Raw genomic sequence first — 72,089 nt, 5'->3', positions numbered from 1 at the left:
TCTGCAATCTTGCTAGCTTTTGTTAATTTTTGACTTTTTAATCATAGCCTTTCTGACTGGTGTGAGACAGTATCTCATTGTGGTTTTGATTTGCATTTCTCTAATGATTAGTGATGTCGAACATATTTTTCTTATGCTTGCTTGGTCTATATAGCCTTTATTTTAATAAGAGAGATTTCATCAGTTAAGTACTATATTTTGAAAAGTCCCCGCCGGGCGCGGTGGCTCAAGCCTGTAATCCCAGCACTTTGGGAGACCGAGACGGGCGGATCACGACGTTAGGAGATCGAGACCATCCTGGCTAACACGGTGAAACCCCGTCTCTACTAAAAAATACAAAAAAACTAGCCAGACGAGGTGGTGGGCGCCTGTAGTCCCAGCTACTTGGGAGGCTGAGGCAGGAGAATGGCGTGAACCCGGGAGGCGGAGCTTGCAGTGAGCTGAGATCCGGCCACTGCATTCCAGACTGGGCGACAGAGCAAGACTCCCTCTCAGAAAAAAAAAAAAAAAAAAGAAAAAGAAAAAAAGAAAAGAAAAGTCCCTTTGTTATGCCAGAAACTTTTACTCCCAGGTTACTATGCTATGGTAAGACTTCAAATATGTGAGAGATACATGAGAGGACAATTGTGAAAGGGTAGGCAAGAAAGGATTGGCAGATGAATTCCTGAAAAAATAAGTTTTAAAGAAGCATGTAAATAGAGGATGAGATTCTGAAATTTCATTATCTTTACACATTTATTGTCTCATGAACTTTGGAAAGTTTCATGCTTCCTGACATAATTATACTACACTGTTTGCCTTTCAACTTCATTATATGTATATTCAACTATAAGAACATTTTACAATAGGCAGAGATGTAAAGAACTGTTCCATGAAAGAGGTTCATTCAAAGTGATAAGGGCTGTGGGGTGAGTTAGAAAGGGTAATCCATGGGAATTTTCTAGAGAAATGGAGATTCATGTGTGATGGAAGTTACTTCTCTGGGACCACCTATATGCTATGTAACCATTCTGCCATAATAAATGGAGAGAAAAATGAGATGGAGAGAGAAACACATAATTAGCCAATTATCTAGAAAATAGATTAAATGACTGCTCATGAGTTTTATTTGAAAGAAAATTATAATTTCATTTGACCACATAAGGGCATTTTATACAAAGGTGGAAGAAAATAATTACAAAGGCAAGCACATTTATTTTAAAATTGTGTCTATGGCAAATTATTTGCATTTTTAATTCAGGGATAGATTTTAAATTTCAGATAATTATTTTAATTATTGTTTTTATAATGCATTTAAAAATATTATTCATATTGAGAGTAATCATGAACTATAATTCATAACAAAGTATTTGTTATTCTATACATGGTTCTACAAAAGCAAATCTATTTTAACTTTTGATTTTATTCATGTAAAGTGACATATTGTTAAGATTCCTCAGAAATAAGCCGGGCATCATGACTCATACCTATAATCCCAGCAGTTTGGGAAGCCAAGGTGGGCAGATAACCTGAGGTCAGAAGTTCGAGACCAGCCTAACCAACATGGAGAAACCCTGTCTAATACAAAAATTAGCCAGACATGGTGGTGCATGTCTGTAATCCCAGCTACTCGGGGGGCTGAGGCACGAGAATCACTTGAACCCGGGAAGTGGAGGTTGCGATGAGCTGAGATCATGCCATTGCACTCAAGGCTGGGCAACAAGAGTGAAACTCCATCTCAAAAAAAAAAAAAGGAAAAAAAAAAAAAAGACGTATTTTCCTTCAAGGTTAGGAAAATACTTGCCATGGTGATTCATTTTTTTTCCCATGTTTCTATTGAAGTAGACAGTTTGGTCCCTTTGAAAAACATTTTAATTGAAAACCATGAACCTGAAAGCTCAACTCTATTTACTCACACCAGGAAAGCATGACTGTTTTTTTTCTTTTTCTTTTTTTTTTTTTTTAACATCATTATCTCATAACACCACTTTGATGATTTTGAATATATCATAGATGTTTAATGCTTATTAATATATTGTTATGGATTGAATGTTGTTGTCTATTCAACATTTACATAATGAAATCCTAACCTCCAATGTAGTGGAAATGGGGACTCCGGGAGTTATTTAAGTCATTATGGTGGAGCTCTCATGAAAGGAGTTAGTGCCCTTATAAGAAAATACATATGAGAGTTTGTTTTCTCCCTCTCTCTGCCCGCTCTATAAGTATATAGGAAAAAAAAAATCCATTACAAACGAGAAAGAGTGCCCTCATCAGATATTGGATCTGGTGGCACCTTGATCTTAGACTTAACCTCCAGAGTTATGAGAAATAAATGTTTATTGTTTAAGCCACCCCATCTATTGTATTTTACTATAGCAGCCTGGACTGACTGAGGCATCTATCTTGTCTTCAACTATTTTATATAAATGTAACATACACAAGGATTTAAGTAGCACTGAAAACAGTAATGCAAGTCCTTTAGCACAATATTTTATAGCGTGGAGGCCATGTTATAAAGGTTGCTAAAAATGTATCAACTTTATGGTTCCAGATTTAAATTACTAAGATTCCCTGCACAGAAAGTATGGGTATGGGCAGATGCTTTTTACTCACTTTCATTCTGTCGCTTTTTGGTGTGTTTCCTCTATGGTCTCAAAACAGTTTTACCTCATTCCTGGTAAAGTAATATTACTTAGAGAAACTACGACTTTTCTCTTGCCTAAACGTTGATGTTGCTATGATACGCATTCCCTATAAGCTGACAGAAATAAAACTTAAAGGAAAGAAAGGAGATATTTACCCTTAGCCTTGGATATCAAACTTGCAGAGACAAAATCATATTTCATTAAAAAGAATAGAAAATAAACTGAAGTCTATTACTTAAATGTGAGTAGTTCTCCCCAATAAATAAAAATTTGTCTTCTATCCAGATAGTCAAATTTACTTCATTTGGAAGTCTCACTCTCCTGCAGAGATCTTCCTGTTTGTTTTATTTTCCTTTCTTTTGTTTTTTTAATATGAGAAAAGAGTTATGATTAAAGTTTTCCAATGATTTACTAAACCATCTACTCCGTTGTTGTGGAAATTTTTATTCCTTTGCTAATGTTATTATTTGCTAAGCAGCAGATGTCAGATGCTATAGCTGAATCAGCTTAGCTGCCCAAATCAACCCTTTAAAAATTAACTTTATATTGAGTGTAAACTGACAAAATTGGCTTAAGTGAAGCTTTGCTAAATGTCTAAAATTGGCTTGTAAAATAATTGACCACTGTAGCTGCAAGTTCAAAAGCAGGTTAGTATGCATTTGGTTTCTTTCCATACCAATTATTACAGACTGAAAAGTTTATCTTTCATAGGACCATTCCCATTCTTCTGTCCCTGTCACTTTTCGACTTATTTCTAGTCATTGCTATCCTTTTTCTCGATAATGTAAACGATAGGTTAATTTTAAGGATCTAGTTACCAAAAAAATTATTACCTAAAGATGAATATTTAATTGTGGGAATTAAAATGATAGTGAAAAGCAGCCAGTGGTTAAAGCTGTGGCCATTGACAATGTTCATATGCATAATTATTCTTTCTTGTTTTTTTCTTTAAATTTTTTTTACATGTTTGGGGGTAAATTATAGTTTTGTTGCATATATATATTGCATAATCAGCAATGACACTTATTTTTTAAAATACTACCGACCATATTTCTGTAAGTAAATAGTATATGGAATGGAACAGCCATAATTATCAACTGAGATCAAGCATGCCTTACTTTTTATTCATATAAAGACAGAATTGTTAGGTATTTAATATTTTAAAATCTCATTTTACATATGCAGTATCATCATTAGTATCATCCTAAGTACATCCTTAATCATAAACTCAAATATTTTATTATATTTATTACAAGAATTAACATGACCTGCCAGTTTCTTCTGTTGTAAATGAACTGTAGAGAAAAAGTCCCTCAAATTTGAAAATGAGCAAAAGAAAATATGTACAATATAATTTCAATGCCATATGAGCTATTTTTTAACAAGTCCACATTACAATTATTTAATTATCTGAGGGAATGTGTCTGTGTTACCATTATTTCATTTGACTCCAGACTATGTGATGTACCTGCTAGCATGAAGATTTCTGTCCCATAGAGAAGAATATAATGGTGTTCAAAATTTTATTGCTGCATAAGACATCTACTTGTTTTATAGTTAACTTGGACACATTATTTTAAAATTCTTTATTATTTTTGTCAAAATGACTTTCAATGCCCAGTTTTTCTAAATGCTCTTTAAGTTGGTTTTATCTTTTTACTGTTTTCCTCATTAGTGAATTAATATATTTTGGACACATTTTCCTGTCATATTTGTATGAGTCATACTGTTAACTTTTTAAAAATTATATTTTGACAGTATAAAATGTAGTCCCGTTCCCCAGATATTTTCTATGTTTTATTACTGAGTTAAATTTTGTATATTCGGTGGCCATAATTGAAGCTGTTAAACCAAAAAGCCCATTGCAACTTTAAAAATGTCTAATTTTCTGTGATTGACCAAAAAATAAAAAAAGAACTTTTTAAGCTAAGCTTTGATTCCCATATGATTTCATAGCTGACAAAAATAGTGCAAATTAATGTTGAATTTTCTGAAACTCCTCTTTGATCTCAAAACAATATAGCTGTAGACTTAACACAGCTCAATAATCATTTTAAGAGTCAGATCTGTTCACTTATTCGTGTGTCTTTATTTCGTTTTGTAAGTATATAAACCCTTAACTCATTTTATCCCATCCCTCTGGCTTGGTGCTTTATGCTCTCTAATTGGAATTACTTCCTTCCAATCTCCTCTGTCCTATGTTATTTTGCCCACAGAAATCTGTAGTCAAGTGTGTCTGTCCTTTTTCTATTCTTAAAATTCAACTTAGTTTATAAGAAGGATTTAAGCATGAGCTTCTCTTATCAGTCAGGAGCCAAAATATTCCTCATCACCTTTCTTATTGAAACTACACACACGTATTTAACTCAAAGGCAGCAATAAATGAAAATTTAAGATTTAAATATTTTGTCTCATTTACAAAGTACAGTCAGCAGAGTATACTTCCTGAAGCTTATTCCCTTGAAAAAGTAAAAACAAATCGCAGAATAGATATGCAAATTGTACTTGGGTTGAGGAATCAGTGTCAGGAAATGATGTCATTTGCACTGTGAAACATTCACTGTCTTTAAAGTCAAAAGACACTTTTGCAACAATATGGATGTTCCTGAAGCCTGGTATGCTAAGTGAAATAAGCCAGATGCAGAAAGACAAATACTGCATGACTTCACTCCTATGTGGAACTTAAGAAGGTTGATCTCACTGAATTAGAGAGCAGCACAGCAGTTACTAGAGGCTGGGGTGGTTCCACAGGGAGGGGCAATTGTAGAGATACTGATCAAAGCATTCATATTAGAGTTAGATAGAAGGAGTAAGTTCAAGAGTGCTGTTGTACAGCATGGTGACTAGTTAATGACGATATATTGTATTCTTGAAAACTGCTCAGACGGTAGATGTTTGAATTTCTCATCACAAAAATGATAACTATGCGTAAGGTAATGCATTTGTTACTTAGCTAGATTTGAGCATTTCACAGTGTATATATACTGAAGAACATCATGTACACATTGAATTTATACAACTGTATATGTTAATTAAAAAATAAACTTAAAAAAGCAGTCACAGTTGATATAATGACAAAACTTATAGTTCTTACTGTATTGAGCATATTACATTTCTACTAGAGGAAGGCTGTTTATAAAATTTCACAGCAAATCATGTTAAAATTTTCAGAGTATTGTGCTTGATGTGTTGATGCATTTCTTCATACATGTACTGGGAGCTCAGAGATTTCTTTGTCAATCAGAAGTGGGGGCATTGTTACCAGTGAAAAGCATGGGTGCATCACAACGAATCTGTCTGTCTGCCAGATGCACCCTCATTGTAAACCAAAGGACCTTATTGCTCCCTTAAAAAATAAGGAAATGTCATTCTTAATCAACCAGAATGTCTTTTTCCCTCATGCGCATCACCTTACTGAAAGGTTCTCTTTGTTCGCTTAAAATCTATTCCAAACTCCATAAACACTTCTCTCTGTTTCCTCTTGCAAAGCAGAATATACTTCCTTGGAGACATTATGTGGTTGATAGTTTAGAAAATTATTTTTAATGTCCTTATTTACCTACCATCCTTTTCCCATACACAGATTGAAGAGATCAGCAAAGATTAGCTCTTTCTACTCTACTGTCTCCCATTCTATGCTTTCTCGTGATTTATTCCGGAAATTAGGATATATTTTATTATTATATAAATCATTATTAAATTATTTGTATTGAAGAAGAACAGAATCATTATGAGTGATACAAATGGATTTATTATGGGGATAGGATCTTACACAATTCTGAGACTGGCTTAAGCGAGCCATGTAATTTGTTATCCTGTAACCAAACGTAACTAAATGTTCTGGTCATGACATCAGCTAGTCTGGTTGGCAGGGAGCAAAGACAAACATGAAAAGGGGATATCTGGTTTGGGCATGGAAGCTCAGCCCTGTAATCCCAGCACATTGACAGGCCAAGGTGGGAGGATTATTTGAGGCCTATATTTCAAAAAAGGAGTATCCAGGCCAAGTGGACCCCTCCCAGGTGAAATGGAATTCATTAAATTAACAGGAATCAATATTTTTCAATGACCACTTCTATTCTCCAACTTCACTGATGCCAGACACCTGCAGAAGAACTGGCACACTTTGCCACAGACATACATATGAACCATGCCGAAGAACAGAGGAAAATAAAGGAATGTGGTGGAAGCTGAAGGGATTAAAGCCCAAATGCTGCACAAGGAGATCAGCAGGGTTTAGAGGAGCTGAGAGTTCTGAAGCCACTAGTTGCCAACAGGGTGAACCAGCCAAGGTGTGACAATGTGCTTGAGCTGCAGCCGCACCTGATGTTGTATCAGCTTTCTGTGATTCATTCTGATTCCTAAATCCTGTGCAAACGACTCTTGAAGCCTAACTTAGAAGCATGCCATCATTGCTTACTACCTTTTATATCTAAGTGTTCCCATTTGTGATGATTTTTATTTCTCTCTCATTTGGCCAGGGTACAGTTTGAAAATATTTTTCAGAAAATTAATATGAGTAGTAAACTTTCTACATATTGGAGCATAATTTCTCTTTGAAAATCTGTACTATTGTACAACCTTTTGAGTTTCGTTAATGGTGGCCTTGCCATTGTTGCTCCTGTTTGCTGTGTTATATTGCTATTGTTATTGTTTACAGGAGCGGTCTAAATACAGATTCATTCCTGCTATGCTTGTATCTTCTTTTTTGTTTTTTCCTAAAGATGATTATCAGAGCTTCTAGTGATTTTTTGAAACTCATAGTTTTAGTGGTATAGTTAGATATTATTGCATTTCATTATTTTTTTTGCTGTAGTAAAATAAGCTATTCTTATGTATGGATTCGTGTCTAGGTCACATAAAAATATTTTTGTTTTCTTTAATCTCTGAAGCATTTGTCTACCCTAGTGGCTAAGTATTTAAAAAACCTTAAAGAGTTAATTATTCGTGTGATGAAGCATTATCCATTTTCAGTTCCATGCAGCTGCTCACTTTTCTACAATTATTTTTTCTTTCTGTTTTTTAAAATTGTTATTCTTGTCATCTACGAAGCAGGAAGAACATCCTGATTTCAAAGACTGTTTTGCAGTAAATTAGATTTTCAAACTGAGTTTGTACTTTTCTGCTTTTGAGGATAGTTTAAATTTATCACTGTGATTATTTGCATCATCATTCCTTTCTTTGAAAATGTGACATTTTATTTCAATATTCATGTAAATACTTTCTATCCTGTCTTCCACTTTTCTTGATCCTTTCTTGATCTTTCTCTCCCAACCTCACCAAGCCCAGACTTATTTTATGCATCTTTGTGAGGTGAGTGAGATAAATAAGAGCAGCTAAAATCTACTCTTAGCAAACTTTTAATACACAATACAATATAATACAGTATTATTAACTGTAGTCATCATGCTATACTTTAGATCTTTAGAATTATTCGTGGGACATAACTGAAAGTTTGTATCCATTGACCCATTTCTCCCCATTTACTGCCCCTCCCCACTCCCGGCTACCAATATTCTATTTTGGTTTCTATATATTCCACCTTTGTATTGATTCTACATATAAGTGAAATTGTATAGAATTGTTCATTCTGTTTCTAGCTTATTTCACTGAGCATAATAATGTCTTCCAAGTTCATCCTGGTTTTTATTTTAAATAAATGACAATATCTTCTTTTTAAGGCTGAATAGTATTCCATTATGTATGTATACTATAATTCTTTAATTCATTTATTCATTAACGGATACTTAGATTGTTCCTATACCTTCGCTATTATGAATCATGCTGCAATGAACACAGATGTGTAGACATCTCTACAAGGTGCTGATACTATTATCCTTTTGTATTTACCCAGTAGTCAGATTGTTGGATGTGATAGTTCTATTTTTAATCTTTTAGGAACCCCCATACTCTTTTCCATAATGGCTCTACCAATTTCTCTTCCTACCGACAGTGTACAAGAGTTTTCCTTCTCCACACAAACAGTAATTTTTATCTCTTGTCTGTTTTATTGTAATCATCCTAACAGGTGTAGGGTGGTATCTCACTGTGGTTGTGATTTATATTTCCCTGATGATTAGCAATATTTAGTATCTTTTCATATACCTGTTGACCCTTTTTATGTCTTCTTTGGAAAAATGTCTGCTCAGGTTTTTTTGTCCACTTGTTGTCAGGTTTTTTTTTTTAATTACTATTAAATTGTTTGAGTACGTTACATATTTATACAAAATATTGCATATGTATTTTGCAAAATATTTTGCGTAAGTATGTAACATACTCAAACAATTTAATAGTAATTAAAAGAAAAAATGGACTGCAAGTGGACAAAAAACCTGAACAGACATTTTTCCATTCTTTTGAATATTCTTGTTATACAATTATATCATTTGAAAGTAAAATATTTTTATCAGACATATGATTTTCAAATAGTTTCTCCCAATCCATAGACTGTCTTTCCTTCTATTCATTGTTTTCTTTGTTGTGTAGAACCTTTATAGTTTAATGTTGTTGCACTTAATTATATTTGCTTTTGTTGTTTGAACTTTTGGTGACATATCAAAAAAATTATTACCAAAGCCAATGGCAAGGATCTTTTCTTCTGTTTTTTCTTTGAGAGTTTTACAGTTTTAAATCTTTAAGTGCAGGCATTTAATCAACTTTAAGTTAATATTTGTATATGGTATAAGAGTCCAGCTTCATTCTTTTGCATATTGGTATCCAGTTGCTCTAACACCATGTATTAACAAGACAGTACTTTCCTCATTGTGTCTTTTAATGGCTGTGTGGAACATTAGTTGACCACACATGCTTGGATTTATTTTGGGGATCTCTATTCTGTTCCATTGGTCTATGTGTCTATTTAATTAAAGTATTATAATGTTTTAATTATAACTGTGTAATATAATTTGAAATCAGGAAGTGTCATGAGTTTGTCTTTTTCTCAAGATTGCTTTCCCTACTTGGGGTCTATTGAACTTCTATATAAAATTTTAATTTTTTTTTCTATTATGTGAAAAGGCCATTGGAATTTTAATAAAAATTTCATTGAATATGTAAAGTGCTTTGAGTGGAATGAATATTTTAACTATATTAAATCTTTCAATCCATGAACACAAAATAGCTTTCCATTTATTTTATCTTCCTTAATTTTTTAATTACCATTTTATAGTTTTCAGAGTACAAGTGTTTTACTTCCTTTTATTCCTGAGTACTTGTTATATTTGAAGAATATGTTGTTACTGGCATACAGAAATGCGACTGATTTTTGTATGTTGATTTTATATCCTGCTACTTCACTGAACTTATGACCATATTAGCAAAATTTTACAATATATTAGCAAATATAATCCAAAAATATATAAGATACATAATAAACCACATCCAATTGTTTATTTTGAGGATGTAAGTCTGGTGAAATAATTGAAAATCAATCGATTTATTTTGGCATATGTGAAATCTAAAGAAGAAAAACGGTTGTATCAATTGATGCAGAAAAAGAATTTAGCATATTACAAATAATAATAGCTCTTCATGAAAAAAATCTGACTAAACAATAATTAGAAGGGAATATACTCGACTAGAAAGGTGCTAACATAATGCTTAATGATGAATAACTGTAAATTTTCACTATAAGATCAGAAACAAGGCAAAGATGACCTCTCTTATTACTGCTATTCAGTACTGCACTGAAATATTAGCCAAATGAAAAGGGGGAGAGAGCAGAGTAGGGGGGAGAGAAGAAGATACTCATTGGAAATAAATAAAAACTCATATTACTTGTTCTTATTAAGCATAGCACAGAAGATTGATAATTTCAACAAAGAAAGTAAGTTAAAGGCAGTTAGTGGCCAATCTGGATTCTGTACACAGAATCAAAGGTATATCATTTCCAATTTCAGTTTTTATAAAAATGCAAGTTTGGCTTAAAATACAAAAGTAAATTACTAAAATTTGTCATATTTTCAAAATAAAAGAACACATCATATACTAATTATAGATGTAGAAAAATAACTTTTAATAAAAATGAATACCCTTTACAGTAAAATTAGCAAATTTAAGAATAGAAGCTAAGTTTCCTAAGCTATAAAAGATATGTACAAAAACACTGTTACTACTTTGAAAGCTTTGAGATGTTGAGAACAGAAATAAGATATTCTAGAAACTGAGTTTTATTGAACATTGTACTAGATGTCTTAGTCAGCTTATTAATGTATGGAATAAAACTATGTTAATTGGAAAGTAGGATAAAAATATTTAACTTTCAAATTATATAATTGTATAACAAGAATATTCAAAAGAATCTTCTATATCAAATTATTATAATTTATAGGATAATTCAGCAATTTGTTGGATACAAATTAAAAACGAAAAATCAAGTACAAATTAACAAAACTCAGTAATTCAACTTTTGGGTATATATCCAAAAGGATTGATGGCAGTATCTCAAAGACATATGTATACATGCATGGACACAGCAGCATTATTCACAACAGTCAAAAGGTAGAAGCATAAACAAAATGTGGTATAGACATAAAATGGAATATTATTCAGTTTTTAAAAAGAAGGAAACTGGCCGGGTGCAGTGGTGCATGCCTATAATCTCAGCACTTTGGGAGGCCAAGGCAGGCAGATCATCTAAGGTTAGGAGTTCAAAACCAGCCTGGTCAACATGGCAAAAACCCATCTCTACTAAAAAATACAAAAATTAGCCTGGTGGGTGGTGGCAGGTGCCTGTAGTCCCAGCTACTCAGGAGGCTGAGGCACGAGAATTGCTTGAACCTGGGAGGGAGAGGTTGCAGTGAGCCAAGATGGCACCACTGCACTCCAGCCTGGGCAACAGAGCAAGACTCCATCTCTAAATAAATAAATAAATAAACAGAAGAAAATTGCATATATGCTAGGGTTAGGATTAGAGTTTACAAGATAAACTTGGTGGACATTATGTTAAGTAAAATAATCCAGTTGTGAAAATGCAAATATTTAATAATTTAATTTATATGAAATGACTAAATCAGTCAAATTTATAGAGACAGAAAGATTAGTGGTTGCTAGGTGCTAAGGGAAGATGTTATGAAGTACAGTTGTTGTTTAATGGGTGTAGAGTTTCAGTATTGCAAGATGAAAATATAATAATTCTGATGATTGGTTTCACAATGTATAGATGTACTTAAAACAACTGAACTATACACTTAAAATAGTTAAGATTTTAAATTATATATTACATGTATTTTAGCGAAATTATTATAAATCAAGGGCATTTCTATAAACCAGCAGTAACATATAGACACTGTATATTTTTAACAACATAACATTTTTTTTTTCAGAATCACCGTTCTGCAAATCTCCCAGGTTCACCTTTCAGAAAGCAATTGGAAAGAGCATCCTTGAAGCTAAGTCATTCATATCCTCTGTGTAGGACCCTTATATAGGGTTATTCCGTTTATATATTTTTTTAAAAAATATCAAGTCTCTCTGAATTAATCTAACAAAATCTATGAAAGACTATATATGTATATAGGTAAATTATAAATTTTATCACACATCAAAAACAAAATAAATGATAAATATAGATGTAAACATGCATTTTCATATTCGTGGATTGAAATACTACATAAATGAATTTTCTCCAAGTTGATATACAGATTTAGCAGAATTCAATCAATACCATTTTTTTCTGTGATATATGCTTACATGAACTGATAGTTTTTAAAATTTGTATAAAATTACTATATAAAAATTCTTTTTAAAATGTATATAGAATTAAAGGAGAATAATAAACCCATAAAAGATCTTCACATACAGTGACATTATTATATATGAGAATTTGCAGATTAACCTGAAAAATGATTGACTTTTATAAATGTGAAGTATAAGAGCACTATTTTAATATTGTGACAATTTGATATTATAATAAGTTGATATTCCAACCTGGTATTTCAAGGTGTAATAAAAAGAGTATTGGATAATAATTGTGTGGTTTCTTTAGATTTTTCTAAATTTATAGTTTTTAATCTGTGGAAGGCAAAAATGGTGTTTTTTCATCATCAGTTTTTGATGGTCAGAGGAAATATTAAATAAGACATAATAGACATAATGTAATCATTGATTTTTTTTGTATAAAGAAAATACTGAAAATAATAAACACTTCATACTTTGTGAAAAACAAACAAGCAACCAACACCACTAACAACAAATTTTTTAAATCTTAATCTTTACAAACTTTAGTTTTTGCTTATTTCAAATTGTGCTTAGCTGAATTCATAATAACTCTTAAAATAACATATATTTTAATATCATGTAATCATTCTCAGATTTTTTTCCTTTCCTGACTGCATGTATTATCTTTACAAAGTTCAAGTATATAAAACTTCTTTAAAAAGATTTTTTAAATTAAATCTTTTTATTTTATCAAAATAAAATAAAATTTTAACAAATTCTAATGATGTTATTTTATCCATTTCAAAGAGCGCAAATGCAATAGGATTCTCTGACATTAATTCACATTATCTTAAAACTTCATATGAAGTATTAATTTGCTAGAGCTGCTGTAATACTATAGACTGGCTGGCTTAAGCAACAACACTTATTTTCTCATGGTTTTGAAGGCTGGAAATCCAAGTTCAAGGTGCTGGTGGGTTTGGTCTCTTCAAAGGCTTCTCTCTTCCTCCTTTGCTTGCAGATGGCAAGCAACCACCTTTTCTGGGTCCTCAGGTGGTCTATCTTCTGCGCACTCAAATCCTGGGTGTCTCGTCCTCTTCTTCAAAGGGTACCAATCCTGCTAGATTAAAGCCTTATTCTAAGAGCCACACTCTTTAAAGGCCTTGTCTCCAAAACCAGTCACATTCTGAGGTACCAGGAATTAGACCTTCAACATAAAAACATTAGGGGTGATCACAATTAAGTCAATAACATATGGGTATTTAAAGTTCAAACTCATTGAATTTATTTCAGTTTTTAACCTCACTTTCTATTATGTCCCTTTTAATTTTATGCATATGGTTTAAAATTTAACAACAAAGAAACACAAATTAATTTGTATATTTTGCTGATGGATTTACTTAGTTTATTCTGAACGTGCAAAAAGTTTTAGTACAGGCTTACCTTATTTTATTGTGCTTTGCTTTATTATGCTTCGCATTCAAAGCCAATTTTCAATTGAAAGTTTCTGGCAACCCTGCCTTAAGCCAGTGTATCAGTGCCATTTTTCCAACAACATATGCTCACTTTTTGCTTCTGTGACAAATTTTGGTAATTCTTGCAATATTTCAAACCGTTTCTTTATTATTACATCTTCATGGTGATCTGTGATCAGTGATCTTTGATGTTACTATTGTAATGATTTTGAAGCACCACAAATCACCCCATATAAGATGGCAAACTTAACAGGTAAATCTGTGTGTTCTTACTGCTCTATTCACTGGCCACTGTTCCATCTCTCTCCCTCTTATCAGGCACCTCCTATTCCCTGAGACACAACAATATTGAAATTAGGCCAATTAATAACTCTACAGTGACTTCTAAATCTTCAAGTGAAAAAAAAATTTCATGTCTCTCACTTTAAATCAAAAGGTGGACATAATTAAACTCTTTCAAGAAGGCATACTGAAAGCTGACACAGGATGATCTGGAGAAAATGGCAGATGGGAGACAGCACTAATGTGCAACTCCCACTTGGATGGACAGAGCAACATCTGGAGACTCACATTGTGAACTTTTCTCTAAGAACCACTGTAGGAACATACCAGGAAAACTGAAAGAATTAACAGACGCTTTGAAAGAAGCAGTTTGCTGCTGCAAATGCCACACGAAAACCAAAAAACTGTGAATTTTCAAAGTGTGAAAGGGGAAAAAGTTAGCCTCTAAAAACACATCCCCACTGGGGAACCTGCAAATCCAGATCAAAGGAGAAAGGTTTAACCTTACCTAGAGCTGAAATGGGTTGAGGGAGCCAAATGAAATATAGAAGTAGAACAAGCAGTGGGAAGAGCCTTGTGGTCCCTCCCAGTCCCCAGCTAGAATCCAGGGAAGCCATTCCTGGCCTTATTTCACAGAGGTCCTTGGGGAATGGAAGGCAGCCAGAAAAACTGCGGAGGGGCCACATGGTGAAGAAAGCTCCTAGCTGAACTGTGTAATAATGTCCATTGAGCATAAATTTTCCTGAAAAGAATCCAAAAGAGTAAAAAGGAAGTGCAGATAGGAGCATAGAAGCCACAACTGAAGGTGCAGGGAGATGGGGAGAGAGACAAGGCTGGAGCCCTGCTTGCTTTCTCAGTAGAGAAGTTTGTAGCTTTGGGCAAGGTTTCAACCCTCCTTTGTGGCTGCCTGGATATTAACTCAGTGTGGTCGGCGGGACAGAGCAGGAGTGAGACTGGACTTGCTGGACACCTGGGAGCTGGGTGAGATCTGTCACTGCCAGCTTTCCCCAGTTTCCCAAGTATCCTATATGACTCAGCAGAGGCAACCATAATCTCCCTGGGGACATAACTCCACTGGCCTGATAACCACACCTCCACCCCCCACAGGGGCTGCAGCAAGTCCCGCCCAAGAAGAGTCTGAGCTCAGATCCACCCCACCCTTCCCTCACCTAATGTTTTTTTTCTACCAGCCCTGGCAGCCAAAGACAAAAGACGTAAGTTCTTGGGAGCTCTATGGCCCTGGCCATTGCCTGGGTCAAAGTTTCTAGAGGAAGGATCAGGCACCAATATTTGCTGTTCTGCAGCCTCCACTGGTGATACCCAGGCAAACAGGGTCTGGAGTGGACCTCCAGCAAACTTCAACAGACCTGCAGCTGAAGGGATTGTCTGTTAGAAGGAAAAATACCAAACAGAAAGGAGTAGCATCAACATCAACTAAAAGCACATCTACACCAAAACCACATCTGTAGGTCACCAGCATCAAAGACCAAAGGTAGATAAAACCACAAAGATGGGGAGAAACCAGAGCAGAAAGGCTGTAAATTTCAAAAACCAGAATGCCTCTTCTCCTCCAAAAGAACACAACTATTTGCCAGGAAGGGAACAAAACTGATGGAGAATGAGTTTGATGAGTTGACAGAAGTAGGTTTCAGAAGGTCGGTATTAAGAAACTTCTCCAAGCTAAAGGAGTATGTTCTGACACATAGCAAGGAAGATAAAAATCTTGAAAAAAGATTAGACGAATGGCTAGCTAGAATAACTAGCGTAGAGAAGAGTTTAAATGACCTGATGGAGGTGAAAACAACAGTACGAGAACTTTGTGAACCATACACAAGCTTCAATAGCTGTCTCGATCAAGCAGAAGAAAGAATATCAGTGATTGAAGATCAAATTAATGAAATAAAGTGAGAAGACAAGATTAAAGAGTAAAAAGAAATGAACAAAGCCTCCAAGAAATATGGGACTAGGTGAAAAGACCAAATCTATGTTTGATTACTGTACCTGAGAATGACAGGGAGAATGGAACTTAGTTAGAAAACACTCTTCAGGATATTATCCAGGAGAATCTCCCCAGTCTAGCAAAGCAGGCCAACATTCAAATTCAGAAAATACAGAGACCACCACAAAGATACTCCGTGAGAAGACCAACCACAAGACACATAACTGTAAGATTCACCAAGGTTGAAATGAAGGAAAAAACGTTATGGGCAGCCAGAGAGAAAGGTCAGGTTACTCACAAAGGGAAGCCCATCAAACTAACAGCAGATCTCTCTGCAGAAACCCTACAAGCCAGAAGAGAGTGGGGGCCAGCATTCAACATTCTTAAAGAAAATAATTTTCAACCCAGAATTTCATATACAGCCAAAATAAGCTGTATAAGTGAAATATAAATAAACTCCTTTACAGACAAGCAAGCACAGAGATTTTGTCACCACCAGGCCTGTCTTACAAGAGCTCCTGAAGGAAGCACTAAACATGGAAAGGAAAAACCAGTAGCAGCCACTGCAAAAACGTGCCAAATTGTAAAGACCATCAATGCTATGAACAAACTGCATAAAATAATGGGCAAAATAACAAGCTAGCATCACAATGACAGGGTCAAATTCAAACATCACAATATTAACCTAAATGTAAATGGGCTAAATGCCCCAATTAAAAGACATAGACTGGCAAATTGGATAAAGAGTCAAGACCCATCAGTGTGCTGTATTCAGGAGACCCATGTCACATACAAAGACATACATAGGCTCAAAATAAAGGGATGGAGGAAAAACTACCAAACAAATAGAAAGAAAAAGAAAAAGCAGGGGTTGCAATCCTGGTCTCTAATAAAAGAAACTTTAAACCAACAAAGATCAAACAAGGATCAAAAAAGACAAAGAAGGCCGTTACATAATGGTAAAGGGATCAATTCAACAAGAAGAGCTAACTCTCCTAAATATATATGCACCCAATGCAGGAACACCCAGATTCATAAACCATGTTCTTAGAGACCTACAAAGAGACTTAAGACTCCCACACAATAATAATGGCAGACTTTAACACCCCACTTTCAATATTAGACAGATCAACGAGAGAGAAAATTGACAAGGATATCCAGGACTTGAACTCAGCTCTGGACCAAGCAGACCTAATAGACATCTACAGAACTCTACACCCCAAATCAACAGAATATACATTTTTCTCAGCACCACATCACACTTACTCTAAAATTGGAAGTAAAATACTCCTCAGCAAATGAAAAAGAACAGAAATCACAACAAACTGTGTCTCAGACCACAGTGCAAACAAATTAGAACTCAGGATTAAGAAACGTACTCAAAACCACACAACTGCATGGAAACTGAATAACCTGCTCCTGAATGACTACTGGATAAATAACAAAATTAAGGCAGAAATAAGTAAGTTATTTGAAACCAATGAGAACAAAGACACAACATACCAGAATCTCTGGGACACATTTAAAGCAGTGTGTAGAAGGAAATTTACAGCACTAAATGCCAATGAGAGAAAGCAGGAAAGATCTAAAATCGACACCCTAACATCACAATTAAAACAACTAGAGAAGGCGAAGTAAGAGCAAACAACTTCAAAAACTAGCAGAAGACAAGAAATAACTAAGATCAGAGCAGAACTGAAGGAGATACAGACCCAAAATCCCTTCAAAAAATCAATGAATCCAGGAGTGGGTTTTTTGAAAAGATCAACAAAATAGATAGACTCCTAAAAAGATTAAGAAGAAAAGAGAGGAGAATCAAACAGATCCAATAAAAAATGATGAAGGGGATACCACCACTGATCCCACAGAAATACAAACTACCATCAGAGAATACTATAAGCACATCTACACAAATAAACTAGAAAATCTAGAAGAAATGGATATATTCCTGGACACATAAACCCTCCCAGGACTAACCCAGGAAGAAGTTGAATCTCCGAATAGACTAATACCAGGTTTTGAAATTGAGGCAATAATTAATAGCCTACCAACCAAAAAAAAAGTCCAGGACCAGACGGATTCACACCCAGATTCTACCAGAAGTACAAAGAGGAGCTGGTACCCTTCCTTCTGAAACTATTCCAATCAACAGGAAAAGAGGGAATCCTCCCTCATTTTATAAGGCCAGCATCATCCTGATACCAAAGCCTGGCAGAGACACAACAACAAAAAAAGAGGATTTTAGGCAAATATCCCTGATGAACACCAATGCAAAAATCCTCCATGAAATACTAGCAAACCAAATCCAACAGCACATCAAATAGCTTATCCACCACGATCAAGCTGGCTTCTTCCCTGGGATGCAAGCCTGGTTCAATATACACAAATCAATAAAGGTAATCCATTACATAAACAGAACCAATGACAAAACCCACGATTACCTAAATAGATGCAGAAAAGGCCTTTGACAAAATTCAACAGCCCTTCATGCTAAAAACTCTCAATAAAATAGGTATTGATGGAATGTATCTCAAAATACGAAGAGCTATTTATGACAAACCCATAGCCAATATCATATTGAATGGTCAAAAACTGGAAGCATTCCCTTTGAAAACTGGCACAAGACAAGGATGCCCTCACTCACCACTCCTATTCACCATAGTATTCAAAGTTCTGGTCAGGTCAATCAGGCAAGGGAAAGAAACAAAGGGTATTCAATTAGGAAAAGTGGAAGTCAAATTGTTTGTTTGCAGATGACATGACTGTATATTTAGAAAACCTCATCGTTTCAACCTAAAATCCCCTTAAGCTGATAAGCAACTTCAGCAAAGTCTCAGGATGCAAAATCAATGTTCAAAAATCACAAGCATTCCTATACACCAGGAACAGACAAACAGAGAGCAAAATGATGCATTAATTCCCATTCACAATTACTGCAAAGACAATAAAATACCTAGGAATCCAACTTAAAGGGATGTGAAGGACCTCTTCAAGGAGAACTACAAACCACTGCTCAACGAAATAAAAAAGGACACAAACAAATGGAAGAATATTCCATGCTCATAGATAGGAAGAATCAATATCGTGAAAATGGCCATAGTGCCCAAGGTAATTTATAGATTCAATGCTATCCCCATCAAGCTACCACTGACTTTCTTCACAGAATTGGAAAAAACCTACTTTAAATTTCAAATGGAACCATACACACATGTACACACATAAACACAAATATACACAGTAATTGTAAACAGTGTGGTAATTTCTTTAAAGTTTGTTAAAATACCTCCTGAGAAAAATGAAGAAAAGTGGGGGAGAGAATCTCAGAGCTTGAAGACTATCTTTATGAAATAGGCAGAAAACAATAGAGATAAAAGAATAAAAAAGAGTAAACAAAACCTCCAAGAAATATGGGATTACGTAAAGAGATAGAACCTATGACTGATTGGGGTACCTCAAAGAGATGCGGAGAATGGAATCAAGTTGGAAAACATACTTCAGGATATCATCCAGGAGAACTTCCCTAACCTAGCAAGACAGGCCAACATTTAAATTCAAGAAATTCAGAGAACTTCAGTAGGATACTCCATTAGAAGATCAATCCCAGGACACATAATGATCAGATTCTCCAAGGTCGAAATGAAAGAAAAAATGTTAAGGACAGCCAGAGAGAAAGTCCAGGTCATCTACAAAGGGAAAGCCAGAAGACTAACAGTGGACCTCTCAGTGGAAACCCTACAAGCCAGAAGAGATTGGGGCCAGTATTCACATTCTTGAAGAAAATAATTTCCAGCCTAGAACTTCATGTCTGGTCAAACTAAGCTTCATAAGCAAAAGAGAAATAAGATCCTTTACAAACAAGCAAATCCTGAGGGAATTTGTCACCCTTGGGCCTGGCTTATAAGAGCTCCTGAAAGCAGCACTGAAAATTGAAAGAAAAAATTTTTACCAGTCACTACAAAAACACACTGAAATACACAGACAAGTAACACTATGAAGCAACCACATACACAATTCTGCAAAATGACCAGCTAGCATCATGATGACAGGATCAAATTCACACATAACAATACTAACCTTAAATGTAAATGGGCTTAATGCCTCAATTAAAAGACACGGAAAGGCAAGCTGGATAAAGGGCCAAGACCCATCACTATGCCGTCTTGAAAAGAGCCATCTCACATGCAAAGACACACAGGCTCAAAATAAAGGGATGGAGGAAAATTTACCAAGCAAATAGAAATCAGAGAGAAGACGGGGTTGCAATCCTAGTCTCTGACAAAACAGACTTTGAACCAAAAAGATCAGAAAAGACAAAGAAGGGCATTACATAATGGTAAAGGGTTCAATTAAGCAAGAAGAGGTAACTATACTAAAATATATATGCACCCAATACAGGAGCACCCAGATTCATAAAGCAAAGAGTCACAAAGAGACTTCGACTCCCACACAATAATAGTGGAAGACTTTAATACCTCACTGACAATATTAGACAGATCACTGAGACAGAATTCTAACAAAGATATTCAGGACCTGAACTCAGCTCTGGATCAAGCAGACCTGATAGATACCTACAGAGCTCTCCACCCCAAAACAACAGAGTATACATTCTTTTCAGTACCACCTGGCACGTTAAAATTGATCGCGTAATCAGAAGTAAAACACTCCTCAGCAAATGCAGAAGAACTAAAATCATAACAGTCCCTTAGATGGCAGCACAACCAAATTAGAACTCAAGATTAAGAAATTCACTCAAAGCCACACCATCAAATGGAAATTGAACAACCTGCTCTTGAATGACTCCTGGATAAACAACAAAATTAAGACAGAAGTCAAGAAATTCCTTGAAACCAATGAGAACAAAGATACAGTGTACCAGAATCTCTGGGCCACAACTAAAGCAGTGTTAAGAGAGAAATTTATAGCACTAAATGCCCACATCAGAAAGTGGGAAAGATCTAAAACTGACACCCTAATATCACAATCAAAAGAGCTGGAAAGGCAAGAGTAAACAAATTCAAAAGGAGCAAAAGAAAACATATAACTAAGATCAGAGCAGAACTGAAGGAGATGCAGAAATGATTTTTTTCTCCAAAAAAATCAATGAATCCAGGAGCTGGTGTTTTGAAAAAAGTAACAAAATCAACAGACCACACCATCAGAGAATACTATAAACACCTCTATGCACATAAACTAGAAAATCTAGAAGAAATGAACAAATTCCTGAACAGGTACACCTTCCCGAGACTAACTCAGGAAGAAGTTGAAGTCCAGAATAGACCAATAACAAGTTCTGAAATTGAGGCAGTAATTAATAGCCTACTGATCAAAAAAGGCCCAAGACCAGGTGGATTCACAGCTGAATTCTACCAGATGTACAAAGAGGAGCTTGCTAACATTCCTTCTAAAACTATTCCAAACAAATGAAAAGGGGAAATTCTTCCCTAAGTCATTTTATGAAGCGAGCATCATCCTGATACCAAAAACTGGGAAGAGACACAACAAAAAAAGAAAACTCCAGACCAACATCCCTGAGGAACATCAATGCAAAAATCCTCAATAAAATACCGGCAAACCAATTCCAGCAGTACATCAAACAGCTTATCCACCACCAAGTCAGCTTCATCCCAAGGACACAAGGCTGGTTCAACATTTGCAAATCAATGAACACAATACATCACATAACCAAAACCAAAGACAAAAACCACATGATTATCTTCACAGATGCAGAAAAGGCTTTTGATAAAATTCAACATCAAAAACTCTCAATAAACTAGGTATTGGTGAAACATATCTCAAAATAATAAGAGCTATTTATGACAAACCCATAGCCAATATATTGAATAGGCAGAAATGATAAGGTACGCATAATACTATTGCACCCTTACTACAGTGTAGTATAAACATAACTTTTATATGCAAAAGTTCTTTTATATGCAGAACACTTCGTCTGACTTGCTTTATGGCAGTGGCCTGGAACTGAATCCACAATATCTGAGGTATGCCACTATTTGAACTGAATACAATTGGTAGCTTATACTTTCCGTTTTTACTTCTTCAGCAATCAATACACCAAAAACAAATTTTGCTGTATTTAAAGTACAGCAAGGTAATTATTATCTTCAAAGAGCCCCTAATTTAGTTGAGAACAGAATACCTATAAAATGTAAAAACAATGCTGGTAAAGACAAATGGCATAATAACGGAATAGGTCGAATGGTTAAGAAGTGCACAAAAATAAAAATCACTCTATATTTAGAAGAATTGGAAAAAGCATCAGGAATGGTATCTTATTTTAACAAAATTTGTAAAATTCAAAAGGCTGACAGAAGTGATGGGCTCTGGGTATATGGAACAGGCTGAGAAAGAGCGGAGTGTAGAAATCTCCCAGATAATTGAGAAATACTTTTATGACTTGTATGCCTGAGAGGACATGGCAAACGTAGTGCAATGTTAAGACTATAGATTTGGAGTTGTTTCTAGCCTCCACTACTGGTTATTTCCTACTGATTAGCTGTGTGGCATTAATGAAGTCACTTAACATCCCTCAAATGGAGTTTTCCCATAGATGGAATGGGACTAGTAATACAATTGATTTACAGCTATTAAGATAGAATATTTTGTTAGTGGAAGAAAGAGATGGATAGATAAAAAGATGAGATAACTCTGGGGAAAGAAATCAGGTCTTTTAGAGATGTACATTAGGGATTTAGAACTTCCTGCCATAGGCATGTAAAATTTAACTTGGATTACATGAACTGGTTAATGTACATGATAGAATTAATTAATTAAATTCAGAAGAATTATTAATTTATGCTTACTAGGTTACCTATGACAATGAACTTTCTGACACTGAAAACTCAAAGGTAAGTAATAGCTACAATGTATTTCCCTATATAGTTGATATTTTACTAGATTCTACATGCTACTAGAACATTCAAGTAAACATAGTAAAGATAGAGCAATGAGAATAAAATATTTCAAAATCTAACTTCCCTTAATAAAATTAATTTAATGTGATGTTAATATATTTTATACAATTAACATCATATAACAAATTTTATAATAAAATGTGCTTTATTATGACAAAACTATTCTTCCTTGACTGGATTTACAAGTAGCTGACAGCAGTTACTTGCCCTTGACTTTTGTGGAGACCACAATCTGCTGGTTTACATTATTAATTTGTTTAGCGACTCATTTTCCTAATTAACTGAACTGAGGCAAAACTTCCCAAGTTCCAGAAATTAATGATATTTTATTCACTGAGTATTCCACGTAAAAAGATAATTTTTGCTAGGATTTAGATAATTGTCTTAATTTGTTTCATAGCTTTCTACTTACCATCATTAGAGTTTAAGAGAGGTAGTTAGGAACCAGGTGTGTATTCTAACAGGCAGAGGTCATCAGTTGAATATATTTATAGCTGATTCAACCTATGTTAAGTGCCTCCTCCTCGGTAAAATATGTGCACATGATTGCACTGTTGAAGGTGCATTATCAATAAAGATACCATGAAATTGCAAATCAATTCATAAAACACTCAAACTTATTCTGAAGAATAGCTTTTTCTGTGTTTTTCTCTCAATGATAATGTTAGCTTTAAAAAGACACACTGAGCTGCCCCAATGCTTCCTCTCTTTGTAAGCTGTATCTTGGTAAGTATTCAGAACAAAAAATAAGTATCCAAATTTTTTAAACTTCATTGTAGTAAAAGCTAAGACATAAACACACACACACTAGCCTAGGCCTACACTGGGTCAGGATCATCAGTATCAGTCTCCCATCTCCACATCTTGTCCCACTGGAAGATCTTCTGAAGCAATACCACACATGGAGCTGTCATCTCCCATGGCAACAACGTCTTCTTCTGAAATATCTCCTGAAGGACCTGCCTCAGGCTGTTTTACAGTCAACTTTTTTTTTTTTAAATATAAGTAGAAGGAATGCATTCTTTAAAAATGCCCAAAACCATAGTATACTAAATACATAAACCAGTAACATCGTTGTTCATTATCATTATCAACTTTTATGTACTATGTGTAATTACATGTGCTATACTTTTTTATTTTTATTTTTATTTTTTGAGACTGAATCTTGCTCTGTCGCCAAGTCTGGAGTGCAGTGGCCTGATCTCAGCTCACTACAAGCTCCACCTTCCGGGTTCATGCCATTCTCCTGCCTCAGCCTCACAAATAGCAGGGACTACAGGGGCCTGCCACCACCCCTGGCTAATTTTTTCTATTTTTAGTAGAGACGGGGTTTCACTGTGTTAGCCAGGATGGTCTGGATCTCCTGACCTCGTGATCTGCCCGCCTCGGCCTCCCAAAGTGCTTGGATTACAGGTGAGTCACCACGCCTGGCCTGTATGTGTTATACTTTTACAGAAAGAGGAGCTCTCGGTAGGTTTGTTTATGCCATCATCACCACAAACACGTGAGTACTGCGTTGCATTACAAGGTTAAGATGGCTATGCTGTCACCAGGCAATGAGAATTTTTCAGTTTCATTATAATTTTATAGGACTACCCTGATACAGGCAGGCCATGGCTGGCAAAATGTTATGTAGTGCATGACTATATTACATTGGAAGAGAGAGAGAATATGCTGACACTCCCACCTGGTTCATGCACCAGCAGGAGGAGGTCGCCCTCCAGAGACTGCAAGAGAAGGGGTAGAACTCCTCATTGCCCTGGCTGTTCCTCCACCACTTCCACCGAGACTGTGGTACAGCACCCGAAGCTTCCAACCCAGCCCAGTCCTGGCCGGGCAGGCCCCTCAGCGCTCCTACTCCCTCTTCCCGGCCCCCAGACTTGCTGCTGCTGCCACCACTAGCGTGGATGTCAGTACAACCGTTGCTGCTGTTGCCCTCAATGCACCGGCCCACCCTGCAAAGCTCCTACTACCTGGCCACGCGGCAGCCCTGCCCCTGCCATGGCCGCAGCTGGCCGTCCTCTTACCGTTCTGGCGCGCTGCAGTCTCCGTAGCTGCCACCAACCGCAGCGAGGGGAGCGGCAGCCCCAGGCCATCTGCAAGTTGCCAGCATGTAACTCCTCCTCCTCCTGGCATGGAACAGCTGGGCAGGCAAAACCAAAATGCCTAGAGGAGCACGCAAAGTGATAGCGTTAGAGCCTCACCCTGTCATCCTGGCCACTGGGTGGCAGGGGCTGGTCTCAGTGAAGGCACTCACATCCACCCTCCGAAGTCCCGCCTCTCCTTTTGGCCCAAGCGGACCAGGAACTGGGGCCTGGAGTGGAGACGGGTAACACCACATTGCCTGGCTCCAATCCACAGGAACCACTGGGCGCACCAGGGCTGCGCTCCTTGGGGAGCAGAACCAGCAGGAACTCACACCCAGCCAGCCCTCCCACCCAAGCGCCGGTTCCCGATCCTGATGCCTCCACCCACAGAGCCCTGTCCTCCCGTGGTGTCCGCTACTCCGTGTCTGTCGTGTCTACGGGTCCCAGGTGATCTCTGCAACACAGAGAGAAAGGTCGTGGCCCCGGGAACCACAGCGGGTGTTAGGGCCTATGCCCTGCTCAGGATTCCTGCGGAAACGCTGCGTGCTTGCTGCACTGGAGCAGGAGCAGGAGGAGATCGCCCTCTAGAGTCTGGAGTCCAGGGAGAGGAGGAAAGCTCCTTCCTTGGAGACCACTGCTGTTGCTGCAACCTCTGCCGCCACTGGCAGGACAGGCCCTGATAGCGCCCCTAACTCGCTGCCTGCTCTTGGCCGCGGGACAGTGCCCCTAACACCGCCCCTCGCCGCTGCCAGGTAGAACCCAATAGCGCCCCCAACCTGCCCCTACTTCAGACATCGCAGCACCAGAACACTTCCCCATCCTACCCCCTGCCGTGCAGTGACGCCCCAGGCAGAGCACAGCAACCTCCTCCCCGCCGTGAAGCGTGCAGCCACGGATCCTTAAGATCCGCAACCCCCTCCCCACGAAGTGTAGTGCAGCCCCACATAGCAGACAGCACCCACCAACTAACCCGCAGCCACGGGGAATGATGCCCTGGATAGCGCACCCCACCCGCATCACCGTCAGCACCCCTAAGCGGTATGCCGCTGCCAGAAATATCGTCCTCGATAGCGCACCAAACCCGGCCCCCACCACAAACAGTGCAGCAGCTGATAGAGCCCCTAACTCGCCCCCACTGACCACAAAGCAGCCCCCGAACGGTGCCCACAACCCACCCTACCAGCCCGCGTGCCACCGGCCAGGTATCACCCCCAAACTGCCCCTTGCTGCGGGGAGTGTATCTCCCAATAGCACACCCAACCCACCCTCTATCATGGACAGTGTGGCCCCGATAGCACCTGAAACCACACCCTCCAAGCACCTACCTGCACCCCTCACTCCCCTGCCCCACCACCAGCAGTGTAGCACCGGATACTGCCTCTAACCTATTCCCCTGCCACGGGCATTGCAACCCCACATGGTGCCCCCAATAAGCCCCCCGCCATGCGCAGAGCAGCCCTGGAGAGCATCCCCACTCCGCTGGGGGCAATAGAGCCCGAGCAGTCAGGACCCGACCAGTCCTCCCACCCCCACGCCGCCGGCAGAGTAACCACAATAGCGGCCCCAACCCGGCCCCTGTCGGGGGCAGTGCAGCACCCAATAGCGCCCCCAACCAGCCTTACTGCGGCCAGCAATACAGCCAAGATAGTGACTCCAATCCGCCCCTCCACACTGCCACCCCGCCCACACCCCCCTCTACGTCCCCCTGCTGCTGAGAGAAGCGCAGTCCTGACAGCACACCTGAAACTAGTGACGCCCGGAATAACATTCTAGCACGCCAAAATAGTGACATTCCAATAACACCGCAACCAGTCCCCGCTGTGGGCAGCCCCGGACAGCGCACCTACCCCATCGCCTTTCTACGCTCCGGCCAGCTGCAGTGTCCATCGCTGCCACCAACCACAGTAAGGCGACCCAGGGAGGTGAGGGTCAGCGAGGCCAGCCGCAATCCCACAGGCTCTAGGCTCCAGCCTGTGGTAGGTGCCTCCTCCTCCTTCCCTTCCTGTAGCCAGGCATGCAGCAGCTCTCACCACCAGCTGCCTCTCTCCATTGCCGCCACACACCAAGCAGAGGCAAGCCCTGGCGCCACAGGCTCCAGCTTTCAGTGTGAGGCGGCAGAAACGGCTTCTGCCTGCTCTAAACTGCGAGTCACGGAAACGCACGTACTAACACAGCAGAACCCACAATGACGTGACTCCCATTAGTGTGCCTTATATATTGAGGTTGTGCAGGCCAGGTTCCTGGACTTCATGTTCTGATTGGATGAGAGAAAACTGCTGTGCCTACTCTGATTGGACGTTATTTTCATGTTCTGATTGGATGAGAGCAAGTCTTAGACTAACCAATCAGAATGTGAAAATAAAGTCCAATCAGAGTAGGCCTAGGCTTTTCCTCTCATCCAATCAGAACATGTAGTTTATAATCCGGTATATAAAGACTGTTAAGTGGGCCAGTCTCCCTATACCAGCCTTGTCTGTGTCTGACTTCGTAGCTGCTTCGTTCCCAGTTTGGAGTAGGAGGTGCTGGCTGCTGCAGGCTGGAGGCTGGAGGCTGTGGGGCTGTGGCTGTCCTCGCTGACTCGCCTCGCCGGCTTGCTTTGCTCGCTGCGGTAGATGGCAGCCGCGGACACTGCAGCTGGCCAGAGCATAGAAAGGCGTCAGAGTAAGTGCGCTATCCAGGGCTGCACTGCCCGTGGCCTGGGACGGTTTGGGGGCCCTATCTGAGGTGTCACCGCCCGCCTTGAGTGGCTAGTTGGGTGTGCTATCTGGGGCTGTGCTGCCAGATAGGTTACGACCATTATTGCTTCTATGCAGTGATTGATTAATCCGATGTGATATAAATAGTTCAGTGGTGTGTTTGGAATTTTTTATATGGTTGGTGTTGAGCTTGAACGCTTTCTTAATTGATGGCTGCTTTTGGGCCAACTATGGAGAATTGGTTTTTTACTCTGTATACAAGGTTTTTTCCTGATGTCTGAAGAGCTGTCCCTCTTTAGACTAGCAATTAAGTTTACAGGGGGATTGAGTAGTTCTGTAGGTAAACTTAAGGTTGAACTAAGATTCTGTCTTGGATAACCAGCTATCACCAGGCTCGGTAGGCTTGTCACCTCTACCCATAAATCTTCCCACTATTTTGCAGCATAGACGGGTGCGCTCTTTCAGCTGTTTTGGGTAGCTCGTCTGGTTTCGGGGAATTGAGCTTTAGTTCTCTTTGCGAAATTGTTTCCAGTTAATTAATGATGCAGAAGGTATAGGGGTGAGTTCTTGCTATTTTGTGCTTGTTTGATGTTTTTCGCTTTCCCATACGGTACTGTATCTGTAGCGCCAGGATAGAATTTCTATTACCTATACTTTTGGATTGGTAAATGGTTTAGTGTAAATTAGTTTGGTATTAGTTTTGATTGGGTTTGGAGCTAGTGTTAGCTCAAGGCAATCAAATGGTATTGAGATCTTCCGGGTGTAAGCCAGATGCTTTATATTAAGCTATGCTTTGATTTATCCAAGTGCACCTTCCAGTACACTTACCGTGTTACGACTTATCTCCTCTATATAAATATTGGGGTGTTTAGTTAAGTTAGTCCTTAAATATACTTGAGGAGAGTGACGGGTGGAGTGTACGTGCTTTATGGCCTGGTTCAATTAAGCACTCTGTTCTTAATTGACTGCTAAATCCTCCTTGGACTCTTAGGTTTCATAAGAGTTATCGTGGGGTTTTCTGGAGTAGAAAATGTAGCCCATTTTTTACCATCTCATAGGCTACACCTTGACCTAACGTTCTTGCGGGAACGGTTATGCTAACTTTGGGTCCTTATCAGGGTTTGCTGAAGATGGCGGTATATAGGCTGAGCAAGAGATGGTGAGGTGGATCGGGGTTTATCGATTATGGAACAGGCTCCTCTAGAGGGATGTGAAGCACCGCCAAGTCCTTTGAGTTTCAAGCTGTTGCTTGTAGTCTTCTGGCGAGTAGTTTTGTTATTTTAATTATTGAGGTTTAGGGCTAAGCATAGTGGGGTCTCTAATCCCAGTTTGAGTCTTAGCTATTGTGTGTTCAGAAATTTTAAAGCCACTTTCGTAGTTTATTTTACATCAGCTAAGGTTTTACAATGTAGATGGAGTTTAGCTTTATTCGATTAGATCTTAAACACCCTTTACGCCGGTCTCTATTAGCTTGGGTTAATCGTATGGCCGCGGTGACTGGCACGAAATTAACCAACCCTAATTGTAGCATAGCTTAGTTAAACTTTCATTGATTGCTAAAGGTTTGTCACTGCTGTCTCGCGTGGGGGTGTGGCTGAGCAAAGTGTTTTGAGCTGCATTGTGCGTGCTTGATACTTACTCCATATGATCGTTGTGATTTATAGGGTGTCCTCACTGGGGCGGGGATGCTTGCATGTGTAATCTTGCGAAGAGTTAATACAAAGGCTAGGACCATACCTATTTGTTTACAGGGCATGTAAGTCCGTCTAGACATTTTCAGCGTCTTGCTTTAGGTGGATTAAGCTACATAAACAGGAAAAAAGTATAGTTGTGAAGTTTTGTCTTTGGGGTTGTGGTATAAGGATACAGATTTAGTAGTGAGTAAAAGCGTGGGAACGAGAAAGCAGGGAGAAGATGGAAATTGGTGTTAAGAGTGGTAAGGTGAAGTAATTTTATATTAGTTGAGGGAATAGCAGTTGAAGTTGTGCATAGCTAAAAGATGAGAACGTAAGCTCTGGCTGGGCGGATGAAGGCTTTTGTTTTTGGGGTTTGGCAAAAGCGAGTTTTTAAGGGGAGAAGTCAGAGATGGGGGTTGTTAAAAGTTTCTTGTGTTTTTGTAGTGTAATTAGGAATGGGCTGTAAAACAGTTATTAATATGTCTTACAAGCATGAATTAAATAACACCTTGTAGGAATCATGTGGGGCTAGGATATTGAACGTAGGTGCGATTGATAATGGCATGAACTAGGAATCAAAGACAGGCGCTGTGGCGGGACCGGCTTTCTGCGATGGGGTTGCGTGCAGACCAGAGATAAAAAATACCAAATGCATGGAGAGCTCCCGTGACTGGTTAATAGGGTGATAGACCCGTGATCCATCGAGATGTCTTATTTAAGGGGAACGTGTGGGCGATCTTGATTGTATGGCCCTGCGGTAAGAACCAGATGCCAGATACAGTTCATTATAGCTACCCCCACGGTTTATGGGCCCGGAGAGAGGAGAGTAGCACTCTTGTGCGGGATATTGATTTCACGGAGGATGGTGACCAAGGGACACCTAAGTGAGGGGGGTATCTGTAGTGACGAGGATTTATTTAATCGGATGTGCTATGTCCGGCAAATGATGTGATGTACTGTGTAGGGTAAGTGAATAATTAGGTTGGTTGGTATTCGGGGTGGGGACATTTGGACTTTGAGGCTTAATAGAATGTGTTACAGTTGATTAATTTATGAGAATACTTGCTTGTAAGCATGTTGGGGACTGTTGTTAGTAAATATGGAATGATTGTGCTGTGTACAGTTAATCATATATAGTACTATATAATATTCATGTTGGCTAGCAGTAATGCACGATTTACATAACAGTGTATGAAAATAATTTAATACTGAAGTTGCATTTAAAGTTTGCACACCATAGAATACAGAAAGTAGTTCAAATTAGAATGCCGGTTTTGGGTGTTGGTGGTGAAGTTAAGTACTTTCTTTCTGAGTTGCCCTAGGGGAAGTTTTGCATTTCCAGTTTACAAGACTGGTGTACTGATCTGTACTACGAGGGCAGGTTCACTTGAGTAAGTTGTTTTCGGTTAGAGAGGCAAGTGGTATTAAGACTGAAATTGTGATAAAGTATATTACGGATGCTACTTGTCCGAAAATCATAAAGGGCTGGTTTACTGGTTGGCTTCCGATTCAGGTGAGAGGTAGTAGAATTGTGGTTAGGAGTCAACATAGGGATTGGCTGAGTGGGCAGAGTGCTATACTTTGTTGTTTAGATTTGTGGAGAATGGGTATGATTGCTAAGATAAGGATTGATAGGAGAAGTGGCAACACCCCTCCTAATTTATTGGGAATAGATCGTAAAATTGCATATGCGAATAGGAAATATCACTCTGGTTTAATGTGTAGAGGAGTGTTTAGGGGGTTGGCTGGGATATAGTTATCTGGGTCGCTTAGAAGGTCAGGTGAGAATAGTACTAATGTTATTAAGGCTATAAAGAGGAGGATTAGGCCTAAGATATCTTTGATTGTGTAGTAGGGATGGAAAGTAATTTTGTCGGAGTGGGAGGAAATTCCGCAGGGGTTGTTTGATCCTGTCTCGTGTAGGAATAATAGGTGCAGGGTTGTAAAGGCTGTGATAATAAACGGTAGGATAAAGTGAAGGGTGAAGAATCATGTAAGAGTAGGATTCTCAATGGAATACCCGCCTCAAACTCATTGGACGAGGTTGGTTCCGATGTATGGAACTGCTGATAGTAGGTTTGTAATTACAGTGGCACCTCAGAATGATATTTGGCCTCATGGGGAGTATGTAGCCCATGAAGGCTGTTGCTATGGTTATGAGTAGAAGTGCAGTGCCAATGTTTCAGGTTTCTATAAGCAGATAGGAGCCATAATAGAGGCCTCGACCTACATGTAGAGACAGATGAATAATATAGAGGCACAGTTAGCGTGGAGATAGCGAAGGATTCAGCCGTAGTTACGTCTTGGACAATGTGTGCGACTGAGGAGAAGGCAAAGGAAGTCTCTGGTGAATAGTGTATTGCTAGGAATAAGCCTGTAATAATTTGTAGAATTAGGCAGGTTGCAAGAAGTGAGCCGAAGTTTCATGATATGGAAATGTTGGATGGGGTGGGTAAATCAATAAAGCTGTAGTTAATTATTTTTAAAATCGGGTTAGATTTGCGTGTTGGGATCATGGGTGTTTTTGTAGTTGAAGTACTACGATGGTTTTTCATATCATTGGTCATGGTTGGAGTCCATGTGAGAACAATGGCATATATTTTATTTTTATTAAGTGTCTTATTAGTCATGGGGTTTATGGGATTTTCTTCTAAACCTTCTCCTATTTATGGAGGGTTAGCATTGATTGTTAGTGGTATGGTTGATTGTGTAATTATTTTGAATTATGGGGGGACTTATATGGGTTTAATGATGTTTTTAATTTATTTGGGAGGCATAATAGTTGTTTTTGGTTGTACTACGGCGATGGCTATTGAGGAATACCCTGAAGCATGGGGGTCAGGGTTTGAGGTTTTTGGAAGCTTTCTGATAGGGTTGGCGATGGAGGTGGGTTTAGTTTTATGAGTTTTAGATTTTGATGGGTTGGTAGTGATGGTTAATTTTGATAATATAGGGAATTGGGTAGTTTTTGAGGGGGAGGGATCAGGGTTAGTTCGAGGAGACTTTATTGGTGCAGGTGCTTTATATGATTATGGGCGTTGATTAGTAGTGATTACTGGTTGAACGTTATTTGTTGGTGTATATATTATTATTGAGATTACTCGTGGTAATAGATTATGTTATTAGGAATAGAGTTAGAATAAGGGGAATAAGAAAAGAGAGGGAGTAACACTTGATTATACTTTTCTGAGTGGTTGTGATGGTGAAGGTAATAGTGTGGATATGTGAAATTGTTTTGGGCATAGATTTTTCTAGTCAGATTGAGTCCAGTAAGAGGGAAGATAGGTTTTGGCTTATAAGTAGATTTTGGTAGGAGGTCATACGGTGGATTGTAGTGGGATAATATCCTAGTATATTAGAGAATTTAAATACATGTGATGGTATATTTATTTTAAGTTTGTTGGTTATGAGAGTAAGGTCTAGGGCTACTAGGAAGCCCAAAGCGGTTAGGTACAGGGCTGAGAGTTTTAGGTGGAGGCGCATTGTTGATTGGGGGAGTGAGGTAGGAGAGATGTTACTGGTGATGAGAAATCCTGCTAGCATACTGCCGATTGTGAGACGTTTGATTGGGTTCAGTAGGGCGGGGTTATTCTCGTTAATGTTGATTGAGGTTGGGAAGCGAGGTTGTCCTGTTAGGGTTATGAAGATAGTTCGGGTGCTGTATGCTCTTGTCAGGATTGTGGCAATGAGTGTAATAGATAGGGCTCAGGCGTTGGTATATGACATGTTTGCGGTTTCGATGATAAGGTCTTTGGAGTAGAAGCCTGTGACAAAAGGTATACCTGTGAATGCTAGGTTGCCGATGATTAAGGAGGTTGAAGTAAGGGGTATTATTTTAAATAATCCTCCTATTTTTCGAATATCTTGTTGGTTGTTTAGGTTATGGATAATAGATCCGGAACAGATGAATAGTATAGCTTTGAAGAAAGCATGAGTACAGATATGTAGGAATGCTAGATATGGTTGATTGATCCCAATAGTAACTATTATGAGGCCCAGTTGACTTGAGGTGGAAAAGGCTACGATTTTTTAAATATCATTCTGTGTTAGGGTGCAGACTGCTGTAAATATGGTGGTGATGGCTCCTAGGCATAGTGTGAGGCTTTGGATTAATGTATTATTTTCTATTAGAGGGTGGAAGCGGATGAGAAGGAACACCCCGGCGACAACTATTGTGCTGGAGTGGAGTAAAGCTGAGACTGGGGTTGGGCCTTCTATGGCGGAGGATAGTCAGGGGTGAAGTCCAAATTGAGTTGATTTTCCTGTTGCTGCCAGGAGAAGACCTATCAGTGGGAGAAGACTTGGGTTGGAGTTTAGGACGAATATTTCTTGAAAGTCTCATGAGTTATAATGTAGGGTAAATCATATTATGCTTAGGATAAAGCCAATATCGCCGACGCGATTGTATAAGACTGCTTGAATGGCTGCTGTGTTGGCTTCTGTTCGAGCGTGCCATCAGCCGATTAGCAGGAATGATATAATTCCCACGCCTTCCCAAGCAATGAAAGGTTGGAAGAGGTTATTGGTGATGATTAAAATTAGTATAGTGATGAGAAACGTAAGAAGATATTTAAAGAATTGATTAATATTGGGTCTGAGCTTATAGACCATAGTGAGAATTCTGTAATAGACCAAGTAATGAACAATGCGATTGGGATGAATATCATAGAAAAGTGGTCTAATTTAAAGCTTAGTGTTAATTCTAATGTTTGGATTGTTATTCAGTGTCAGTTTGAAATAATTGCTTCTTGATCCAGGAAAATGTATAGGACTGTGGGAAGGAGGCTGATGATAAAAGTATATATTATAGTTGTTTTTACATAGTGTGGGTATGAGTGCTTTTTATTGGGTTTAATAAAAGTAATAGTAAACGGTAGAATTAGAGTGGTTAGGGTTATTATGGTGATGGAGGTATACATAGTTGTTACTTTTACTTGGAGTTGCACCAATATTTTGGTTCCTAAGACCAATGGATAGCTGTAATCCTTTAAAAGTGGGAAAGCCGTATTTATTAAAAACGGAGGTATGGATTAGCAGTCCTTGCTAGCTTTCTCGGTAAATAAGAAGTGGTAGGCCTCTATGATTAGATTCACAATCTAATGTTTTGGTTAAACTATATTTACAAGTGGTAAAGCCTAGAATAATACTGAGGTTAAGGGTCAGGAGGATAAGAGGGGCGAGGTGCATAAATATTAGTATGTTTTCTCGTGTAAAGGAAGGTTTTATGTTAGTAATATGATATGTGAGTATTCCTCGTTGTGTTGTGGTAAATATATGGAGGGAATAGAGGGCTGTGATCAGTATGTTAAGTCCTGTAAGTGTAATAGTGACATATGATCAGGAGAATGAGGTTATTATTACAAAGAGTTCCCCTACTAGGTTAATACTAGGGGGTAGGGCAATATTGGTAAGGTTTGCTGTAAATCATCAGAAGGTTATTAGTGGAAGTAGCGTTCGGAGTCCTTGGGAAAGTAGTATGATACGGCTATGGGTTCGCTGATAGTTTGAGTTTGCTATGCAAAATAGTATGGATGAGGTGAGCCCATGAGCGATTATAAGAACAGTTGCACCAGTAAAGCTTCAGGGGGTTTGAATGAGGGAGGCTATAATTACCAGGGCTATGTGACTTACTGAGGAGTATGGGATGAGTGGTTTTAGGTCTGTTTGTCAAAGACAGGTTGAGCTTGTTATGATTATGCCTCATAAAGATAGTATGAGGAAGGGGTAGGCTATGTATTCTGTTGTGGGACTAAGGATAGAGGTGAGTCGTATTATGCTATAGCCACCTAGTTTCAGGAGTACTGCGGCGAGGACTATTGACCCAGCAATGGGAGCTTCAACATGGGCTTTGGGAAGTCATAAGTGTAAGCCGTATAGGGGTATTTTTACTATGAAGGCTATTATGCGTACTAGTCAGGTAAGACTATAGGATCAGGTAGTTGTTAGTTTTTGAGCTACAAGTGTTAGTAATGTGATGTTTAGTGAGCCTAAATTATTATAAGCATAGATTAGCATAATAAGTAGGGAGAGAGAGCCGGCTAGTGTATAGAATAGGAGGTATGTGCCTGCGTTAAGGCGTTCTGCTTGGCTGCCTCATCGGGTGATGATAATTAGGGTAGGAATGAGAGTGGTCTCAATTCGAATATAAAATATGATTAGTTCTGTAGCTATAAATGTTAAAATTAAAGAGATTTGTAAGAAGACCATTATAGTAGAGGTAAAACTTTTTTCGTGGAGGGGATTCATTGTGTAAGTGGTATTGGCTTGCTGGGATTATAAGAGGTAAGAGTCAGGCGGTTAATATTAGGAGGGTTGGTGTTAGTGGGTCGGAAGATAAATAGGTTGAGTAGTTAAGGAGGTTGTTGCTGGTTTGGTTGAAAAATAACAGAGGGATAGTACTGATGATTAGACTATGCACAGTTAGGTTAATTCAGATTATGTTATTTTTGGAAAATCATGTTTTCGGTAGTAGTATAATTGTGGGGATAACTATTTTGAACATTGAAGTAAATTTAGGTTGTGGATATAGTCTATACCATATGTGTTGGAGATTGAGATTAGTAGGGCAAGGCCAATCGCTGCTTCGCAAGCAGCAAATACTAGTAGGGCAATGGGTATAATATTAGCTAGGGAGGAATGTATGTTTGAAGCTGTAAGAGCACTTATAATAAATAGTGATAGCATTGTTCCTTCTAGGCATAGTAGGGAGGATATTAAGTGTGAACGATAGTTTAGCATGCCTAGGAGTGAGATTATAAATGCTAGTGTGATGCTTATATAGATGAAAGGCATTTGATCAGTATGACTATCATAATCTAATGAGTCGAAATCATTTGTTTTCTTTAAACTACTTACCAATTCGGCTCAATCTAGTCCTTTTTGAGTTCATTCGTAGGTCAGACTGAGAGTTAGAATAATAATTAGTATAATTGACGATTTAAGCATAGTTGGAAGCTCTGTTGTTTGAAGGGCTCATGGTAGGGGTAGTAGCAGGACAATTTCCAGGTCAAATAGTAGAAAAGTAATGGCAACTAAGAAAAATTTTATGGAGAAAGGAATACGGGCAGGGTTTAATGGGTCAAAGCCGGATTCATAAGGATCGATTTTTTTGTGCATAAGAATTCAGTTGAGGTAGTCAGAATATGATGATTATTAGTAGTAGGGTTAGAAGAGTGTTAGTCATTAGGGTCAATACTAGGTTAATTACTCTTTTTTGAATATTATCGAAACTAGTTGATTGGAAGTCAACTGTACTAGTTATATTAAAAGAATAGGACTCTCATCAGTAGATAGAAACATAGAGGAATAATCAGACAACGTCTACAAAATGTCAGTGTCAGGCAGCGGCTTCAAAGCCAAAATGGTGGTTTGATGTGAAATGATAGAATAGTTGACGGATAAAGCAAGTAATAAGGAATGTAGATCCAGTGATAACGTGAAGTCCGTGAAAGCCTGTAGCAACAAAGAATGTTGAGCCATAGATACCATCGGAAATAGTAAAGGGTGCTTCCAAGTACTCTGAGATTTGTAGTAGGGTGAAGTAAATGCCTAGTAGGATCGTAATGAGTAGAGCTTGAATTATTTGTTTTTGACTATTCTCTATTAGACTATGATGGGCTCAGGTGATTGTAACCCCTGATGCAAGTAGTACAGAGGTGTTTAAAAGAGGTACTTGTAGTGGATTTAGGGGAGTAATTCCTGTTGGTGGTCAGTGTCCTCCTAGGTCTGGGGTAGGAGCGAGGCTTGAGTGGTAGAATGCTCAGAAGAAACCAGTGAAGAAGAGAATTTCTGAGATGATGAATAGGACCATTCCACAAGGAAGGCTCTTTTGGACGGGTGTTGTATGGTGGCCTTGGTAGGTACTTTCTCGGATGATGTCACGTCACCCTTAGTATAGGGTTAATATATTGGTTAATAGGCCTAATATTAATAGAGTGGTGGAATGAAAGTGGAATCATATAATTAAGCCAGATGTTATTAGGAGAGCTGAGAGAGCTCCTGTTAGTGGTCAGGGGCTGGGTTTAACTATGTGGTAGGCATGAGATTGGTGGGTCATTAGGTGTTATCTCATAGATAAAGGCTAACTAATAGTGTGAAAACATAGGCTCGGATCAGGGCTAGTGCGATTTCTAGGATAGTCAGTAGTACTAGGAGTACGGAGATTAGTGAGGTAGCAGGGAGGTTTATGGCTGATAATGCTAGTGCAGCACTTCCTATTAGGTGCATTAGTAAATGGCCAGCTGTGATGTTAGCGGTTAAACATACAGCTAGGGCCACTGGTTGAATAAGTAGGCTAATTGTTTCAGTGATTACTAATATAGGAATAAGGAGTGTGGGTGTACCTTGTGGCAGAAAATGGGCTAGAGAGCTTTTAGTTTTGAAGCAAAGACCTATAACTACTGTTCCTGCTCATAGGGGAATCGCTACAGCTAGATTTATAGATAATTGGGTGCTGGGTATAAATGAGTGAGGTAGAAGTCCGAGAAGGTTAATTATTGTAATAAAAATAATTAAGGACATCAGCATCAAGGATCAGGTTTGTCCTTTTGTATTATGGGTTGTTATTATTTGTTTTAGAGTGAGTTGGATTAGGTTTTGTTGAATAGTAATCGGTTATTAATAAGGCACTTGGAGATTGGAAGTAGTAATGTGGGGAGTAGGATGATGGGTACTGCAGCAGGCTCGTCTAGGATTGCTGGAGCGGTAAATGGAGTAAATAGATTTTTGTTCATTTTAATTGTCAAGGGTTGTTGTAGGTTTGTGTACTGGGGGTTTTTTGTAAGGGGGGTGAATAGTAATTTGTGTTTAGTAGTTTTAATTGTATAATAAGAAATAGTGTGGGGAGTATAGTTATGATAATAGTAAGTCATGTGGATGTATCTAGTTGGGGCATTTCACTGTAGAGAGGAATGTTTCTCTCGATCTTCAACTTAAAAGGTTAATGCTAGAGTAGCTGTACAGTGTATCCGTAAGACTATTTTGTAGAGAGTTGTGGAGTGAGGTGTGTTAGAAGTGGGGGGGGTCTATAGGGTAAATACGGGTCCTATTTCAAAAATTTTTAGTGGAATTAATTCTGCGACAATAGGTATAAAGCTATTGTTGGCGCCGCAGATTTCTGAGCATTGTCCGTAATAGACGCCTGGTCGTATAGCGGTGAATGTAGTTTGATTTAAGCGTCCAGGAACTGCGTCTGTTTTCAGGCCTAGGGTAGAAATTGTTCATGAGTGTAGACCGTCCTGAGATGTGATTATCATACGGACAGGGACTTCAATTGGAAGAACTACTCGATTGTCAACTTCTAGAAGTTGAAGGCTCCTGGGTTTAAGAACAGCGAGGGGAGTATATAAGAGTTAAAGATCAGTCCCCCATAGTCTGTATATTCGTAGGTTCAGTATTATTGGTGTCCAGTTGATTTGATAGTAAGAGAAGGGTTGTTGATCTCATCTGTTAAGTATAGGATGCATAGGGATGGAAGAGCAATTAGGATTAAAATGATTGCGGGTAAGATAGTTCAAATGGTTTCTATTTCTTGAGCGTCTGTGATTTTGGTGTTGGTTAGTTTTGTTGTAAGGGTTGAAGATAGGATGTATAATACTAGGAAGCTAATTAAGGATACGATTATAAAAGTGTGGTCATGAAAAGTATTAATTCTTCTATGATAGGAGATGTGGCATCTTGTAGGCCTAGTTGAACTGGGTGGCCATATAAGATATATAGGGTTTAAGCTATGACTTAGCTTTGACAAAGCTATGAAATAGTTTTTCTAATATCTTATTGAAAAAGTTGCAGAGTTTGCAGGGTTGGCTTGAAATCAGTTTTAGGAGGTTCGATTCCTTCCTTTTTCGCATAGTTTAATGTAGGCTGGTTCTTCAAATGTGTGATAGAGTGGAGGGCAACCGTGTAGTCATTTTAAGTTGGTGGAAGGTTGTTCAATTAATGAGACTTTACGCTTTGAGGCAAAGACTTCTCAGGTTATATAAATTATTACTACTACTGCTACTAGGGAGATGAAGGAGCCTATAGATGATATAATATTTCATGTGGTATAGGCATCGGGGTAGTCAGAATAGCATCGGGGTATTCCGGATAAGCCAAGGAAATGTTGTGGGAAGAAAGTTAAATTTACACCTACAAATATAATGGTGAAATGAGCTTTAGCATAAGTTTGGTCTAGAGTGTAGCCTGAAAATAAGGGAAATCAATGAATGAAACCTCCTATGATAGCGAATACAGCTCCTATTGACAGGACGTAGTGAAAGTGTGCTACAACATATTATGTGTCGTGTAGTACGATATCTAGTGATGAGTTTGCTAGTACAATACTGGTCAAGCCCCCCATAGTAAAAAGAAAGATAAAGCCCAAGGCTCAAAGTATTGCAGGGGATCATTTGATATTCCCTCCGTGAAGCGTGGCAAGTCAGCTAAAGACCTTAACGCCAATGGGGATTGCAATAATTATAGTGGCGGAAGTAAAGTAGGCTTGTGTGTCTACGTCTATACCCACTGTAAACATATGATGGGCTCATACAATAAAGCCTAAAAACCCAATTGTTATTATAGCTCAAACTATACCTATAGCCAAATGGTTCTTTTTTTCCAGAGTAATATGTTACAATATGGGAAATTATCCCAAACCCAGGCAGAATGAGGATATAGACTTCGGGATGGCTGAAGAATCAGAATAGGTGTTGATATAAGATAGGATCCCCTCCTCCAGCAGGATCAAAGAAGGTGGTGTTTAGATTTCGGTCTGTTAGTAGTATAGTAATGCTGGCAGCTAGTACTAGTAGGGAGAGGAGTAGAAGGATGACTGTGATTAATACTGATCAAATAAATAAGGGGGTTTGATATTGAGATATTGCAGGGGGTTTTATATTAATGATAGTGGTAATGAAATTGATAGCTCCTAGAATGGAGGAGATGCCTGCTAGGTGAAGTGAGAAGATAGTTAGATCTACAGAAGCTCCTGGGTGGGAGAAATTTCCTGCTAAAGGAGGATAAACTGTTCAGCCTGTTCCAGCACTGGCTTCCACTATGGCAGATGCCAGTAATAGTAGAAAGGAGGAGAAGAAGTTAGAAACTTATATTATTTAGGCGAGGGAATGCTATGTCAGGGGCACCAATCATTAGAAGTACTAATCAATTTCCGAAGCCTCCAATTATGATGGGTGTGACTATAAAGAAGATTATGACAAATACATGGACTGTAACAATAACATTATAGATATGATCCTTGCCTAGTAGGTTGCCTGGTTGACCTAATTCAGCTCAAATAAGAAGGCTTAGAGCTGTGCCTGTGATTCCAGCTCATGTGCCGAACAGTAGGTAAAGAGTTCCAATATCTTTATGGTTTGTTGAGAATAACGGTAGACGAGCATAGGTGGGAAAAAGGAAGGGGAGGGGGGTAAAATGGCTGAGTAAGCATTAGGCTGTAAACCTAAAGACAGAGATTAAGTCCACTTTTTACCAGCCCTGAGGTGATTTTCATGTTGAATTGCAAATTCAAAGGAGCAGCTAATTTCTGCTGGGGCTTCTCCCGCCTTTTTTCCCCTGCGGCGGGAGAAGTAGATTAAAGCCAGTTGGTTAGGGTATTTAGCTGTTAACTAAAATTTGGTGGGTTTGAGTCCCATTAATCTAGTAAGGGCTTAGCTTAATTAAAGTAATTGATTTGCATTCCGTTGATGCAGAGCAGAATCTGCTTAGAAATTAAGCATGGTTTGACTTACTAAGGGCTTTGAAGGCCCTTGGTCTTACTTAACCTAAATTTCTAGAAGATGGCTAAGGTTAGTGGGGAAATTGGTAAGAGGAGGGTGGTGAGGATAATGAGTGAGGGAATGAGAAGTGTGCGTTTTGTGCTTTCAAATTGTCACTTTATTTTTGTATTGTTGGATGTAGGAAGTAGTGTTATGGAAGTGGTGTAGATTAGGCATATTTGAAAGTATAGGTTGAGTAGGGTTATGATAATTATAATGGTGGGAATGGTGAAGTTATTGTTTTTTGTGAGTTCTTGGATGGTAATTCATTTGGGCAGGAAGCTGGTTAGTAGGGGTAAGCCTCCTATACATAGGAGAGCAGATGATATTAATGGTATTAATCAGGTTAATTTGTTTCAAGCACGAGATAGTATGAGAGTTGTGGTGCTTGAATTTAGGTTGAGAGCTAGGAATGCAGTGGTTGTTACAATAATGTATATAGCTAGGTAATAGATTGTGACATTTGGGTTGTAACTTAGTGTTATTATTATTCAGCCCATGTGAGTAATTGAAGAGTGTGCTATAATTTTGCATAGTTCTGTTTGGTTAAGGTACCCTCAACTACCGACTATAATAGAGTTGAGAGGGTTAGGAGAATGCTTGCATTAGTTGAAGGGTATATTTGATATATAATTGAGATGGGGGCTAGTTTTTGTCATGTGAGGAGGAGTAGGCTGGAAATTAAGGATGTCCCTTGAGTGACTTCTGGGACTCAGAAGTGGAAAGGAGCTATCCCTAGTTTTATGACTAGGGCTGTTGTTATAATTAAAGATGAAAGTTGGTTGATGTTGCTTGTTATGGTCCAGCATCCAGAGAGCAGGTTGTTGGAGATGACTGCTATTATGAGAATTATAGATGCAGTGGCTTGTATTAGGAAATATTTAGTAGCAGCTTCTGTAGAACGGGGGCTTGTCTTTTTGATTAGGATTGGGGTGAAGGCTAGTATATTTATTTCTAAGCCTGCTCAGGCGAGGAATCAGTGTGAGCTTAGTGACGTAATGAGAGTACCTGTGATTATGGTGGAGTAAATAATAAGTTGGGCTAGTGGATTAATTAGTACGGGAAGGGTATAACCAACATTTTCGGGGTGTGGGCCCGATAGCTTATTTAGCTGACCTTACTTTAGGATGGAGTGTGGTGGGTAGCACGGAGAAATTTGGGTTCTCAGGGGTAGGTTCGATACCTATAATCCTAGAAATAAGAGGGTTAGGGCCTCTGTCATTTACTCTATCAAAGTAACTCTTTTGTCAGACATATTTCTAGGTCTGAGGGGGGATGTTGGAGATTGCAATAGGTGTTGAGATATGTCATATGAGAAGGGCTAGTGTGAGTAGGAGGAAGTTTTTTCATAGTAAGTGTATGAGTTGATCATAACGGAATTGGGGGTATGCTGTTCGGATTCATAAAAATAAAGAGGTGAGGAAAAGTGTTTTGGTGGCAAAGCATGTCGTAAATAGTTCTGGGAAGTGAATAGAGTACAATGTGCCTAGGAAGATTGTGGTTGTTAGAGCATTTATTATAATAATATTTATGTATTCAGCCATAAAGAACAGAGTGAATGGACCTGCGGCATATTCAATGTTAAAGCCCGAGACTAGTTCTGATTCGCCTTCTGTGAGGCCAAAGGGAGCTCGATTTGTTTCAGCTAATGTGGAAGTGAATCATATTGTAGTCAGGTGTCATGATGGTAGGAGGAGTCAGAGATACTCTTGTGTTGTGATAAGTATATGAAGATTAAATGAGCTGCTTATCAATAAGATTGACAAGAGAATAATAGCGAGAGTAACTTCGTATGAAATTGTTTGGGCGACAGCTCGTAAGGCTCCGATTAATGCATAGTTTGAGTTTGATGCTCATCCTGATGATAAAATAGACAGTTAGGCTAGATGTAGCTAGGATAAATAAAAGTCCCAGGTTAAAGTTAATTAGTGGGTGGGGTATAGGGAGAGGAGTTCATAGGAGAAGAGCAATGGAAAAGGCCAAGGCTGGTGCGGTAATGTAGAGAATGGTAGTAGATGTTGACGGTTTTAAGGGCTCCTTGGTGAATAATGTTATTGCGTCAGCAAAGGGTGGTAGTAATCCATAAGGGCCAGCAATATTTGGCCCTTTGCGTAATTGTATATAGCCTAATGATTTTTGTTCAATAAGCGTGAGAAATGCCACAGCAGCTAGTACAGATATAACAAGGAGTAGAAGGTTTGTTGTTGATACGGTGTTAAGAAGAGGAGTTGAACCTCTGATTGTAAAGTTTTAAATTTTATGCAATTGTCGGGCTCTGCTATCTTAACAAACCCTGTTTTTGGGTTGAGTGGGTGTTATTTTGTTAGATTGAGATTAGGTCATCTATGGAATGAGGGCACTTTATGAAGTGGGCCTTATTTCTCTTGTCCTTTCGTACAGGGAGAAATATAGAATAGATAGAAACCAACCTGGATTGCTCTGGTCTGAACTCCGATCATGTAGGACTTTAATCGTTGAACAAACGAACTCTTGATAGCTGCTGCACCATTAGGATGTCCTGATCCAACATCGAGGTCGTAAACCTATTGTCGATATGGACTCTGGAATGGGATTGTGCTGTTATCCCTCGGGTAACTTGTTCCGTTGGTGAAGTTATTGGATCAATTATAGGTGTTAGTCCGTTTTGGCTTGTGTAGCCTTAGCATAGGTTGTTCAGAGGTTTGTTTAGTTATGCTCCGAGGTCACCCCAACCAAAATTTTTAATGCAGGTGTAGTGGTATAAGGGTCGGTAGATTTATGTAGTTTTAATTGCATTAATAAATTAAAGCTCCATAGGGTCTTCTCGTCTTACTGTTTCCTGCCCACCTCTTCACGGGCAGGTCAATTTCACTGGTTGAAAGTAAGAGACAGTTGAACCCTCGTGGTGCCATTCATGCGAGTCCCCATTTAAGGAACAAGTGATTATGCTACCTTTGCACGGTCAGGGTACCGTGGCCGTTAAACGTGTCACTGGGCAGGCAGTGCCTCTAATACTGGTAATGCTAGAGGTGATGTTTTTGGTAAACAGGTGGGGTTGAGTCTTCTGAGTTCCTTTTACTTTATTTTAACCTTTCCTTAAGGCATGCCTGTGTTGGGTTAACAGTATGAGAAGTACTGGCTTGTTTGTATTTATTAGTACTGGGCTGTTAAGTATCGGTGAAGTTTTTTGGTCTGATTTAGGCTTATGCAGTGGAGAAAATATTCATGTTACTTATATTTCTGATGGCTTCAATCTCATTACTTGTTACCAATCTGTTCTGGTCTTGCAGGTTTTTACTGTTCAACCTAAGCAGGTTGTATGCGTCTAGAAATTTGTCAGTTTCTACTAGGCTTTCCAATTTGTTGGCGTATGATAGCCAGTTATGATCCTTTGAATTTCTGAAGTATCAGTTATAATGTCTTCTTTTTTTATCTGTTGATTTTGTTTGAATCTTGTCTTTTTACTTAGCCTGGTTAAAAGTTTGTCAATTTTGTTTAGCTTTCCAGAAAACCAACTTTTTGTTTAATCTTTTGTACTTTTTTATTTAAATTTTATTTCTGCTGTGATCTTATTTTCTTCTTTTGGGTTTAGTTTGTCCTTACTAGTTCTTTAAGATATATTGTTTATTTGAAGTTTTTCTTTTGTTTGGATGGTAGGCACTTCTAGCTATAAATCTCTGCCTTTGTACTGCTTTCTGTGTAACGTAAGTTTTGCTGTATTGTGTTTTCATTACCATTTGTTTCATAAAATTTTTCAATTTCTGTCTTAGTATCTTCATTGACCCACTAGTCATTCATTCAGGAGCGTATTGTTTAACTTCCATGTGATTGTATGGTTTTCAAAATTACTCTTCTTACTGATACCTAGTTTTATTCCTTTGTAGTCAAAGAAGGTGGCCATGGAGACAGCAGCGTGGTTGGAGTGGTAGGAGCCGGCCATCAGCGAGAGCTGCTCCGGGCCTGGCTGCTGAGTGCTAGAGCCTGCGGCCCAGTGGCTTCCTTCACTGTGGTTGGTGGTGGCGGTGACAGAGACTGCAGCATGACCAGAGTGGTAGGGCAGGGGCTATCGGGGCTGCACTTTTCGCAGTGTGGGGTGGGTGGGGGGCACTATCCAGGGTGTCATTGCCTGCATTAGGGGTACTAGTTGGTAGCACTGTAGAGGGCTGCACTGCCTACAGTGCAGGGGGTGGGTTATAGGCACTTTCTGGGGCCACAATGCCCACGGAGGAGGACAGGTCAAGGCACTATCAGGTATACGCTAGTGGCGGCGTTGGGGGGTGGAGGTGGGGTGCGCTATTGAGGGCAGGACTGGCCGTGAGGCGAGGGTGAGTTTGGTGCTATCAGGGGCTGCACTGCTGGCGGCAGTCAGCAGAGTTGGCAGCAACAGTGTGGCATCCAAGGAAGGAGCGGTTCTGCTCTCCCTGGACGCCACACTCCAGAGGGCCACCTACTCTTGCTCATACTGGAGCACGGCAGGCGCACAGTGTTTCCGTGGGAATCCTGAGCGTGGCAGAGCCCCCACACCCACCGTGGCTCCTGGGTCCGTGCACCCTGGGTCTGTGCCTTAGAGGCTGCCAGGACCCCCGGGTATGCAGTAGCAGACACCATGGGGGAAAGGGCCCTGTGCGTGGAGACATCCAGAACAGGAATTGGCAGCTGGGTGTGGAGGGCTGGTCTGGGTCTGAATTTTTCTGCTGCTCCTGTTCCCCGAGGATTGCAACCCCAGTGGGCCCAGTGGTTCCTGTGGAGTGGGGAGCTGGGCACTGTGGTGTCTCCAGCACCCACTCCAGGCCCCAGTTCCTGGCCAGCTTGGGCCAAAAGGAGAGGCTGAACTTTGGAGGGTGGGTGCGAGTGCCTTTGCTGAAACTGGCCCCTGCCACCCAGTCCCTGGCATGACAAGTTGAGGCTCCTAATGATACCACCCCTCACATCTTCCTCTAGGCTTTTCTGGCTTTGCCTGCCCAGCTGCTCTGTGCCAGGAGGAGGAGGAGACACCTGGAGCCTGTGACACCACGGCTTGCCTCGCTGAGGGTGGGTGGCAGTGACGGAGACTGCAGCGTGCTGGAACGGTAGGAGAGTGACCACGCTAGGAGGTCAGGCGGCTAGCTTACAGCAATGGCCGGGCTGCGGCAGTGGCCGGGTGGAAGAAGCCTTGTAGGGAGGGCTGTTGCATAGGCAATGTGCCTGGCTTTGCCCTGCCACTGCCGTGGACCTGGCCCTGTACTGCCCTGCCTTGTCCTGGCCCTGCCCTACTGTTACCTGGACTGTCTCGGCCCTGCCCTGCTCTGATCCCATCCTGGTTTTGCCTTTGCACTGGCCTTACCCTGAACCTGTGCTGGCCCAGCCTTGGCTCTAGCCCTGCCTCTTGTCCTGACCCTGGTCGTGTCATGGCACTGGCCCTGCTAGTGGTCATGGTCCTGCTCCTGTTCTGGCCTTGACCTGGCTTTGGATGTGTCCTGGCCCAGATTTGTTCTGGCCCTGCCTTGGCCCATCCCTGCCCTGGCCCCACCATGGCCCTGTGTGTTGTGCCCTCTCCTGGCACTGACTTTGCCCTGTCATGGCACAGTGGTGCCATTGACCTGCCTTACACTGCCCTGGTTGTGCCCTGGCCCTGCCTGGCACTGGTCTCTCCCTGGACCTGCTCTGACCCTGCCTTGGCCTTTGCCCTGTCCTCACTATGGCCTGGCCCTGGCCTTGTTCTGGCTTAGCCCGGGCCCTGGCCCTAGCCCTGGTCCTACTGTATCCCTGGCCTTGCCCTTATCCAGACCCTGCCCCTGCCTCTGCCCTTGCCCTGGCCTGGAACCTGGTCCTGTCAAGGACTTGGCCCGACTCTGCCATGGCCCTGGCCCTGCTCTGCCTTGGTCCTGGCCCTGACCCAGACCCTTTCCTGGCTGTGCCCTGGCCATGGCCTTTCCCTGGCCCTGAGTTGGCAGTGGTCTGCCTCTGGACTTGCCACCACCCTACCCTGCCATGCACTGGATGTGTCATCAGCCTGCCCTGGCCCTACCTTGTCCCTCACCCTAGTCTTCGCTAGGCCCTGCTCTGGACCTGGCCCTAGCCCAGACCTGGCCCTGACCCTGGCCCTGGCCTTTGTCCTTCATAGCCCTGGGCCTGAAGTGGACTTGGAGGTGTCCTGGCCCTGGAGTGACCTGGCTCATCCTTGGCCTGTCCTTGCCCTGCCCCTACCATCACCTTGCCCTGTTCTGCCCTGTCCTAGTACTGACCCGGCTGTGGCATTGCCGTGCCCTACCCTGCCTTGGCTGTGCCCTGGCTCGATTCCAGCCCTGGCCCCGCCCTGTGCATGCCATGACACTACCTCAGCCTTGGCACTAGGCTGGTCCTTTCCTGGCATCAGCCCTGCTCTTTCTATGGACCGCCTTTTGTCGTGTCCTGCGCTGGCCATTCCAGGCCCTGCCCTGCCCTGACTCAGCCCTGGCCTTGGCATTGCCCTTGGTCCTGCCATATTTCTTGCCCTGTCCCTATCCTGGCCTTGGCCCTGACCCTTACCTTGCTCTGGCCCTGCCCTTGCCCTTACGCAGCCCCTGGCCCTGTCATGGACCTGCCCTGGACCTGTCCTGGCCCTGGCCAGATCCTCCCATGAAGACCCCGCAGAGGGACCTCCACACAGAAACTCCCGACAGAGACTCACACAGAGACTCTTCAAAAGCAACACAGAGATCCCCATGGAGACACTCAGAGTGACTCTAACAGAGACCTGCACAGAGAAAATATATCAAGGTCACTTTGCTACCCCCTAAAATCCCTAGCACTGCACTCACTTGGTGAAAATGAGTGGCATCTACCTCATTACCAGCAGCGGTTTTCTCCTGGCGGCCTCTGCCCTCTTCTAGATAAGATTCCTTGAGATACCAAGCAATAGAAAAGCCTCCTCCATCAGACAGTGTCCAACGACCCGCTGACAGTTCCTTCTCAGGATCACCCAATCACAACCCCCATGCTGATATCAAACTGTAACGTTCATGATAGAAACGATGAGAGTTCCTCTGATGCCGTCCTTCTGAGACCGCCCTCATTTCCTCAGGCCATGCTCCCCCTCACTGTCAAGGGAATCCACCTGGCTGGTCTAGGTCGGCCTTGCTCATGGGGCTCCTCTTGCAGGCCTTGTGCTGGAGCACACAGAACAGGAAGGATCTCGGCTTGGACAAAGCTTCCTCAGAAAACCTTCTCCGGCTCCCCTATGAGGCCAGGCCCCCTGTGCTGGGTTTCCCACCCTGGCCCTTCTTCCCTTGTGACAGCCTCTGCACACCTGCGCATGTTTCTCCTAGAACTCTGAATGCTTCCGGTGGGCCCAGTGAGGAGGGAGGCGTGCCTGACCACACTCCCGGTACTGACTGTGGCCCTTGTTAAAAATTGTTTCATAAAATCTCCTTAATTAATGGGCACAGGAATCAATGCTTCCTCTACCTCATATATAAGTTGCATTACTAAAATCATATTTTCATGAAGGGTCTTAACTCTTTCCAGTAGCCAATATCCTGTTTCAAAGAAAATCTGTAAAAATAAAATGGCATTGAAACTTCAAATTTAGTGGTATAAAGAAATTTCCAAATTCAAATTATTCCATCTAAGTTACTTATTTTATAGTTCAAATATGAATACTCTTGTAAGTTTTGAAAACCTTCAAAGTAAAATTCTGATGTTTAGAGAATACAAACTAAAAACATTTTGCTTAAAAACATTCTTTCTAATGTGCCACAAATTTGTTTTACAACACGATTACCAAAAAAGATGTATTTTTAAGTAATTTAAATATACAACTTGGATCAGACACATATTGCAAATCCACTCTTCTGAAACTGAGGAGTAGCTATATGTTTAACATCTAAGATACTGAAATATCTATACAACGAGTTGCCTATTTACAGTCACATGTAAAATAGGGGATTGATAAATAATTCAGCATACCTATTCTGTTTGAAATTTTTTTAATTATTGAAAGTAACTGGAAATCTTACAACACACCATCTGTTTGAAAGATGTTAGAAAAGAGAGGGTAGAAAAATAGGACTGCACATTTATTGCTTAATGGTTTAACTTCAGTTATAAATACACATATATTATACATATCTGTGTGTGTATATGTGCATAGTTCTGTATACACATACAGACATATGGGTGTGTTGTAACATCATTCAATTAGCATCACCTGTTCTCTTTTTTTGGTGGAATACTCTGTTTTTATTATTCTACAGAGAAGAGTACATCACAATTGATGTCTAGACTTGCCCAAGTAACTTTCTCTCTCCAGCAGGTTCTTCAAGTTCTTGGGTTTGGAAATTTCCTTCCTGCTCACCTCCACTGACAGCATGTTCACCTCACCTTAGGCCCTTTGGTTTTATGCTCCAAAAATGTGATGAGCCTAAAGATAATTTTTCTCTCAGGAAAACAGTAATGACTCGGTCACTGATACACTATGGATTCATACAGAATGGTGAGTCTATTTGATTTGTCTATTAACCTGGAAGAGCACATTGAATATTTTTTCTTTTTTAGATTAAGTACAGGTACACATTGATCTTTTACTGAAAGTTAAAAAAAGAACATTTAAAGATACATATAAATAAGAACAAAGTACTTTTATCTAGCCCTGGATCCCAATAATTTTTTTAGAACTCTCTTTTCCTAAAAGGTTTATAGTGTAACCTTTTATATTTAAATTTGCAAACATTTCAGGTTAATTAGTGTATAAAGTGTGAGGTTTATGCTGAGATTTTGAGCCTATAAATGTTTACTTTCTCCAGTAACATTTGTTAAAAAGACTATTCTTTCCCCTTCAATTGCTTTTGTACCATTGTCAAAAATGAATTGGGCATATTTACTTGTGTCAATTTCTGAGTTCTTTATTCTGTTCTGCTGACCTATGTCTCTATCTCTCCACCAATAGCATGTGCCTTTTCATATAAACTTAAAATAGGTCTATCTATATGCATAAAAATATGTAGTTGGAGCTTTTATGACTGTCGTTAAATCTACCGATCAATTTGAAGAGAGTTGACATCGTTGCTATCTTGTGTCTTCCAAACCATTAATAAGGTATGTTTGAATTTATTTAGTTCTTCTCTCAATTCTTTCATGCACATTTTGTCATTTTTGCCATCTCGATTCTGCATGTCTTGTCAGATTTATGCCTCAGTATTTTCTTTAGAGCAATTGTAAAGCTATTGTCAGTTTCCACACATTCATTGTTAGTCCATAGAAATACGATGAATTTTGGAGGATGGATCATGTATCCTGTGAACTTGCTAAATATTATTATTTCTACAAGAATTTTTTTAGTTTCTCTGAGACTTTACAAAGACAATCGTGTAATCTGCAATAGACACCACTTTCCTTCTTTCTTTTTTTTTCAGTCAGTATGCCTTGCTTGTTTTTTGCCCAATTGTGCTGACTAGAACTTTCAGTGCTCTGTCAAATAGCATTGTTGAGAGCAGACCTCTCTGCCTTGTTTCCATTCTGAGGGGAAAACCGTTCATTCTTTCATCAATAAGCATGACATAGCTGTTTGTTTTTGATAAATAGGCTTGATAAAGTTCAGGAAGTTTCCTTCTATTTTTAGGTTTCTGGAAGTTTTTTTATCACAAAATTGTGCTATATTTTGGCAAATGTTCTTTCTGCATCATTTGAGATGAGTAGCATATGTATTTTTGAATCATGTTTCCTTGTACAGGTTGATATTGCCTGTGTTTTAACCAACATATGTACACAATTTATATTTAAGATGACTGTAATATATATGTTAAGGCCTAGGTGTTCTACTTTATAATTTATTTTCTGCTTGTTCATTCTCTTTTGGTTTCCTCTGCTCTCTTTCCTTACCTTCCTGTGAGTTACTGAAATAGTTTTAGGATTACATAATGATTTACTTATACTGTTTTTTAGTACATCTCTATATAATTTTCTTACTATCTTTACCTTATTATCATTATACATGTGTAACTGACCACAGTCAACTGGTATTGATGTTTTACCACTTTAAATGAAGTGTAGAAATCTTATTTCTATTTAGATCCTTTTACCCTCCTTGTTTTTAAAAATAGAATGGCACTGAGTAACACATTCAATACACTGGATGCTTCAACAGGCAGTGTTATAATTTTTGTGCAAACATCAAATATGGTTTTAAAAACTTCTGAGATTATGAATAACCTATTACATCCATTTACATTTTCCCATTCTCTTATTCTTTTCTTTCTGAAGTTCCAAGCAGTTTTCAGATATCATTTGGTTTCTGTTTAGAGGACTTATTTTTCACCTTTTTAAGAGGAGTTTTGGTAAAACACAAATTGTGTCAATTTTCCTTCGCATAAGGATGCCTTTATTTCTCCTTTCTTTTTGAATGTTATTTTTGCTGGAGATAGAATTTGCATTTGATAGTTCTTTTCTTTCAGGACATAAATGTTGGGACACTTTCTTGTGTCCTACACTGTTTCAGATGAGAACTCTATTGTTATTTGAATTTGTGTTTTTATAAGTCTATATCTTTTTTTGAGGGTAGGCTTTCAATAATTTTTCTTTATCTTCTGTTTTCAGAAATTTTTATATTACATTTTTAAATATGAATTCCTTTAGGTTTATCTTATTTCGTATTTACTCAGCCACTTCATTATCTAGGTTTCTGTCTTTATCAAAATTAAGATGTTTTCAGATGTCAATTTATTGACTATTTTTCCAGTGCTGCTATTTGTTTCTACTCTCTTTCTTGGTCTATGATGATACATAGACTCAGTATTGTGATGCTGTCTGACAGGTCCCCGAGGGTATTCTCTCTTTTTTCATTTTGTATCTATTCTGTTTTGTTCAGAATAGAATCAGTAAATCCTACTGATTTGTCCTCAAGTTTACTGATTCTATCTTCTGTCTTCTCCTCTTTACTATTAAGCTTATCCAGTAAAGTTATTTCAGTTATCTTATTTTTTAATTCTTTAATCTCCATTTGGTTAATTCTTATAACTTCCATTTTTTTGGTGGAGATTTTCAAGATTTACATTTGCTTCAGAAGAACTCCTAATTGCCTGCTGGTGCCATCTCACTCAGTCTCATTGCAGCTGTGTGAGTGTTGAGGTTTGGTTCACCCCTGGGTCCTACTGACACCAGAAGTGGGTTTGGGGGGAAATTGGAGATGATGCCACCTTGTTAGTGTGGTTGATTTGGGTGGCAGCAGAGGCTCAGATTCCTGCTTGACTTCAGTGACACCAGGGTTAGGAAGGTGACACTAGCGTACCTCACCCTGCCTCAGTCTCATTGTTGCTGCATGAGTTTGAGGTTAAGCTTACCTCTGGCACCTCCAGACATGACTTTGGCAAGGGAATTGTAGAACTGTCTGCTTTTGCCCAAAGATTTATCTCCGTTCCTGTCCCCACTGACACCATCAGGCAAGGGAATCAGAGCACTGCTGCTTCCTTCCACTCTGTGGAAGTGAAGTGGATCATCAGCTCCACACTGGACTCCACTGAACTATGATGTTTGGGGTTTTTTCCACTGATGTTTGGCTACAGTCAGGTGGGTATTCCCTGCTAGGTCATTATTTTCCAGGTTCTTTGGCTGAGACAGCTGAGATTCTGTTAGGTTTGGTTTTGTTGGGTGTGGTTTCTGGTTGGAGGTTTCTGCAGTACTCTCTTCAGGGAATATAAGAATAGGAGACCCAAGGAACTTCCCTGGGGAGACTGACTTCCTTATTATACTTTTCCAACACTTCACATGCTCATTTGTTGTTTTATGTGCAGACTTTCATTTAGAACACAAAGGATGTGATAGTAATGAGGCTTCTCCAACTGGGCTGAAAACAGATGTGTTTTTGTCTTAAAATCATAAGAGCAAGTATTTAAAAAAATACTTGAGTAGGTTGGTGAGAATTCTGGGGTGAATTAACAAATGACTGGGAAAAAACATTCTCAACACTAGAAGAAGAGGTCATTTCATAACCGTAATAACTCTAGCTCACACTATCTACAACTTACTTACTCATTTATTCTAACCTGATGTCAAAATTATCATTTGTCCCTGTGATAAACAAAATTACCAACCAAAATGGAGTGTTTTTATGCAGCTTGTTTGGTCTTAACCTTAGAGTAGCCAATCCAAGTACCTTTTTCCAAAGTGTCTTTGATCAGTTTCTTTTTCCTCCTGGAAACCTCTGACTTCCTGGTGGGGTTTTTTTTTTCTTTTTTTTTAATTTGCAAAAAATAAGAATGAGGTTTTGTAGTGTAGCATTTGGGTTTTGAGAAACCCATAGAGACATATGTCCACCATCCAGCACTACAGAGAACAGCTGCATCACCCTGAAATTCTCTGTGTGATGCCTTTGTGATGAACCCTTCCCTTTCTCCCAGTTGTGGGCAACCTCTGATCTGTTTTCTCGACCTATAATTTTGTCTTCTCCAGAATGTTATATGAATGAAATTGTACAATATGTAGACATTTGGGGTTGACTTCTTTCACATAGCAAAATACATGTAAGTTCTTCTGTACTGATGTGTAAGTAAGTGAATAGTCTGTTCCTTTTTATTGCTGAATAGCGGTTGATGGTATTGAGACAATAGTTTATCTGTTCACCTGTTGAAAGATGTCTTGGTTAGCCTGGGTGCAGTGACTCACACTTGAAATCCCAGCACTTAGCGAGGCCGAGGCGGGTGGATCTCGAGGTCAGGAGTACAAGACCACCCTAGTCAACATAGTGAAACCCCGTCTATTAAAAATATAAAAAATTAACCGGGTGTGCTGGTGGGTGCCTGTATTCCCAGCTGAAGCTGAGGCAAAAGGATTCCTTGAACTTCAGAGGCAGAGGTTGCAGTGAGCCGAGATCATGACATTGCACTCCAATCCGGGTGACAGTGTGAGACACCGTCTGAAAAAAGAAAAAGAAAAGATATCCTGGTTGTTTCCAGGTTTTAGAAATTATGAGTAAAACTGCTAAAACATTTGCCTAGCCTACAGGTTTTTATGTGAATTTGTTTTCGTTATACATTGTTAAATATATAGGAATGGAATGGCTGAACCTCACACTGGATGTATGTTTTACTTTATATAAAGCTGCCAAATTATCTCCTAAAGTGACCATGTCATTTTACATTCCCAACAGTAATGAAAGAGAATCTTTGTTGCTACACATCTTCAGGAGCATTTGATATTTTAATTTTTTATTTCCATTCTAATGGCATGTAGGGATATCCCATTGTAGTTAAGATTTGCATTCCCCTATTAATTAATAACAATAAACATGTTTTCATATGTTTATTTGGCATGTCTGTCTTCTTTTGAGATGTATGTGCTCAAAATTTTTGCTCGTTTTAAATTGGATTGTTTGTTTTGTATTGTTGAGTTTTAAGGGTTCTTTATTCATTCTGGATGAAAGCTTGTCTAAGATATATGACTGATATGGTTTGACTGTGTCACTGCCCAAATCTCGTTTTGAATTGTAGTTCTCATAATCCTTATGTGTTGTGGGAGGGACCTGGTGGAAGGTAATAGAATCATGGAGGCAGGTTACCCCCATGCTGCTGTTCTCATGGTAGTGAGTGAGTTCTCATAAAATCTGATGGTTTTATATAGGGCTTTTCTTCCTTTGCTTGGCACTTCTCTCTCCTGCCACCATGTGAAGAACAACATGCTTGCCTGCCTTCTGCTGTGATTTTACGTTTCCTGAGGCCTCCACAGTCATGTGGAACTGTGAGTCAATTAAACCTCTTTCTTTTATAAATTCCCCAGTCTCAGCAAGTTCTTCATAGCAGTAGCAGAACAGACTAATACAGCGACTTAATAATATTTTTCCCTGATTGTTTTAGGTTTTCACTCTTGTAATGGTTCTTTCAAAGAATGAGCATTTTTAAATATGATAAAGTCTACTTTTTCATTTTCTCTTTTATGGATCATGTATATGGTGTTTTATTTAAAAACTCATCAATGACCCCAAAGTCATATCTTATTTCCCCTGTTTTATGATAGCCTTTTGTTGTTGTGTATTTTACACTTTTATATGGTCTATTTCAGTCCACATTTGTAAAAGTTGTAAAATATGCATTAAGGTTCCTTTTTTTTACATGGGGAAATCCCATTATTACATCCCCACTTAGATAATAGATTATATTTTCTCCTTTACCTCTGCACCTTTTTGAAAATGCAGTGGAATGTATTTGTGTGGGTCTATTTCTGTGGTCTCTATATTCATTCCACTGGTCTATGTGTCTCCTGTTTTAACAATATTTTAACAAAACCACAATATTTTGAGAACTGTAGCATAATAGTAAGCCTTGTAATCAGTAGTGCATGTCCTATAATTTTGTTTTTTTCAGAAGTGTTTTGACTATTCTAGTTATTTTGATTTCCATGTAAATTTTAGAATCTCCTTGGTGATATCTACAAAAACAAAACAAAACAAAAAAAAAGCCTACAGGAATTTTCATTGTTAATGCAGGAACTCTATAAGTAGAAATGGAAAAGACTGGCATCTTAACTATATTGAGACTCTGAATTCATAAATATTTCATTACCCTCTTTTTAAACTTTCTCTTATTTATTGCATTTATATTTTGTAGTTTTCAGCATACAGATCTTGCACTTCTATTGTTACAATAATACCTAAGTACTTAATTTTGGTTTCTATTTTAAATAGTAATTTAATTTTTTTGACTGTTAATTCCTGACATATAGGAAATTTATTGACATTCTATATTGACTTTTGGTAATAAAACACTGTTAATTTCACATATTTGTTATAGAAGCTTTTTGTAAATACTGTAGGATTGTGTATATAAATATTTGTTTTATCAGCAAATAGAGGCAGTTTTACTTCTTCCTTTGCAATATGTATGTTATTATTTCTTATTCCTGTCTTATTGCACTTTGCAAATTTTTGAATACAATATTGAATAGGACTTGTCTTCAGTCTTAAGGAAAAATCATTCCATCATCACCGTATCACATACAGATATAAACATATATTCTAAGTTATTTTATTCCTAATTTTATGAGTTTTGGTCAGAAATAGATGTTGGATTTCATTGAATGCTCTTTCTGCATCTCTTGAGAAGAACATTTTAAAAATAGTCTTTCTATAGCAGATTACTTGGATTGAATTTTAATAGTGAATCAGCCTTGTTTTTATTGGACATAATGAATCATCCTACATGAGATGCTCAGTTTGAGGTCACAATATTTTGTTGATTTTTTTTTTCATATATATCTATGACTGATATTTGTCTATAGTTTTCTTTTCTCTCAGTATCATTTTTTAGTTTTGGTGTTATTGTAAGGCTGGCCTTCTAAAATGAGTTGGTAATGCTCCCATCTCATCTATTTTCTCTAAAAGATTGTGTACAGTCAAAATTATTTAATCTTCAAATATTTGATAGGAATCAGTGAAAAAACACGTGAATAGATTTTTTGGTAGATTTTATTTACAAATGCAATTTCTTAATTAATACAGGACTATTTGTTACCGTTTCTTCTTCAGTGAGGTTTGGCAGTATGTGTTGTGTCTCTAGAAGAATTTCTCTTTTTCATCTCATCTATTAGATTTGTGTGTGTAAAATTATTTGTAGCATTACTTATTTATGCTATAATGTGTATTGATAGTTTGTCTTTCAGTCCTGCTGTTAGCGATCTGTACACTCTCTTCTCTTTTCCTTTCTCTCTGATTTGTTTTCAATTTCACTTATTTCTGCCCTAATTGTTATTAGTTCCTTTCTTTAGTTACTCAGATTTAAGTTGTTCTTCTTTCTCTACATTCCTAAAAAAGAATCCTGGCTACTGATTTGAGATTATTATTCTTTTCAAAGAGCCAACTTTTAGCCATGCTTATTTCTTCTACTGCTTTTCATCTTGCTATTTTCTTGATTTATGCTCTAATCTTTATTAATTCTTTACTTCTGCTAGCTTCAGATTTAGTTTTCTCTGGTTTTTATACTGCCTTTAGGTATAGAGTGAGGTTACTGATTTGAATTTTTTTTAAATGTAGTTTTTTATATCCATACACTTTCCTTTGAACTCAACTTTCACTGCATTCACTAAGTTTTGGTATGTTTTGTCTTTATTTTGTCTCAAGATATTTTATAATTTCATTTGTGATTTAATCTTTCATTGGTAGTTTAAGAGTGTATTGTTTAATTTCTACGTATTTGTGAATTTTTCAGTTTTCATTTTTTGTTTATGTGTTGTTTCCTCCATTGTGGTTGTAAATTATATTTTGTATGATTTAAAACTTTTAAAAATGATTAGGACATATTTTTCTGGATGAAGATATGGCCTATCCCAGAGAAAGTTCTATATCCACTTAAAAAGAATGTATATTCTGCTGTTGTTGGGTGGACTGTTCTGTACATGCTCTAAATGGCTTATACTGTTGTTCAAGTCTTCTATTTCTCATGAAACTTCTGTCTGGTTTTTCTACCCATTAATTAATATGAGGCATTGAAGTGTCCAACTACTACTATAGAACTCTGTGTTTATCCTTTCAATCCTGTTAGTTTTTTTCAGTTTTACCAAGGTATATTTGAGAAATAAATAATGTACATATTCAGGTTTACAATATGATGTTTCTATCTATAAGCACATTCTGAAATAATTACCAAAATGAAATCAATTAACATATTAATTACCTAACATAATAGTTTCCTTTTTTGTGTGCATGCATGGGGTAAGAATACTTAACCCTATTCCTAGTGACTGCAGAGCTGCCATTCCAGCTGCTCCAGGCCCCAACAGAGGAGGAGTGGGGAGGGTGGCACTGCCAGTGGGGCCCTCAGACCCAGTGCACTCACATTCTGGAGGCTGCCTAGGCCAAGGTGTAGCCTCCCTCTGCCCTGTGTGTGCAGGCAGCAGCCATTTGTTAACTCCATTGAGGCCTATAGTGAAAAACCAAATATCCCACTATAGTAACTACAAACCAGCTATCTGTGAAAACGTTTTGCCATGTGTTCATTCATCTCACAGAACTATACCTTTCTTCTGATAAGGCAGGTTGGAAACACTGTTTATGTGGAATCCATGAATGGACACTTTGGAGCCCATTAAGGCCTCCATGATAAAAACAAGAAACAACCTATCTGTGAAAGCACTTAACAACGTGTGGATTCATCTCACAGAGGTAACTCTTTCCTTTGATTCAATAGGTTGGAAAAAATATTTTTGTATAATCCACAAAGGGACATTTCAGAACCCATTAAGGCCTATAGGAAAAAACAGAATTTCCCATGATAAAATTATAAGTAAGGTATCTAAGAAACCGCTTTGTGATGTGTGGATTCATCTTACAGAGTTAAACCTTTCTTTTGATTCAGCAGGTCGAAAACACTCTTTTGTAGAATCTACAAAGGGTCATTTCAGAGCCTTTTGAGGCCTATAGTGAAAAATCAAATATCCCACATTGTTAGTATGATGGGCTTCCCTTTGTATGTCACCCAATTTTTCTCTCTGACTGTCCTTAATTTTTTTTTTTTCATTTCAACATTGGTGAATCTGATGATTATGTGTCTTGGGGTTGTTCTTCTAGAGGAGTATATTTATGGCTTTCTCTGTATTTCCTGAATTTGAATGTTGGCCTGTCTTGCTAGGTTGGGAAAGTTCTCCTGGATAATATCCTGAATAGTGTTTTCTAGCTTGGTTCCATTTTCCCCATCACTTTCAGGTACACCAATGAAATGCAGATTTGGTGTTTTCACATAGTGCCATATTTCTAGGAGGCTTTGTTCTTTCCTTTTTAGTCTTCTTTCTCGAATCTTGTCTTTTTGCTTTATTTCATTTAGTTGATTTTCAACCTGTGATATCTTTCATTTGATTGATTTGGCTATTGATACTTGTGTATGCTTCACGAAATTCTTGTGCTGTGTTTTTCAGCTCCATCAGGTCATGTATGTTCTTTTCTAAACTGGTTATTCTAGTTAACAGTTCATCTAACCTTTTTTCAAGGTTGTTAGCTTCCTTAGTTGGGTTAGAACATGCTCCTTTAGCTCAGTGGAGTTTGTTATTACCCACCTTCTGAAGCCTACTTCTCTCAGTTCGTCAAACTATTCTCTGTCTGGGTTTTGTTCCCTTCCTGTCAAGGAGTTGTGATTTATTTTATATTATTTTATTTTACTTTATTTTATTTATTTTTTTGGAGATGGAGTCTCTCTCTGTCACACAGGCTGGAGTGCAGTGGTGCGATCTCGGCTCACTGCAACCTCTGCCTCTAGGGTTCAAGCAATTCTCCTACCTCAGCTTACCGAGTAGTTGGGATTACAGGTTTGCACCTCCACGCCCAGGTAACTTATTGTATTTTTAGTAGAAATGGGATTTCACCATGCTGGCCAGGCTGGTCTCAAACTTCTGACCTAGAGTTCCACCCAACTCAGCCTCCCAAAGTGCCTGTGAAGGCATGAACCACCGTGCCTTGTCTATTTTTTTATATATGATCAAAGAACAATCAGACCCACTCATCAGTGTGGCGATTCCCTAGACAACAAGGGAGGAAGGGACTTGGAGGTTGGGGCAGGGGCAGTGGAGAAGATGCAGTTGCCCCGGGCTGTGCACAGGTGGCCTGAGATTCCTTCCTCCTTGAGGCCTTGGTTTTCAGAATAACAGTGTCCATTAGGTGATGCCCGATGTCTACCAATGAGTGTCTACCTCGAATGAACTGGGATCACCTGGAGTGGGAGGGAGGAGGGGAAGGATGGAGGCCCCCACAGCACAGTGGGTAGCCATACCCTCCCAAGGCAGTCTCCATAACTAATCAACCAGGGTCCCTGAAAGACACAGCCTAAGTCCTCACCCATTGGATCATCTGGAACTTCCGTCCAGAGACTGACTGGAAATTCCCTCAGGCAAGGTACAAACCTAAAAGAATCACTGGCACACCCACAGGGACTAAGACAACTTTTTTTTTCTTTTTAAAGATAGAGTCTCACTCTGTCACCCAGGCTGGAGTACAGTTGCACTATCTCCACTCATTGCAACCTCTGCCTCCTGGGTTCAAGCAATTCTCCTGCCTCAGTCATCCGAGTAGCTGGGGTTACAGGCACATGCCACCATGCCTGGCTAATTTTTTCGTATTTTTATTAGAGACGGGGTTTCACCATATTGGTTAGGCTAGTGTTGAACTCCTGACCTCATGATCCATCTGCCTCGGCCTCCCAAAGTGCTGGGATTACAGGCATAAGCCACCATGCCCGGCCTAAGACAACTTTTAAAATAATCATTTCTGTGTTTTGGATGCATCCATGTATTTCTGTACAACAAAATTACTTATTGTAAACGTCACAATTATTTTACTCCTTAATGTGTATGGTCCTGTGATAGACAGACCAAGGCATTCATTAGCTCAGAGTCCTTGAGTCCTTGAGGCCTGAAGCTGACATCCTAAATTTCTATTTAGAATTAATTTAAACAACCAGCCAAATACTCTGAAGTGAAACTTTCATAAAGATAAGCAATTGAGAAAAGGAAAAAAAAAAAATACTTTCAAGAGCAGTGACTCACACCTGTCATCCTCGCACTTTGGGAGCCCGAGGGCAGATGGATCCCTTGATCCTAGGCAATCAAGGACAGCCTTGGCGACATGGTGAAACCTCATCTCTACAAAAATTTAAAAATTATCTGGTTTCATAACCTGGGCTCAAAATTAATAAATACGTTAAAATTTAAAATAAAAAAAATTTAAATGCTGTATTCTGTTATTTTTGTTTCCTACACTAAGAAGGACATAATATAGCTGTTGTCTGTCTGTCCATCTGTTTGTGACAGGGTCTCTGTCTGTCACCCAAGCTGGAGTACAGTGACATCATTATGGCTGATTGAAGCATCAACCTTCCCAGGGTTAGGTGATTCTACCACTTCAGCCTCCCGAGTAGCTGGGACCACAGGCACACACCTGGGGTTTTGGTCGTGTTGTCCAAGACTGGTCTCGACTTCCCGAACTCAAGCAATCCTACCACCTTAGTCTCCCAAAGTGATGGGGTTGCAGGCATGAGCCACCACACCCGACCTGATTAATACATCTGGTCTCACTATGTCCTGACCACATGCCCGTGAAGAACTCAAGTCAAAAGGGCCAACAAGAGACTATCAGCATTCTCTCCTGAAAGCAGTGAGGTGGATGGTGGCCAAGTGTCCCATGCTCCTGTGGTTTTAAGTGGCCATGTGTGGAGAATAGATTTCAAATGCTTCTGTATAGGCATGAGCCACAATCATTTGGGGCATCCAAGCATGGTATGGGGTTTCTGACATTGCCTTAAGGGCCAGGAAGGGCCAGGATCTGCCAAGGCCTGTGTTCCAGGGTGGAGAAGATGAAACCCAAGGTAGAGGGAGCCATCATTCTGCACTGAGCTCTCGCCCTAGGCCCCACTGTGCAGACCAAGTCAGAAGGAACAGTCCCTCATCCTACACGCCACATCTCTCCACTGAATTTGAAAGCAGATTGGTTTTCCAAACATGTGGTGACTCTCGGTTTGAAATGGATGACTAGGGACCTGGCTTTCCTGAGTCAGCAGGATAAAGAAGTCATTCTGTGGAGGCTGAGACAGGAGAATCGCTTGAATCCAGGAGGCAGAGCCACTGTAACTGCAGCCTGGGGGACAGAGTGAGACTTTGTCTCAGAAACAAACAAACAAACAAAGCCAATGAAAGTGTTTAACTCAAAGTGTCTTGCTTGGGACTGTTGACAGGATATATCAAGCACCTGCGGAAATGCCCAAGGGGGTGGGGTGGAATCTGTTTTGTGGCCTCAGTGGAGGGTTTGAGAGAGAGAGTCCCACAAACGTGAGGGCCTAACTAATCCCTTCGGCTCACAAAGCCATATTTATTTCTAGCCAGTAGCCACCCACGTGGGAGAACCAGGCTCTCTACACACCCCCTCATGAAATGGGCTCTAGCCCCATTCAATGAAAATGGTAGAAATAAATAAAAATGGTAGAATCTGTTTCCTAGGATGCAGCCGCACATGAACGATGATGGCCAACATGGTGAAACCTCATCTCTACTAAAAATAAAAAAATTAGCCTGACGTGGTTGTGTGTGCCTGTAATCCCAGCTACTGAAGGCCGAGGCAGGAGAATCACTGGAACCTGGGAGGCAGAGGTTGCAGTGAGCTGAGATAGCATTACTGCATCCCATCCTGGGTGAAAGAGTGATAGACTCAGTCTCAAAAAAAGAAAAAAAAAAATGACTGAAATACTCCCCCACCTTCCTTCCCTTTCCCCCTTCAGAACCTACCGTGATTTGCAGTTTCTGATCCTTTAAGAGGCAGAATACATTCGATGGGACTAACTGTGGCTTTCTTCCATTGCCGCTGAACATCCCCAAAAAGGCCGGAAACCCCCCGACTCAGGTCGAGGAGGTGGTGTTTGGTTTTATTTCTCTCTCTCTCTCGACTTTTATTTCTTGTTCAAGCATACATGTGCAAGTTTGTTCTATAGTAAACTTCTGACGGGGGGGTTCAGTGTGCAGGTTGTTTCATCACCCAGGTACTCAGTACAGTACCCTTCAGTTTTCGTGTTTTTATCTGAACCTGTCTCTTCTCCCACTCCTCCTCCCTCAAGTAGGCCCCCGTGTCTGTCGTCCCTCTCTTTCTGCCCATGTGTTTTCATTATTTAGCTCCCACTTATAGATGAGAACATGTGGTATTTAATTTACTGCTGGTTTCATCTTCGGTGATGGTGATGAAAGAGATATGATACTAAATCGACCCTTCAGACATTCCCCTCCTTCCCACCCCACACTCCCTTTCCAACACACACCCTCACCCCTGCACCACCTACTCAAGCCAAAGAAAGGATGAAAGACGTAAAGTAAGAGATCATCCTCCAAGGCGGTGGAGGCAGGGGATCTCGAAGCCTGAGCAAGCATTGGGGGGTGGGGGATGTCCTGGCCAAGCTAGCAAAGGTAGGGGACTGATTTTCTAGCCCCACCCACCCCCCAATCCCCAGCCGCAGCCAGCCTTCCAGTGGGGTGGCACCTGAAAAAGCTGCTGAATGGAGAGAAGCCTGAGGCTATGGAAGTCATCAGCTCTGAATCCTGGAAGGGAATAAAGCTTTGTGCATTTGAATGGGGCTTTGGAATGTGGTGCTGTGGCTTCCAAAGTGATGCACCTTGCCTCACATGGAGCAAGAATCTGTCTCAAAAAATAATCAGAAAAATTAGTACAGCTGTCGTGGTTGTGAATCATTCCCTGGAGGCCAGGCTCAGTGGCTCACGCCCACCATCCCAGCACTTAGACTCTGGATAGGGAGGATTGCAACAAATTGACGAGACCCTCTCTGTAGAAACAATTTAAAAATGATCTGGGCACACTGACCCATGCCTGTGTTCCAGGTACTCTACTCTGCAGGCTGAGGTAGAAGGATCACTTGAGCTAAGGAGTGTCCAGGCTGTGTGAGTGTCCAGGCTGCAGTGAGTGAGCAATGATGGCACTACAGCTTTCCAGCCAGGGTGACAGAGTGAGACGCTGTCTCTAAATCGATCAGTGAATCAATCCATCAAATCACTGGAAGGGGCTCTCTATTTCTTACTTTCAGTGGGTGTCTCTTTAGGTCAGGTTGGCATGGTGGCTCACCCCAGTAATCCTAGCACTTTGGGAGGCTGAGTTGAAAAAAGAACGAAAGAAAGAAAAAGAAAACGGTGGGGGGAGGGTTATCACCTTGAATGGTGACTAAATCTACACAAACCCAGCAAAGAAGGAACATGTGTAGGATTAGGTAAATGCATCCTGTTTTATTTTTTTTTTATTTACTGTACAGTGTAGTCATCTTAAAGATGACTGGGGCTGGGTGCAGTGGCTCAAGCATGTAATCCCAGGACTTTGGGAGGCTGAGACGGGTGAATCTGAGGCCAGGAGTTCGAGACCAGCCTGGCCAAGATGGTGAAACCCCGTCTTTACTGAAAACATGAAAATTAGCTGGGCACGGTGGTGGGAGCCTGTAATCCCCACTACTCGGGAGGTTAAAGCAGAAGAATCCCTTGAATCCGGGAGGCGGAGGTTACAGTGTGCTGATATCACGCCACTGCACTCTAGCCTGGGCAACAGAGTGAGACTCCCATCTCCAAAAAAATGAATTAAAAAAAAAATGAAGATGAGTGGATCAGCCTGGCCAACATGGCAAAACTCTGTTGATCACTAAAAATACAAATATCAGCCGGCGTGGTGGCATGTGCCTGTAATCCCAGCCACTCAGGGAAGCTGAGGCATGAGAATCGCTACAGCCTGGAAGGTGGAGGTGGCAAAGTGAGACCCTGTCTCAAAAAAAAGAAAGATGAAGCCAGTGGCTCACACCTGTAATCCCAGTACTTTGGGAGGCCAAGCAGGTATTCCCAGCAGTTTGGGAGACTTGAGAAAGAAAAAGAAAGAAAGGAAGAAAGAAGGAAGGAAGGAAGGAAGGGGGGGAGGGAGGGAGGGAGGGGAGAAAAGAGAAAGAGAGGAAGAAAGAGAAGAAAGAAAGAAAGAAAATATACATCTCAGAGTTGACAAATGGGTAGATCCACTATGAGCTGCACGTGGGATGGTGGCCAAGCTTGGATTGCAGTTTGCGGTTTTCTTTTCTTTTCTTTGTTTTTAATAGACAGAGTCTTGCTCTGTCACCAGGCTGGAGTGCTATGGTGTGATCTTGACTCACTGCAATCTCTGGCTCCCTGGTTCAAGCGATTCTCCTGCCTCAGCTTTCTGAGAAGCTTTGGATTACAGGAGCACAGCACTACACCAAGCTACTTTTTGTATTTTTATTAGAGATGGAGTTTCACCATCTTGGCCAGGATGGTCTTGATCTCCTGACTTCGTGATCCTCCCGCCTTGGCCACTCAAAGTGCTGGGATTACAGGTGTGAGCCATTGCGCCCATCCAGATTGCAGTTTCCCTGCTCGGTTGGTGTAGACTTGCCATTGTATAAAATTGACCCCACGGTCAGTAGCCCTTTCATTAATTATCAGTAAATGTACAGCATCTATGCATAGTACATTGCACACTGGTTTCTTTGGTTCTCTTTCTTTCTTTTCCCTTCCCTTCTCTTCCCTTCCCTTTCCTTCCAATCCTCTTTTCTCTCTCTCTTTCTTTCTTTCTTTCTTTTCTTTCTTTCTTTCTTTTCTTTCTTTCTTTCTCTCTCTCTCTCTCTCTCTCTCTCTCTCTCTCTCTCTCTCTCTCTCTCGATTGCCCATGTTAGAGTGGGTCACAGCTGACTTCAGCCTTGACTTTTTGGGCCTCAAGTGATCTTCTCCTTATCTCCGCTGCCCGAGTAGCTGGGGCTACTGGCATGTACCACCACACCCAGCTAATCTTATTATTATTATTGTTATTATTTTGAGACAGAGTCTGGCTCTGTCACCCTGGCTGGAATGCCATGGCACAGTCTCAGCTCACAGCAACCTCCATTTCTGCCTCCCTGGTTCAAGTAATTATCCTGCCCCAGCCTCCTGCGTTTTTGCCATGTTGACCATGGCTGGTCTCGAACTCCTGGCCTGAAGTTGATCCATGTGCCTTGACCTCCCAGTGTGCCAGGATTACAGGCACGAGCCACTGCATCTGACTGAATTTTATCTATTCTATCTCATATATACCGAAGGAATATTTTTGGAAGTCAATGCTAGCATAATCCCCATTGTGCATATTTCAGGGCTGGGGAGATGTGAAACACACGATGACTTTTATATGATCACAGAAATGAAAAGGAAATGAATGCTCTAACCCAGCTCTGTTCCCTTAACCTGGGGCCCTGGCTGCATTTAGATGTTTTCAGGGGTTAAGGGACTTGTGGTTGCCTAATTGTGTACAGGTGAAGAGTTGATATGGGAGAGGAAGGTGAGTAATCAGCAGCTGTGCAAGGCCTTTGCATAGATTTACGGAAGAACAGGGCTCAGGGGGTGGAATCTTGAAGAATTAACACACTTCCCTTGTGACAGAACCTGACAGAATTTAGGACTTTGAAAACCAGACACCCACATTCTAGAGACAGTCCTATACCTATCTCATTTCATGGGAGATGCTTAAGAGAGCACTATGTTCTCATTGTATGGTGACATTTCTAAGCTGTTGCCTTAGAAAGGCTCAAAGTGAGGGCCTTTTCTTATAATATAGACATTGGCTCAGCCCGCATCCTCGATGCCTCGGTCCATTTGGTAAGACAGTGTACCCACAGGTAACCCACAGGTAACACTCTGTAGCCCAGGGCAGGTCCATCCATGCCAGGCCCCTCTTGTCATCTAAACTGGACAACCCCATCCATCCCACCATAACTGTGTGTTGCAGGGGGAGCAGGAAAGGAGGGGGTTCTTCCTAACGGGGGCAGGTTGTCAAGCATTGGAATCCTGGTGGATCTATCTGTCATGTTCACATCCAGATCATGGCTGGTGGAATAAAAATTTGAGTGTTGGAGTACCAAGTTTGTCTACTCAAAAGTGAATCCAAAGGTCTTAAACTGTCCTATGGTTTCCTCACTGGCTGGGGGTCTATGCAGATGCTATGTTCGTGATCTGGGGAGCAGAATTTCTAGTAGGGATGTCGCCTTGTGGTGAAAACAAAGCAGATCATTAACTTTTTATTTTTTATTTTTTTGGCTTGGTTGCTGGGCACTTTCTTTACAGAGCTGCATTAAAATATGTGGGCAGCTGTTTGATGGGTTATACTCCCCAATCTCCTTGGACAAGGGGCAGGTTTACTACACCACCAAGCATGGCCCACAGCAAGCTATGGTAAGAGCAGACACATGGGAGTCTCTACAGACAGGGGCCTGACAAGACCAGGATGGGCTCAGGACCCAGACTCAAATATGGACTGTCTCTTGGCTGTGTCTTAGAGCTTTTTTATATGAGTGACCAAAAGTTCTTCCCCTCAAAAATCTGGCCTTCATTAGTCCCAATGGCAACTTGGTTAGGTTTAAAGTCCCTGTTTACATACTTGTACATATATCAGAGAAGGCCTATGTGTTGATTTCACTTTACACTAGGCTGTATTTATTCATGTTGCTACAGTTTGTATTGTTTTAACTATTTGCCCCAGGTATCTTCTGTAGCAGGCAGCTTCACTGTACTGCCAGACCTTCTCTGAGACTTAAAAGCCACCACTATTACTAGGGAGGTTTTTACACAAAAATAGGGAAGAGGTTACATTAAAAATTGGTTACATTCTTCCATGCATTTGTCTGCAATGTGTCATCTCAGAGAACCCATCCCTGCAGTTCATCAGGGCAGAAGCTGTGCCTTCGCATGTCTTTGTAATGTTCTATAAAAGGAGGTCATTTCCCAGAGTGGTTTAGCCTTTCAATGCTGGTGGAGCCAGCCATGAAAACATACTGTTTTCATTTTAGCTGTAATGCAGGAAACATTATCTGTGTGCCATACTTGGCTGTAACTGTTTGCTTGGGCTACCATAACCCAGTACCATGGACTGAAGGACTCAATGAAAACTAAGTGTCTCATAATTCTGGAAGCTAGAATTTCAACACCAAGCTATTGGCTGCAGTGGTGTCTTTAACGCCTCTTTCTACTAGAAATTGGATGACTACCTTCTATTTCCGTTTTCACAGGGTCTTCCCTTGAGCTTCTCTGTGCCTTTACTCTTTTTAAAAGGACTCCAGTCATATTTAGGTTCCACTTCACTTAACTTACTTAATCATAGTCACTTCTTTAAAGACCATATGTCCAAACACTCACTCCCAATTTGAGGCTGATTACATTATATATGTCTTAGTATATCAACATGCGAATATTAGAATATCAACATATAAATTTGGGAGAAGAGACACAATTTAGAATATCATATGCATTAAACCCCTCTTGATGGTAGATTCCCAGGAAAGTAATTACTGGGTGAAAGGAGAAACATATGTAAATTTTTTATAGCTAAAGCCAGATGACTTTCCAAAAGGTCTGTGGGAAGTACATTGCTATCAACAGTTCCTGAATATAGCTACTTCTCTGCACCCAGCCTCCTCTGGATGTTAACATTCTTTGAATTTTTTGACAATCTCAGGTCTGTGGGGCAAATAAAAACACATTGTTCCTTTTAATTCCAGCTTTCCAATTGGTATGTTTGAGTCACTTTTTAGTTGTTATTTTAAATATGAATTTAGGTTTTCTGTTCCTCAAGTTATCTGTCTTGCCTGTCTTGCCCTGTTCACTGTCCCCGAAGTGGAGAGGCAATAAGGCTTCTTCAGGTTCTTGCACTCAATGTCAAAAGCCACTGTGTTTCAGGTAACTTAGAGGGAATTTCATGCAGCCCTCTCTGTGGAAGGTTCTTAGTTCTGACCCATGTGCTGTTCAGCAGCCATTTGAATCCTGTGTTTTCTCATCTTTGCACTGAGGACATTTTTGCAGAACTCAATGGGAAAATGTACTTCATACAGGCTATTAATACTGATGGGTGGCCAGGTGCGGTGGCTTATGCCTGTAATCCCAGCACTTTGGGAGGCTGAGGCAGGCGGATCACGAGGTCAGGAGATGGAGACCATCCTGGCTAACACGGTGAAACCCATCTCTAATAAAAATACAAAAAATGAGCTGGGCATTGGGTGGGGGGGTGCCTGTGGTCCCAGCTACTCAGGAGGATGAGGCAGGAGAATGGCATGAACCCAGGATGCGGAGCTTGCAGTGAGCCGATATCAGGCCACTGCACTCCAGCCTGGGTGACAGAGTGAGACTCTGTCTCAAAACAAACAAAACAAAACAAAAAACGGATGGGTGCTGTTGCTTCACAGCTGACAAAATTTCATGAGAATTTCTTGTAGGTATCAGTGGTTAGATTGTCACCCACCCCCATATGAATTTTTTTTTTAAAGTCCAAAACTTTTTGTCAGGCACATGCATGTCCTCCACATTCATAAGAAGAAATGTCTGTGGCCAGGCACAGAGGCTAATAATGCCTGTAATCCCAGCACTTTGGGAGTCCGAGAAGGGTGAATCACCTGAGGTCGGGAGTTTGAGACCAGCCTGACCAACATAGAGAAGCCCCGTTTCTACTAAAAATGCAAAATTTGTCTGGTGTGGTGGCGCATGCCTGTGATCCCAACTACTTGGGAAGCTGAGGCAGGAGAATTGCTTGAACCCAGGAGGTGGAGGTTGCAGTGAGCTGAGATTACACTACTGTACTCCAGCCTGGGAAACAAGAGTGAAACTCTGTCTCAAAAAATAAAATAAATAGACTGGGTATGGTGGCTCTTGCCTGTAATCCTAGCACTTTGGGAGGCCAAGGTGGGCAAATCACGACCTTAGGAGATCAAGACCATCCTGGCTAACACCGTGAAGCCCCATCTCTACTAAAAGTACAAAAAATTAGCTGGACGTGGTGGCAGGTGCCTGTAGTCTCAGCTAATCGGGAGGCTGAGGCAGGAGAATGGCGTGAACCCAGGAGATGAGCTTGTAGTGAGCTGAGATCATGCCACTGTACTCCAGCCTGGGTGACAGAGCGAAACTCCAAAATAAATAAATAAATAAATAAAAATAAACAGAAAGAAAAGAACAGTAGAATGTATGGTCATACTTCTGGCTTTTGGGGCTTTTCCAAAGAGTAGTTTCTGTCTGCCATGACACAGAATACTCAAAGACGTGGTGGTATACTTTGAATGACAGTTTGGTTTGGCAGAGACCAAAGGTAATAAAAGAAAATGAATCTTGAGAAAAGGTTTGAGAGACCTTCAGAATTTCTAGGCCAACGAGTTGTGTCAGACACCCTCTGGACAAAGCCACTATGTAAAAATTATGACTGGTAATTTTTTTAAACTCCCAAATTTAATGGACATATACAATGTAATATAATATAATCAGCCAAAAATTACAATATATACAAAGTATTAGGGCATTATGGTGCAATAACAAAAACAAGATAAATATCCAAAAATCTACCCTAAAGAAAGAGATGTATAAATTACCTAAAAAAATTTAAAATAATTATCTAAATAGTACTCAGCAAAATGTGAGCACAGACAACTAAATAAAATCAGGAAAATAGAACATATATAATAAGATAAAAAATAGCAAAAAACAAATTATGGAGTTGAAGAATATAAAAAGAAATAATGCCTGAGAAATGATCAAACTTAAGAAAAAAACAAAAATTTAAAAGTTCAACAAATTTTGACTAGGATAAACACAAAAAGATTCATAATGAGAAAAATTATAAGCAAAGTTTTGAAAGTCACAGACTAGTAGATAATCTTGAAAGCCAAAAAAGGAAAGCTACATGTTATTTATAAGGGTGCCTCTTTGAGATAACCAGTGAATCTAGCTGCAGGAATTTTGCCGGCCAGAAGGGACATGGGTAATATAGTGAATGTGCTGAAAGAACAAAAACTTTTAAGCTATAATACTATATCCAGATAAACTATTTATCAAAATGAAGAAAAAGTAAAGTCCTTTCATGATGACCACATACTACAAAAGCATATCGCCACTAGGCCTGCACTACCAGAAATGCTAAAGAGAGTTCCTCTCATTAAAAATAAAGTGATACATGAAAAAAAAAAAGTGATACTAAATAGCATCGCAAAATTACATGAAAGTACGTAACTCTCTAGAAAAGACATATACAGGCACAAAAATAAAATTCTGATGAATTCAAGTGGTAGCTCACAAAACATATGTAATATGTTATATAATTTAAAAAGCCTAAAATATTCAAAACCTTTTGTTAATGACATATAATATAAAAAGCTATTGGTGACATCAATAATATAAAGTTGAGGCAGACAGAAAGAGGAAGAATGTTCATATGCAACTAAAGTTAAGTTGCTACTGGCCAGGCACGGTGGCTCAGGTCTGAAATCCCAGCATTTTGGGAGGCCGAAGCAGGTGGATCACCTGAGGTCAGGAGTTTGCGACCAGCTTGGCCAACATGGTGAAACCCCATCTCTACTAAAATACAAAAAAATTAGCTGGGGCTCGGCTCAGTGGCTCACGCCTGTAATTCCAGCACTTTGGGAGGCCGAGGCGGGAAGATCACGAGGTCAGGAGATCGAGACCATCCTGGCTAACACGGTGAAACCCCGTCTCTACTAAAAATACAAAAAAGTAGCTTGGCATGGTGGCGAGCCCCTGTAGTCCCAACCACTCAGGAGGCTGAGGCAGGAGAATGGCGTGAACCAGGGAGGCAGAGCTTGCAGCGAGCCAAGATCGTGCCATTGCAGCCTGGGTGACAGAGACTCTGTCTCAAAAAAGAAAAAAAATTAGCTGGGCATGGTGACAGGCACCTATTATCCCAGCTACTCAGGAAACTGAGGGAGGGGAATCACATGAACCTGGGAGGTGGGGTTTGCAGTGAGCCGAGATCCTACCATTGCACTCCAGCCTGGGCGACAGAGAAAGACTCAGTCTAAAAAAAAAAAAATTAAGTTGTTACCAATTTAAAATATATTGTGCCGGGCACGGTGGCTCAAGCCTGTAATCCCAGCACTTTGGGAGGCCGAGGCGGGCGGATCACAAGGTCAGGAGATCGAGACCACGGTGAAACCCCGTCTCTACTAAAAATTACAAAAAATTAGCCGGGCGCAGTTGTGGGCGCCTGTAGTCCCAGCTACTCAGGAGGCTGAGGCAGGAGAATGGCGTGAACCCGGGAGGCGGAGCTTGCAGTGAGCCGAGATCGCGCCACTGCACTCCAGCCTGGGCTGGGCGACAGAGCGAGACTCCGTCTCAAAAAAAAAAATAATAAATAAATAAATAAATAAATAAAATAAAATATATTGTAACTTTAAGAGGTTTTATGGGCTAGGTGTGGTGTCTCACACCTATAATCCAAGCACTTTGGGAGGCCGAGGCGTGTGAATCACAAGTTCAGGATTTCGAGACCAGCCTGGCCAACATGGTGAAACCCCCAATCTCTAATAAAAATACAAAAAATTAGCCGGGCATAGTAGTGGGCGCCTGTAATCCAAGCTCCTGGGGAGACTAAGGAAGGAGAATCATTTGAACTCAGGAGGCGGAGGTTGCAGTGAGCTGAGATCATTCCACTGCCCTCCAGTGGTGGGCTACAGTGTAAGACACTGTCCAAAAAAAAAAAGAAACCAAAAAAAAGATTTTATGTAATTCCC

At 40.1% G+C, this 72,089-nt stretch overlaps 1 protein-coding gene and 1 pseudogene across 1 annotated transcript; one reads left to right on the top strand and one right to left on the bottom strand.

Annotated features, from left to right (window-relative positions):
- The first annotated feature begins 27,564 nt into the window (after window positions 1-27,564).
- On the top strand, window positions 27,565-48,611 carry LOC114670414 (uncharacterized). The gene is made up of 3 exons (XM_077949097.1): window positions 27,565-27,657; window positions 44,985-45,151; window positions 46,042-48,611. Exons 1-3 carry the CDS (start codon window positions 27,609-27,611, stop codon window positions 46,171-46,173), a joined length of 348 nt encoding a protein of 115 aa, XP_077805223.1. The 5' UTR covers window positions 27,565-27,608; the 3' UTR covers window positions 46,174-48,611.
- Window positions 28,488-29,298, bottom strand: LOC144332260 (18S ribosomal RNA; annotated as a pseudogene).
- Window positions 48,612-72,089: the final 23,478 nt, after the last annotated feature.

The sequence above is a fragment of the Macaca mulatta genome, chromosome 10 (assembly GCF_049350105.2).
Source record: "Macaca mulatta isolate MMU2019108-1 chromosome 10, T2T-MMU8v2.0, whole genome shotgun sequence".
In the NCBI taxonomy this organism is placed as follows: Eukaryota; Metazoa; Chordata; class Mammalia; order Primates; family Cercopithecidae; genus Macaca; species Macaca mulatta.
The sequence above is the reverse complement of the archived record's forward strand: the minus strand, read 5'-3'. Positions and strand labels throughout refer to the sequence as shown.

Excerpts from the sequence above, each read along its gene's own strand:
- LOC114670414 (XM_077949097.1), top strand. The coding sequence starts at position 27,609 with ATGGCAGCCGCGGACACTGCAGCTGGCCAGAGCATAGAAAGGCGTCAG. Across the intron at positions 27,658-44,984 it reads GAGCATAGAAAGGCGTCAGA|TCAAAGAAGGTGGCCATGGA; the intron begins GTAAGTGCGCTA and ends ATTCCTTTGTAG. Across the intron at positions 45,152-46,041 it reads ACTGCAGCATGACCAGAGTG|GCTTTTCTGGCTTTGCCTGC; the intron begins GTAGGGCAGGGG and ends ATCTTCCTCTAG.